Source organism: Phyllobates terribilis, unplaced genomic scaffold (genome assembly GCF_046119375.1).
Source record: "Phyllobates terribilis strain yellow unplaced genomic scaffold, ASM4611937v1 Scaffold_11__3_contigs__length_659146591, whole genome shotgun sequence".
Classification (NCBI taxonomy): domain Eukaryota; kingdom Metazoa; phylum Chordata; class Amphibia; order Anura; family Dendrobatidae; genus Phyllobates; species Phyllobates terribilis.
In genome coordinates, this window is record NW_027362771.1 from 50,310,471 (window position 1) to 50,362,596 (window position 52,126).

The following is a 52,126-nucleotide window of genomic DNA, read 5'->3' on the forward strand; positions in this document are numbered from 1 at the left end:
AAAAGACAAAAATATATCTCATACCCTACCATCATTATATATAAATGTAAAGCAAAGTTGCATAATAAATATAGGGTACTTAGTGAACTATTTTTGATCAAAAAAAGTATACAAGCCGTCCCACCAGCGGCAAGGTGACCCTAAATTGGGACGGTACCTATACTGCCTATATTAAAAACCTTACTGTATATCAAAGTTGAAGCAATGCATATAAAAGGGTAGACAAATAGGACCGGGTCCCAACTCCAGACCACCCAGGCCCGTGGTAAGCTACATATATACCAGTCAGCTCAACAAAGGGGATGCCACACCCTTAAATTGCACAGAATGCAAACAAGACAAAAAACCAGGCAATGTGAACTGAGGTCTAAGATGGTAGACATGCAAGGAATAGGAGCATGTTCACACTAGCAAAAAAGAAACAAAACCTACAAAAGACAAAAATATATCTCATACCCTACCATCATTATATATAAATGTAAAGCAAAGTTGCATAATAAATATAGGGTACTTAGTGAACTATTTTTGATCAAAAAAAGTATACAAGCCGTCCCACCAGCGGCAAGGTGACCCTAAATTGGGACGGTACCTATACTGCCTATATTAAAAACCTTACTGTATATCAAAGTTGAAGCAATGCATATAAAAGGGTAGACAAATAGGACCGGGTCCCAACTCCAGACCACCCAGGCCCGTGGTAAGCTACATATATACCAGTCAGCTTTACATTTATATATAATGATGGTAGGGTATGAGATATATTTTTGTCTTTTGTCTTTTGTAGGTTTTGTTTATTTTTTGCTAGTGTGAACATGCTCCTATTCCTTGCATGTCTACCATCTTAGACCTCAGTTCACATTGCCTGGTTTTTTGTCTTGTTTGCATTCTGTGCAATTTAAGGGTGTGGCATCCCCTTTGTTGAGCTGACTGGTATATATGTAGCTTACCACGGGCCTGGGTGGTCTGGAGTTGGGACCCGGTCCTATTTGTCTACCCTTTTATATGCATTGCTTCAACTTTGATATACAGTAAGGTTTTTAATATAGGCAGTATAGGTACCGTCCCAATTTAGGGTCACCTTGCCGCTGGTGGGACGGCTTGTATACTTTTTTTGATCAAAAATAGTTCACTAAGTACCCTATATTTATTATGCAACTTTGCTTTACATTTATATATAATGATGGTAGGGTATGAGATATATTTTTGTCTTTTGTAGGTTTTGTTTCTTTTTTGCTAGTGTGAACATGCTCCTATTCCTTGCATGTCTACCATCTTAGACCTCAGTTCACATTGCCTGGTTTTTTGTCTTGTTTGCATTCTGTGCAATTTAAGGGTGTGGCATCCCCTTTGTTGAGCTGACTGGTATATATGTAGCTTACCACGGGCCTGGGTGGTCTGGAGTTGGGACCCGGTCCTATTTGTCTACCCTTTTATATGCATTGCTTCAACTTTGATATACAGTAAGGTTTTTAATATAGGCAGTATAGGTACCGTCCCAATTTAGGGTCACCTTGCCGCTGGTGGGACGGCTTGTATACTTTTTTTGATCAAAAATAGTTCACTAAGTACCCTATATTTATTATGCAACTTTGCTTTACATTTATATATAATGATGGTAGGGTATGAGATATATTTTTGTCTTTTGTCTTTTGTAGGTTTTGTTTCTTTTTTGCTAGTGTGAACATGCTCCTATTCCTTGCATGTCTACCATCTTAGACCTCAGTTCACATTGCCTGGTTGGATGTTTCTTTTACAGTTTGAAGAATTTTCCACACAGTATCCTTCCTTAGTACTACTTCACCACAACCCAGCTTTAAGGCTACAATCCTGATCAGCAAGTGTCCTCTACTTGCTCTTCGGTTCCACTTTTTATTTTTCCATTGCTGGCACCCTGGAACTCCCGATGGGGACCCTTTACTGGTCCCAGCTACTCAGTCCTGTTTGGGCCCATTACCCTCTAGCGGAATTGCCTCGGGGTCTCGTGGCTAGGCTTCCTCTCCTAGGATCCGTTTCCAGAAGTCCACTCTGCATCTCCGTCACTCGCTATCCGTCCTCTTTGGTCTCCTCTCATTCAGGGTCACCTTCGAATGCGGCACTGTACACTTTGCACTCTCCATCCTCTCAATTTGCACTCCAGACCCTATCTAACTTTCTATCAGGAAACAGACACTTTCCCTTACACTAGCCCCTCCCACTGTTGGCTAGTCCCAACTATTAACTCTAACTGTTCATATAGTCCCCTACACATACTAACTCACTACACTATTCATATTAAACCACAATACTATTAACACTTACCACATTACCCAATATTTAAACAGACACAGGATACAATTCACATAACATTCCAACAATAAAACTTGTCTTCTTCAGAGGGGAACGAGAGCAACATGTCCATACCCTTACATGTGGTCATCTCAGGTGTAGTAATTCTTTTCCACATTGCCAGCTGATGTTTCTTTTGTGGACGTTCTGGCACAAATACACTAAGCACTATGGCTCTTCATCAGCACATGAAGTGCTATCACTTGCTCATGTGAGAAAAGCAAGATGGACAGCAATATGAGCAAGGCTAAAGTGGTCCTCCCACAACTTCTCCAGCTCATCTTTCTATTACCCAGGCTGTATTCTCAAGTAGAACGAAACCGCAGCCTAGCGGTGAAACGCGTTGAGATGGACTGCAGCTTTCCTCCTTCTCTTTCGGCATCTTTTTTTTGCTATGGCCTCAGGTATGGGAGTATAATGTCAGTGACTTTCACTCTAGTTATTGTTACCATGAGTCACGTTCATTTGATTTGATGGTAGTATTTGTGTCTCAATGGTTTCTTATTAGCCAGTATATTGAACCATATAGCTATGACGAAATATCTGTACCATACAGTATTTGCCAGTATTTGTTACAGCATTTTGTGTGGACATAATTTAGTCTACACCATGCCAATTTGATCTGTATTCTGTATTTGCAGATATTTTTTTGCCTCTTACTTCGCATTGAACAGTCTCTATATGAGACATATTTGTATAGGTAATATATTATAGGCTGATTTGCGCATATATAGAGATAACTGGCTGATACTATTTCACCTGAGTTGGTGGCATTGGTGTGAATATGTATTTTACAGTATGATTATGTAATATGCAGTGATTGGGGATATGCTGTTTTAGTATCATGTCTATCAGTATCACATATATTATTGATTAATAAATATTCTTTGTACTTCATACATTATTTGGATCGATAGTTCCTTAAATTCTTCGTTTTAGGCTATACATTCTCATGTAGCATCTGGTCTATGTCACCATCATCTACTCTTTCTTCTTCTTCTCCCCCTCAGTGTCAGATATGAATCCCTGATTGTGTGGCCAGCAAACAATATATACAAAGTCAACTCCCACCTGGTTAAGTAGCTTTTGGTGCAGTGACTGCTGCACGACTTAGTAGATTCAACTGCCTTTTGGGAAATTATGGCGTGCACTCAGCATTGTTGGAATATACATTTATCACAGAAATAGGTCCCCATTCTGTGTCATCATGTGCAGAACAACATGGGCTGCTCCCTAGACTTGTCTTTGAGCTTGAAAGCACACTGTGCCAATGACACTGGAGCAGCAATTATGGACCGGAATAGTACACATCTTACATGACTTACTGAGTCAATGTTTTGACCAGAAGTGATGGACCACAGCAATTAGAACATGCGGTGAAGCCTCCATGGTTGGGTGCTATGTCTGGTTCTAATGCTGGGTGGAGCTTATCCACCTTCTCCTACACATGCTCCACATCTTCCTCAATGTACATCACCCCATCCCCAACAGTCATATGGCAGAATGATGTATCCAAGCCTTACCCTCAGTCTTTTCATTCTTGTAAGCTTAAACTCTGCCAAGCTGTTTTAGAGCTTATGAGCTTGGACGGCAAAAGTTATACAGTCAACACGTTGTTCTTCTTCATCAAGCATCAAATCTCATGCTGGGTGGCTCCCCATTAACAATAACTAGGCACTGTAGTAAGCAAGAATGCCCAGAATATTGTTACTACACTACATTTGGGCAAAGTATCACATGCTCCCTGCATGGCGCATGTCTTAAAGGTAATCTGGCACCAGGTTTGTCACATGTGAGATAAGACAACCATCTTTCAGCCCTGATATACAGTATTCTAATATGCTGTATATATGCACCCGATCCAGCCTGCAACAAAAGAAAAACCCCATTAATTATATACTCACCTGTTGGGCGGTTGGGTCCGATTAGGCGTTTCTGTCTTGGTTCGGTTACTCCCTTCTTCTTGCGATGTCGTGCTGCTCCTTGCTTCATGTGGATAACGCCTCCTAAGTCATCCACACACTGTTCCCTGGCATTGCGCTCCTGCGCAGGCATACTTCTTTGCCCACACCAGGGTAGAGCAAAGTAATGCAGTACACATGCGCCGGGAAAGGTCAAAGAGCCCAGCCTGTTCCAGCGCTACCACAACATCAAGTAGCCAAAGCAATAGGAGTAATTACAGTATATTTGACCAGGTGGACCAAATGTTTGAGGGTGAGGTGGATCCGCTAAGCCCAAGGTCCAGGTGGGCACACGGACCGCGGACGTCGGTGCAGCAGATGTGTAAGGCACGCAGGACACAGACAATTACCTGGCGGATTGGAAGCCGCAGACAGCCAGGGGATGTACTGAAGTCTGCAGTGTTACTGAAGTCATCAGGCAATCAGCAGTATGGAGGACTGGAGCCGCAAGCAGCCAGAAGATGTTGTGGAGACCGCAGACAGAATGCAAAGTTACTGAGGGCCACAGGCAGACAGGTGACCACAGGCAGACAGGTTGCAGAGTTACTGAAGGCCGCAGGAAAACTGGAGCTTGAAGGACTGGAAGCCAGGGCTGCCACCAGGAATTTCAGGGTCCCATACTGGCAAAATTTTCGGACTCTCTTGAGACTCCGCCCAGGCTTCACCCCAGCTCTGCCTCCATCCATCGAACCTTCTATAGTCCCACTGCCCACTCTTGGAAAATCTCCACTTTTGTACCACGTCCTCACCAATCACACATTAACAGTCCCCATCGAACACCAGATCACATACATAGCCACATACATAGCTTTTGTTTTGGCCAAAAGATTTTTTAAGCTGCCACCAGCACAAGGTAGACTCTTTTGGCCGGACCTTACTCTACTCTAACCTATTAAATATTTCTTAACATATCCAATACTATTTTTAGGTATATTTTTATTTATTTTTCTTTAAAGGAATGTGTCACATACATATTTTAAAATGACCAATAATAGCACATACAAGGGACAAATACTGCCACACCACGACAAGATCACATATTACCACCACAGTTACCGAATAATACCACACACAAGGAACAAAAACCGCCACACCATGACCAGACCACATATTACCACCACATAGTGACCGAATACTGATCATTAATAAAAAAAACCCACAATACTAATATTACCATAAGTGCCATTATACACGGGAGCTCTGTACATGGTATACAGTGTATAGTGTAAGTGCACAGGTAATACAGTGATCACCAGTTACATTATACACAGGAGCTCTGTACATAGTGTACAGGTAATACAGTGATCAATAGTGAAATTATACACAGGGGCTCTGTACATAGTATATAGTGTATAGAGTGACGTCTCTAGGTGAAGTCCTTCATCTTCGCTTTTCTCCTTCATCCAGCACAGACCGCCATCACTTCTTCTTCCAGCCAGGACTCATCTCTGCATAAAATAACACACAGTTATCTAGCGCACATTCCCCAACTCCTACACTACACAGCTGAATACAGACGTGAACCCAACATTATTATATAGTTATTATGCAACCCACCATTCCAAATATATCCACCCCTGCGCCCCCCACTAACTGTAAATAGCCACTTTCCCACCTAATAAATATTTAAATTAATTAGTACCTGTACTCTTTCCCACAATTCATTACCAGTCACACTCCTGCATTCTCAACGCCCCCTACTCTGTACGTCCTGCTCCCCCGATTCATTGTATTTACATGCCCCCTCCACCCCAATTCATTGCCATGTCCTCTCTCCAACCCCCATTCATCATGTGCTCTCACCACTTCCAATTCATCATGTGCTCTCCCCACTCCCCCACTCCCAATTCATCATGTGCTCTCGCCACCCCACTCCCAAGTTCCTTGCTATTTTTAGCCTAGGAAGGTGCCATTAGGCAAACATGTTCCCTGGCTTTAATAGCAGATCACAGCTGTTTCATTATCCGCTACGTCCCCCCTGATCAGCACTCAGCAGCGCTTTGGACGTAACGTATTTTGCTTCGTCCAAAACGCGGTGTTCTAATGCCCACTTTGTTGTCGGTACATGTGAATCCACCACATATAATGACACTTCAATTGGTCAAAATCTGCAGAAATTGCCATGCTGCGAGTGAGTTTGGGTACGTGGCCACAATCAGGAGCCGCTGCAGGTTTGACGCTGCGTGTTTATACAATGTCAATCCTGCAGCGTCCAGATGTTCTAGAAATCCCATGTCCACTATGCGTGCATCTGAGGCTGCAGATCACCCGTGGACACTGACATGAGGCCCTTCTTTCAGGACTGCAGCATGTCAAATACTCTTGCGGAGTCGCTAGTCTCCATAACAGAAATTTGACCACTAGAATGTATTGAGTGTGGTAAATCATGGTTCAGTGAACACATGTGGATTTACCTGCGTTCAATAGAATGTAACATTTTGGACACAGCAAAAATATGTGTCCAAAGCACTGCTAAGTCTGAATCGTGGGCAAAGAGCCTAAAATTAAAAAAAAAATGGAGTGGGCTCCCGCGTCATTTTTATAACCAGCAGAGGGAAAGCCGATTGCTGGGGGCTGATATTAGTAGCCGAGGAAGGGACCATTAGCCAACAATGTTTCCTGGCTATTAATAACAGCCCACATGTGTTTGCTTAGCCTTTATTGGCTAGATTACAGGGTCCCCCTATAAAATCTAACCAGAAAAGGCTAAACAGACAGCTGTGGGTTGATATTAATTGCCAGGGAAGGGGCCATGCATCCTGTCCCCCTCCACGGCTAATAATATTCCCCCTCAGCAGTCCCAGAAATGGCACATCCATAAGATGCACCAAATCTGGCGCTTAGCCTCCGCTCTTCCCACTGCCCTGTAGCGGTGGCGAGTGGGCTAATGGGGTTGGGGTTTATGTCAGCCTTATATTGGCGGCTGACGTGAAGCCCAGGTTAGTAATGGGGGCGTCTACTAGACGCCCCCATTACTAACCGCATAGTAAAGACACAGCCAGAATAAATTATTTTAATAAAATAAAAATATACACGGTTTTAATAATTCTTTATTGCACGCTCAGTCCCTGAATCCCTTGATTTTCTGTAAAAAAATAAAATAAAAGACAACCATATCCCTCACCTGTCCGCCGTCACGACGTAATCCAGATTGTCCCTCGACGATCCGGTCACTGCTACAGCAGTGACATCAGCAATCACTGATGTCACTGCTGTAGAAGACAGCAATGTACACTGACAGGGGTGTAATCACTCCTGTCAGTGTACATGGCTCTGCTGCAGGAGTGAGGTCACTTGGATTTGACTCGCCCCCTGGGCCGTGGGGCACTCGGATCCGGGCAATTAGGGAAACGGTGGGAGTAGTAGTGGCAACCCGGTTCCGTGGCTCAGGGTGGTCAGGCCAGTGGTAGTCCGTTATGTGCTATTGATAATGTCCGACTACGCCACCCGTGGATTTGCGGTCATTAGGTACCGCCGCTGCAAGGCAGACCGCTGGGGCTGATGAGGTGTGCAGCTGGGATGGTGTGACTCCCCACGGGAAGAGTGCGGCCCCAGGGCAGTGTAGTGGATGGTGGGAGTGATGGTGGTTAGAGTCTCAGTACCGGTAGTGCTGGAGGCGCGAAGGAGCACACAGACAATAGGTTGCAGTCCAGGGTCTTTACTGAAACAGGTAAACTGACCCATAAACAGTCCCAGCTAGGAGGGGACCTGGATGTCTGAGAGCAACGGGGAAATTGGTCCTGGTCAGGGTGAGGGTGTAGGCCTACCGTGCTTTCTGCGCTCCTTCTGGCTATCTCCTCGTTATAGGGTAACAGCCCACGTTTCCGAGCTTTCCGTGTATTCTCGCCTGTATGGCCTGCGACGTGGGTTCCTTTCTGCTCCCAGCCTTGTACGGCTTTACTGGTCCCTTCGGTTGTGGCAGGGCCTCCAGGCTTCTTAGGCCAAGGAATATACAGTCCCTTGCGGACTGGTTCTCTGCTGGAGGATGTGGAATCCTCCCAGCCTCAGACACCAAAGTCTGGTAGATTAAGTCCTTTATCTGCCAAGACAGGCTCTCTTCGCCTCTTGTCTCTGGCCTGTGGCTCTCCTCCTGCCACACTTCCTCTTAGGTGCAATACGACTGTCTGTCCCTGCTCTGCTCTGGGACAAGTCTCAGTGCTGAGACAGGCCATCAAGTTCTCCCTAACCCTGCCCCCAGTACCAGCTTTTATAGGGGCAGCCTGCTCCCCCTACTGGCCTGAGACAGGAAGTACTGCATGCTAATGTTCCCCTGAGTAGAGAACCTCCCCCTTGCTCTCAGACACAGCTTTAATTACACTTGTGGCATCCAGGCCAGGGTGACACAGATTCATCAGCTGAAGATCAGCTGATCAACCCCAGAGACTTCAGAATCGGTGGTACATGGGAACATTCTTGAGAACTGGCATTCTTGAGAATGTTCCCACGCAGCACCAGTGCCGTAAAGTGAGGTCCTGGAGCTCTCAGCTGATCTTCAGCTGTTGAACCCAAGTGACCTCACTCCTGCAGCAGAGACATGTACAGTGACAGGAGTGATTACGACCCTGTCAGTGATCACCTGATCTTCAGCTGAGAGCTCACGTGACCCGAGGTCCTGGCAGCGCACCGATGTACACTGCTGGGAGTGAGCGCTCTCCTGGCATTTTACCGCTGGCCTGAACACATCGCCGGGGACATCGCGATGACCAGGAGGACACCGGGGGGCGCCGGACAGGTGAGAATAGTTTTTTTTTTTTTATTATTTTTTTTTACACAGTGTGCAGCCCCGGCTCAGCTGAGGACACTACTACTCCCCTCAGCCACACCGCTCTTGCTGTTATAAGCGGGAACGGTGGTCGGATGATGGGAGTAGTAGTCCTATCCAGTCGACACGGGTACCACTCTATGTGTGGTTTTGCAGCGTTTCTCTCCCATCGACTTTAATTGAACCACAGCTGCGGTTCAATTAAAGTCAATGGGCGGGAAACGCTGCAGAAACGCTGAATAGAAAGGACATGCTGCGTTTTTAAACGCAATGCCAATCCTGAGCGGAAATTTCCGCATCATGTGCACAACACATCAGGATTGCCATTGCACTAGCTGGCAGACCGATTACCAAGCGTTTTTGATGCATTTCCGTGCGAAAAACCGCCGCGAAAACACATTAAAAACGCTACATGTGCACTTAACCTAAATCTGCTAATCATTAAAGTGGAATACATATACCAAAGCAGTACACATTGAAAGTAAGAAATCTGCAACTTCAACCCACATTCAGATGAGAAGTGATCGATAAATTTCTGCTAATTCACACCCACACAATTGCTCTAAAGCAGGTGGTATTTTCTCTCTTAAGGATGTGTGAAATATCCAATATTTTCAGCAAGGAAGAAAGAGATATCCGCTGTTCTGACAGAGTCAAAAGCTTTCTTGTCTCCAATTACTTAATCACCAATTAGTGAATAGTCGTGGCATCTACTCCGTGCATAAACCATGTGACTCAGACAGAGGACCAGCTCTCAGATGAATTCAGCCTGCCCAAGTACCAGAAACTACCATTTAGCTAGTTATGTCAACTTGAATTCCCTGGAAGAATTTTAATGAACTGGACCTTGCCACTCAGCCTGTGTGATTTGTATACTGTAGGAAACTAAAGCAGTACACTCATCTTTTCTAAAAGGACTAAAGACAACATTCACACTCTGTGTTATCCATAGTAATGGCATTTAAAGTACCAAGTGCATCCGTATGTCATGCACTGCCCGGCAGCCCCAGGACTATATGCACTCCTCAACATTGAAATTGCAACATCATAAAGGAAAAGTCGTAAAGTCATGGAATAATGGAAATTATAGAATGGATGGACATGGTGATAATATGCAAATGATCAAAAAATGGAAACAAAATTTTCAAAACATCTCAATTTTTTCAGTATCAAGTATGAAAGCCACACACACAGAAATACATGCATTTACATGCCTTGGCATGCTATTGTTATAGCAGAAGATGGAGTCCCTCAAGTTTAAAGGCCCCATCTATGCTATATAAGTCTGACAGTTATTTTAGGTGAAAACAACAGCTATGAATGTACCTTCTTGTATCAATAGCGTGTCCTTGGGAGAAGATAAAGTGATTCTCCCTGGCCAGATGTTTCTTCTTGTAGCAATAATGTGTTCTTGCAGAAAGATGAAATGACCTTGCTAACTAGATAAGTCTAATTAAATATTTTAAAGCATACAGAAACTAGCTTTTTTCACTTGTTCAGCTAAACTGTACAATCGAACCATATATGGCAAATCCGTTTCCTGCCTTTAGGGTGTATATTAGCCCTGTGTTTTGTAATAAAGTTTTTAGAGTATGTTTAGACACAAACATCCTGTCCTGTGTCTTCATTCTCTCCGAGCTCGTAATCCAAAGGATAGAAGACCCAAAATTCAGAGACGACAGCTGGCGCCCGAACAGGGACCTTGAGTTAATCTACCCAAGGGTGCTCGACCGGTCCGAGACGTGGGACGAGTGAAGCTCTCTGTTGGTGATATATACAGCGCTGAGGTAAGAATAACTGTTATATTCTACCTAATTATATCACTGCATAGAAGAGACTCCCTCACCCCCGAGCGGTCGGCTCCCCAGGTAATTCAACAGATTGTTGTCTGGCTCAGGTCCCTTTGAACCAGTAGAATCCCTCAGATAAATTGACAGTCCTGCCTTCTATCCTTTGGAGAATTTAAGAATGAAAATATGGATCCGATGATTGTGTTGTGGATGTGTCCCGGGATTGATGTTTTTGGTCTGTTTTTCTGGTTGGCGTATAAGTCCTAGAGAGGCTAGTAGTGGAATGGTTCAGAAACCTTTGTGGCCCATTGTCTAAGTGACTGAGGAGTCTCTTCTAGGTGAGGAGAACCGAAAAAAATGGGGAACCAAAATGCCAAGGAAGGCATTATAGCCAAAGACTTAGTGGTACGCAGAGAAGGGAAACAGGCACTGATTGGAATTGACAAAATATTGTGTAAAGCGGGAATGAATGAGAATGGAGAGATGAATGGAGAGAAATGGAAATCCTTCTTTAACTCCTATCATGGATGGTTGAAAGATAAGGGTCTGTTAGGGACAGTGGATGTATGGATGAATGCATGCGCTTATTTTGAAGGAAAGATTGAAGAATTAGGAGACGGACGTTACAGACTGACAAAAACCGGAATGACAGATTTTCCTCCCTGTCCGCTCCCGACGTCACCCCCACCCCAGTATCAGAATTCCCAGGAACCTAATTGTTGGGTTTGCCCCAGATGTGGACAGCAGAACCCCTTGACAGTAGACATCTGTGTGGCATGTGGAGGACCGAGACCCCACCCAGCTAGACAATTCCCAATGAGGACGGTAGTTGTGCCAGGAGCACCAGCAACAGCAGCAGCAGGGGGGGATGCAGTGGTTCCAGGTCAGGAAGCTCGAACAATGTTAATGTATAGACCATGGAGTCCTTCAGAGCAGTTGGCACTGATCTCCCAGCTGCCAGATCCGTCCCAGTCCCCTATGGGTTTCGCTAGAATGATCACCACCATACAGGATACGTACCATGCCACTAGAATAGATCTGCAGGGGGTAATTAAGGGAAAATTGGCAGATGAAGCCCGCTATGATAGGTTGATAGATGAGACAAAAAAACAATATGCCAATAGGACCGGACCCGTAGATGCAGAATCTAATGATGCAGCAGCTGGAGTCCTATTCGCAGCAGCGTTGGTAAAAGCATGTCAAGACAGGCAAGCAGAAAAGCAAGTTACACTAGAAGATAGAGTGCAGGGAAAGGAGGAAGATCCTAAGGATTATTTCTATGCATTAAAGAAAACCTGGTCAGAAATGGGGTTCAACCCTGGGAATAAGACTAGTGAGAGGGTATTAGCAAGTGCTTTCATGAATGGACTAAACAAAGAGATTGCAGAGAAGGTAAAAGCAAGTAGACCGGACTGGAGATCAGTGAAGGCAGAAGATTTAGCTAGAATAGCTCAGGGGTCACAACATGACATAGCGCAGGCAAAAAGAGCTGCCAGAATACATATAGTAGAGACGACCCCCAGAAACAACAGAGGCAGAGGACGGACTGAAGGAGGAGGACAGAAACTGTGTTACGGATGTAAAAAGCCAGGACATTTTAGAAAGAACTGTAGGACCAACCCGTATCCAAATGCTCAGAGTACGGGTCCTCCAGCCGACCAAACAACGCCCCCATAGGATGAGGGTAGCTTGCACATGAACCCCCTCATCTCCTTACCCCCAACTCCCAGTTGTATAGTGCAGGTGAACCTACCAGGGGGACATGAAATCGATTTCCAAGTAGATACGGGGGCCGACAATTTTAGTAATTACGCAAGGTGATTGGCTATACACTGACACTGATTTTTCACATCATGTCATTGCCACCCCCTTCAATTCCCCGTCTGTCCTGCTCCCTGTCACTAAGAAAATTCCCCTGCAAATTCAAGGAGCTACTGTACATAGCCAGCTCATGGTATCGCCCCGAGGCCAATGTAACCTTTTGGGAAATGATGTGTTGTCCCAATTACAAGCACATATTGAGTATCATCCCGATGGCACTGTCACCATGATCCCAGGTTTAAAACCAAGTAGCCTTTGCAAAATTATGTCACTAGATATTGCCAGCATAGAAGAGACAAATGAGTTTCCCCCGATATTGGAGCAGGCTGTACCACATGATTTTTGGGCCTCAGACAAAACAGATGTTGGTAGGTTAAGAGTTCAACCAGTAATGGTGAAATTAAAACCAGGAGCCATCTTGCCTCAACAGAGGCAGTATCCCCTTAGCTGGGCTCAGGAGAATGCCATAGCCCAGCAGGTCCAAAAATTACTACAGAGAGGAGTCCTAGTCAAAACCCAGTCCCCTTGCAACACTCCCCTGTTCCCAGTAAAGAAAAAGAGCGTGCCAGGACAACCAGCCACATATAGAATGGTCCATGACCTCCGGTTGGTTAACAAAGCCACAGAACTTCTAACACCAGTTGTGCCCAACCCGCATACTCTTCTGTCACAGATACCTTCTAACTCTCTTTGCTTTTCAGTGGTTGATTTGGCAAATGCATTTTTCAGTGTACCATTACATCCTGACTGCCAGTACCTGTTTGCTTTCACATTCCAGGGTAGTCAATATACATGGACAGTGTTGCCACAGGGTGCCCAGAATTCACCCACAATGTACACTGCAAGTCTGCAGGAAATACTGGAGGGATGGTCTGAACCACATATCGTTGTTTTGCAATATGTCGATGACCTGCTCATTTGTGCCCCCTCCAGGAAACAATGTCATAGTGCAACTATATCGCTTATGTTGTTTCTCTATCACGCTGGCTGCAAGGCATCGAAAGATAAGCTTCAGTTTTGTAAATCTTCAGTCACCTTTTTGGGACACTGCATTACACCAGGAGCTCGTCATTTAACAAATGCACGCAAACAAGCTGTACAGGCATTCACCGTCCCCATTAATGTTGCAGCCCTCAGAACTTTTCTTGGACTTGTTTCCTATTGCAGACAGTGGATTCATGCCGTCTCTGTTTTAATGCAGCCCCTCTATGATTGTCTTACCCCAACACCTTTTGTACTAACATCAGAGGCAATAGACTGTTTTTATTCTCTTAAGAACCGTATTTTGGCCGCTCCAGCTCTGGGTACCCCTAATTATGAGCTCCCATTTACTCTGTACCTTCATGAACAAGCTGGACATGCAGCAGGAGTTTTAACTCAAACACACGGTGATAATCAGAGACCTGTTGCCTACTTTAGTGGCAGATTGGATGCGGTAGCCAGAGGTGCACCATCCTGCGTACGTGCTCTGCATGCTGTTGGACTATTACTCCATAAATCCGCAGACATTGTTCTTGACCACCCGCTCACCGTTCTAACACCTCATGATGTCTACACTATATTGAATCAAGTGCAACCCGCTCACCTCTCAGCAGCACGTCATCTCAGGTTACAATGTGCACTGTTAATGCCTCCCAATGTTTCTTTACAGAGGTGTACTACCCTGAATCCAGCAACTTTGTTACCTCTTTCGGATCTAAAGGAGGAGTCAGGTACTGTGCTTTTTAAGGAAGATCCAAGAGAGGAAGTTCCTCATGACTGTGTACAAATGATGGCACAAGAAACGGCAGGTTTACCTACTGAATTTGAACATGAATTACAAAATGCAGATTTTGAATATTTTGTAGATGGATCCCGTCATCAGGACGATTCAGGTACCTTCCATACTGGATATGCAGTTGTCTCCCTCAATGCAGTAATCAAGGCAGAACCAATGCTCCCACACCAGTCGGCTCAAGAAGCTGAACTTAGGGCCCTAACCGAGGCCTGTAAACTAGCGGAAGGTAGTATTGTTAACATTTACACAGATTCTAGGTACGCATTCGGTATATCGCATGATTTTGGTCCAATATGGAAGTCAAGAGGTTTCCTGATGGCAGCAGGACACCCCATTAAGAATGCTGATGCGGTCCAGCAGTTAATTGATGCGCTACAACTACCCAAACAAGTAGCTGTCATAAAGGTAAGAGCACATACCAGACGCACCGACCAGGTAAGCAGAGGAAACGCGATGGCAGATGCAGCGGCAAAAACAGCAGCCTGTAAGCCGCAACAAGGGTCAACAGTACGTCAGTTAAGTGCCCCTAAAAACCCCTTTGTGTCGGAGGACATCTTATCCCAAATGCAGGCTCAGGCTCAAAAGGAGGAGGTTGATAAGTGGTTAAAGGAAGGTGCATGCCTGAATGAAGCAAATGGGGTATGGGGGAAAGGGACATGACGATGCCTTCCAAGGGCACTGTACCCATCAGCTGCCGAGATACTACATGGGCCGACACACCAATCTAAAACGGGTGTGATTAGTGTGATGCAGAAACATTGGGTGGCACCAGGATTCTCCACCTGTATTGAAAACCTGGTACAAGGGTGCATGATATGTGCTACACATAATCAGGGTAGAGTAGTTAAAACACCACCCAAACACACCCCCCGGTCCCTCTATCCATTCCAGAGACTGCAAATTGATTATATTCAGCTGCCAAAGTCAGGATCATGGGAATATGTGTTGGTCTGTATTGATTTGTTCTCAGGATGGCCAGAGGCTTTCCCGATTGCCAAAGCCACGGCTGCGGCAACCGCAAAGAAACTGCTTGCAGAGGTGGTCTGCAGGTATGGGGTACCAGAGGTAATTGAGAGTGACAGAGGTACACACTTCACAGGTGAAATAATGAATGAAGTCATGTCAGCTCTAGGAATTCAACAAGCATTCCATACCCCATATCACCCACAAAGTAGTGGTAAAGTGGAAAGACTGAATGGGACATTGAAATTAAAAATTCAGAAAGCCATGGCTGAGACAGGAAAACCATGGTCGGACTGTTTACCACTTGCTCTGTTTTCAGTAAGATACACGCCTAATAGAAAGACTGGACTCTCTCCATATGAGATATTGTTTGGCAACGTACCCAGCCTAGGGTGTTTCTATCCGCAAGCATTAGAAATGAACAACCATGTGCTAAGTTCCTATGTGAGGGCTTTACACAAAAAGATTAAGCAAGTACATGATAATGTCTTCAGTTCTCTTCCAGATCCAGATCAAGACTCTAGCAGCCATACGCTGCAACCTGGAGACTGGGTGGTTATAAAAAGACACGTGAGGAAAAGCCTAGATCCACGGTTTCAAGTTCTGCTGACCACAAGTACAGCCGTTAAGCTAGAGGGAAAAGAGACCTGGATCACGCGTCCCATTGCAAAAAGATACTAGGAGAACCAGCGGACAAAGAATGATGACATTGTTTATACTTACCTGCATACTTGCGACCACAGGTGCATGGACTAGGTTAGGCACCATGGATGGAGACGACAATAGATTCATTAGACACCATCTTGCGCTAATCGATGGACTAAAGGAGCAAAACCAGACCATTGCTAATTGTTGGATATGTACACATGCCCCTGTGACGTCCACTAGGATACCCTTTCTCACTGTTCCAGTCTCATGGGAAGAGATAAACTTTTGGGTGAACTGTTCAGATACTTTGGCCAATAATTCCACACAGAGATTTTCCTTTCTAAATCCCGCAAATTAGTTTAAAGGTATTGGTGGGTGGTTGGCTGGTATAGTACAAGCTATTTTACAGGTTTTGCTAATGTGTCTTGCGGTTTATTTGGTTTTTAAGCTTTTTCTAATGTGTATTCAGCGTTGTACTAAAAGAAAACATAGAAATTCGTATTGATAAATGAAGGAACAAAAGGATGGAATGTTATAGCAGAAGATGGAGTCCCTCAAGTTTAAAGGCCCCATCTATGCTATATAAGTCTGACAGTTATTTTAGGTGAAAACAACAGCTATGAATGTACCTTCTTGTATCAATAGCGTGTCCTTTGGAGAAGATAAAGTGATTCTCCCTGGTCAGATGTTTCTTCTTGTAGCAATAATGTGTTCTTGCAGAAAGATGAAATGACCTTGCTAACTAGATAAGTCTAATTAAATATTTTAAAGCATACAGAAACTAGCTTTTTTCGCTTGTTCAGCTAAACTGTATAATCGAACGATATATGGCAAATCCGTTTCCTGCCTTTAGGGTGTATATTAGCCCTGTGTTTTGTAATAAAGTTTTTAGAGTATGTTTAGACACAAACATCCTGTCCTGTATCTTCATTCTCTCCGAGCTCGTAATCCAAAGGATAGAAGACCCAAAATTCAGAGACGACACTATCAATAAGGTTATTAGTGCCTGTCGGAGGAATGTTCTGCAACACTGAATACACTTGGACGCATAAATCATCCTCTGCTGGCAGCTCCCTTTGCAATCACTGGCAGACAAGTCCAAAGATGCTGCAAGCCATGGTAGCACATTTAGACCACATAAGCTGCTCACAGTAACACAAGCAACATGCGATCTGGCGTTATTGTGTTGAAAAATGTTTTCTGGGTCACTTTGGATGAATGGCTGTAGGGCTGCGTGAAGCTGCATGTCGCTTATGCTACTGTGAGCAGCCTGCATGGCCTAAATGCGCTACCATGGCCTGCAACGCCTACGGACTTGTGTCCCATCGAGCCTCTTTGGGACATCATTGGTCATCAATTACAATTCAGCTGCCAGCAGCAGATCTTGATGCAATTTCAGTGTTGAGGAGTGTATGACAGTACATCAGTTATGTGTGGATTGGTCTTTTACAGTCTTTAATGGTTACTCATGAGAATGTCAGGAGAAGGCAAGATATGCAGATACAGGTTTACTAGCCCAGGAGAAGCGAGCAGGACTGTGACAGATGAGTGTGTGTGTGTGTGGGGGGGGAACTGTGGGGGCTTCATACTTTAACATGTTCTTTTATTGTGTTTTTGACGCTGCATTTTTTTTCTCTTTTTGATGTGTCATGCATTAACCCCTTCACCCCTGGGCCATTTTTTTGTTTTTATTTTTTCCTCCCCTTCTTCCAAAAGCCATATTTTTTTTATTTTTCAGTCAACATATCCATATGAGGGCTTGTTTTTTTGCGGGACAAGTTGTACTTTTGACTGGTATTATTGATTTTACCATACATTGTTCTGGAAAATGGGAAAAAAATTCCAAGTGCAGTACAATTACAAAAAAAAAAGTGCAATTCCACAATTGTTTTTTGGGTTCTTTATTTACCATGTTCACTAAATTGAAAAATTGACTTGGCAATGTGATTCTCCAGGTCAGTACGAGTACGCAGATACTAAACATGTATAGTTTATTTTTTATTTAAGTGGTGAAAAAAATTATGACATTTTTTGAAAAAAAGTTTTTGCATTTGTCAGCATTTTTCGAGACCCGTAGTGTTTTAATTTTTCAGGATCTAGGGATGAGTGATGGTTTATTTTTTGCGCCCTGAGCTGACATTTTTATTTATTCAATTTTGGGGTAGATATGATGTTTTGATCACCTCTTATTGCAATGTTGCGGCGGCTAAAAAAAATTAATTCTGGTGTTTCGATTCTTTTTCTTGTTATGCTATTTACAGATCTGGTTAATTTTTTTCTCACTTTTTACTGTATTTAATAGTTGCCTTAGAACACTTGATGCTGTGATCGTCCGATCGCCTGTGCTATAGGTAGCAGTGCTTCGACTCTGCTATGTATAGCAGAAATGATGATCTCCTATGAATGCCATCCACGAGCCGGCGTTCACAGGAGTATCATGAAAGGCAAGGAGGTTTTCTGCAGACCCCCCAGCTGTCATGACAACCCATCTACGCCCTACGATCATATGACGGGTGCCGATGGGCAGGATTTGTGACGCTCTACTGGATAGCGCTTGTTAAATCCCACTGTCAGAGATTGACAGCAGGATTTAACTTGTTAACAGCCGCAAGTGAAGCTCCTATCCACCTGCGGCTGTTAAAAGGCACATGACAGTTGATTAAGAAGCCGGCTCAGAGCCGGAGTCCACATCAAAGTCAGGGAAATATACGTCATATGTCGTGAAGGAGTTAAAGTAAACTGCTTAGTTTTTGATACTTCCTATATGATAATTCCCAGATTCTTCCTATATGGCTTTTCCAAAACTTTAACATATTTAGGTAAGGATTACTTGAGTTTCCGATGCGTTTCTGCTGCTCAAACACACAAAAAACGCATGTGCGTTTTTTTAACTGCGCATTTTCCACATCTAATGCAAGTCTATAAGAAAAACACACACAGAAAACTCAAGTGTACCAGCAAGAAAAATTGACATGCAGCAGATTTTAAAACGTACCACAGGTCAGTTTATGCTGAGTAAAATTTAAAAAAAAGCACAATGGACATGAGACTTCTATAAATCCCATCCATTTTGCTAGAATTGTTAGATGCAGCAAAAAATACGCAGCGTAAAAAACGCCCCAAAAGTTCATTGTGGGAACATAGCCTTAGGAAGCCCTCCCATTTGCACGGAGCCATAGGCCAGCTGCACATATATCGTAAAAATGTTGTTGTTGAACTAGCCTTAAAAGCCACACCAAAATCCGCAATTATGTCTTTGTTGTAGATTTTTCTGCAGTTGCAGTCTGGATTTCACTCTGCATTAGGCCGGTGTCACACCAGCAGGCCGATTATGCTAATGTCACTTCGGTCAAACTCTGATCCCAGTGTCCTCAGAGTGTCAGCAGAGCATGATCCGATTCTCTCAGATGAGAGAATCATAGCACAGATTGGCTACAACATTTCTCCATCTTCTCCATTGTGTGAGTCTGTGGAGATCGGACTGTCATGAATGGGTGCGTGTCTTCTGATTTCAGAGTGAAATTGCGGCATGCTGCGATCATTTCTCATGCCAAATCGGTAAGAGAGAAAAAACACTGACCAGCACTGCCCCATTGAATAACATTGGTCCCAGTGCTATCTGATAAAACATCAGATTGCACCGGTTCTCTGTCAAGCGACCATCACCTGACCGCTGACGTCACCGGTCGCGTGACCATCAGCTGACTAAATGACATCATCGCAGGTCCTGCAAGTACACCGCGGGACGCGGAGGAGAGAGGACACCGCCGGGAGCAGACTGGAGAGGTGAATACACAGGTTTTTCTTATTTTTAACTTTATTTCTTTTTTTCACTGCGTGGTAGCCAGGATGAAGAGGAGTTGTATTCTCCTCTTCATCCCGGGTACCACACGCACCGCGATTAGGCTGCAAATTTGCGGCCATTGAATTTAATTGAAACGCAGCAAATCCACATATACCTGCGGGTTTACTGCGTTTCAATGTTCCTCAATGGCCGCGAATTTGCAGCGTAATCGCGGTAGAAATAGTCATGCTGCGTTTTGCAACGTAATGCGAATCTGGCGCGCTAATTAGCGCATCCTGTGCTCAGCACATCCGAATTCACATTGCTTTGTATGGCAGATGGTTTTACAAGCATTTTCGTAACCGCAAAAACGCTACAAAAACGCTACGTGGGCACATAGCCTTACAGTGAATTAACTCTGTGGCAAACATTAGCGGCATATCTACAACAGACTGAACGTGGTGCAGGTTCCATAATGTGATGCCTAGAATGCACTTTTTTTTTTACACTGTGATCAAATGAAAATCTGCTTGAATTCTTGACATTTTGTGGATATTAACGCTTGCACTGTATGTCAATTTTCATGTGGAAAGAGGCCACAGAATGCGCATGAGATTTGTTAAAATGGCACACATAATAATTGCTCTGAAGATTTCTTATACCGGGCAGTGACACCAACAACGACATTCTTTTCTGTCTATCTGAAACACAGAACATTGTTGATTCTGGCAGGCGGCCAGGTTACAGCGTGCGGTATGCCGGGTAGATGACATCTACTGTACATATCTGCTCCTTGACACACCTGCTTCTATATTTAGGTCGCTTCAGGCATATAAAGTAGAGCTGTAGTTAGCAATAAAAATGGAGTCACGGAAATACCAAGGGACGAATTCCATGGGCGTTTATTGTTGTGAACGGTCGTTTGCTCTCGTGCCACGTACCAATTAATGCTTCTACTAATTTTCAACCCAGTTTGTCATATTGAACATGTGATAAATGCATCATATACAGTAATCACTCTGAAGTTGTCTCAATATAGACAATCCCTTTCAAAATGAGCCCCATGTGTTCTGCTCCTGTGCCCCCGACCCACAGCAGATTTAGTCGGTAGGAAGCTGTAATCTGCCAAATGTAATACTGCATGGCGGTCCTTCAGATAAATGGTGCCGGGTAATACCGCAGTGACTACATCCCACCAGAACAGAAGCCACGTGCAGCCAGGCTCTTTGTTTGAATCTTAACCCTAATAGGGCATTTGGACAGTTATACCACAAGCTGTCAATCAGCAGGACGTGGGCAGTCACGCCCCGTCGACAGAGCAGCCAGGAAGAGAGAGAGCTGCTTTGTTGAGGTGGAGCAGCAGAATCACTGGCAGGAGCAGTTCGTGCCCACTCTGACCCGGGCAGAAAAGGCAGGTAGTTAGCAACTACGTGCCTGTGAGTTCTTAGCCCAATAGGAAAAATAAAATAGTCTAGGAAAACCCCATTAATAATTAGTATCACAATATCACACTAATATAAGTTAATGGACAATGAAACCTAGAACACTATTCCCCTTGTGTGGTTTATGCAGGATAATGCTCATCAGGCCTTAATCAGAACCATTTTACTGTAAAATTGTCTGTTGCTTATAGCAACCAGAGTGTAACGCCGGCACCTCTGCCTCCTGCCTCCCTCCCCCACCAGAGATGTCGACTCACTGACCATCACGGCCCTCATCCTGCACTTCCTGGTTCTGCTGCTGGTGCCAGGGGTGCACGCACCATGCGCAGATCCCCGGGCACTGTGCTTATGGCGCGCCCTGTCCCGTCCCCCTAAAGGGACAGCGCGCCGTCCTAAAGTGTCCCCAGCCAATGGCTGGGAGACACCTACTACTTAAGGCACCTCCACCTGATGGGAGGTGCCTGAGCAACGTTGTATGTCTTTTAATAACACGCTTGCTAGTTCTCAGGTCCCAGTACTCATATCCTGTTGTGGTAAAGCGGCTTGCTGGGCTGTACACTGAGGTAGAACGGAACACTGTCTCTAAGTTTCGGGTTGGTTTATTAAAACATCATAAACCAACCTACAGTTCGTAAAATAAGCACAGCCCATTCGGCATAACGGCAAAACAAAATACAAAGATGCAGCACAGTCCGTATATTGGATGGGGTCTGGCCACTCAGGGTTAAATACACACTTTTCAGCTTAACACATGCAAGCTCCTCTCTGGAGCAAGCCTCTCCAGATACTGACTCCCACCTCAGTCACAAGGCTGGCTATTTAAAGCCCAGACCACACCCTGGGGTGTGGAGATATGGTGAATGGCCTCTCGAACGCACTATGGCCATTCACCTATAAAACATGCCCTTTTAAATGTGGCTGATTAACCCTCTCTGCACCTACTATGCAGGAGAAGACTTCCATGTTTCACATCACTGAAGCTAATAGCCTCAGTGAAACATATCTCCCCTCCAGCACTCTGCCAGTGACTTTGTCACACAGTATACCTGTCTGTCTTATCAACCGCACCTGCTTGCCTGTATACCAGCTGTGCCCGCCTGAACCTGACTGCCTGTACCCCAGCCGTGTCCACCTGTACTAGCCTGCCCATGTGTCTGGAGTGCCACTCCCTATACCAGCGTTGTCTGCCATTCTACCATTCCTGACCGTTCCTGCCTCCTGTCCCTTGAGTGTCAGCTGCCATCCACCCAAGGTCAGTTCTGGAGTAGCACCTGGCCCCGCCTCTCTAGTCTCTCCTTGGGTCACGATATCGTCTAGCCGCCGTGCATCCGAGGTCGGACTTGGCAAGGTCCTTAGTCACACCCCTCCAGGCTATCCTTGGATCACGGCAAAGTGATTCCACCACCCAGCCCGTTACACAGAGTTCAGCTTTCATGTTATCAGAGCAGTGTAAGAAGTGAATGAGGTCCATTGTACCCTTCCCTGACAGTACTCGCTGTGGATGGCAGGAGCATTGTGTGCGAGTGTAAGAGGAGACGATAATACCCCTGAAGAACCCTTGCGTGATGTGTCATTAGTGAGGAAAGGCTGCCATCTACTGGCTAGACGAGACCTTGCAGAACCGATGGGTACCAGAAGAGTTGCAAGGGGAACGAGTTTAAGTGCGGGACCCAGTCAGGTACCTTGAATAACGAAGTTCCCGGATAAAAAAGGTCATGCGCGCCAAACCGAGTAATTTGGTGGCAAGGAAAGGAGCAGTGTGGTCGTGGGCCAGAGATGATGCTGAAGCCAGTGTGACAGGCATCAGTGTCAAGCGTGTGCCAGCAGGGTGCTGGCCGCTGTCGGTCAGAGCCCAGACGATACCCAGTGAGATCTGAAGACCTGATTACGCCGGTCAAGACCCATATCTACGCCATTCAAGACCCAGAGTTCAGACTACACCGGTCAAGGTACGAATCCCCTATCTGCACTCGTCAAAGTCCAAAGGCCAGACAACAGCAGCTGGTAGCCGGAGCCCAGCCCTCTTTCCTGAAGGCCCAGGAGACACCCAATGTTGGTGAAGCACTGAAGATCCAAGAGGAGACTTCGATCGGAGGAGGACGCTTGCGGTGATAGGAGGAAGACCGAAGTGAGACAGGCCGTCACTTCCTACACCAACGTACGGTACAGGGCTGGCCATGGGTAAGGACAACAGCTGGGGTGGGAATCAGCTGGGACGAAGAAGGCTCAGCGTTAATTTATAGACAGACTTCATTAAGAAGACTTGCAGGGTACCTGGAATATCCGGTGACCCCCACTACAGCCATTGTGTCAAGAGGAGCTAGCATAGCAGCTCTCCGAGGAACGGGTGTACTATACCAATCCCTAGAAGGGATACTAGTAGAATCTTAAGAGACTTCTTTGATTATTCTGAATGAACTGTAAGGCTTATTCTGTGTTTTGCATTGTATCACCCACTTGTGTTTGTGCTGTTTACTATTGTTGAGCTGCTTCCCCAGTTCCACAAATTCCCGCCATACTGGAAGCACTAAATAGTTTTGTAGCCTGTTCCCAACTTGTGCTCATTTGTGCGTTGCATCTGGTCACCTGCTTACATGAGTGTGTCCAACATGGTGTGCTTACTTCAACAAAGAACTGTGATAGTGGCAAGCATAGAGGACTCTGGGCAACCATACAGGACTGTGGTCACACATGTGTCCACATCACAATGCTCCTAACAGTCCACAGTTGCTAACAGAATTTCAAGAGCCAGTAGGTCCTTTAAAAATGCTTGAAAAACTGTTGTGGTCTAATTAAAAGGAGCTTGCCAGCAGAAAATGACTATTGAAACCAAGCACAGGCACTCGGTAAACTCTTGGCATGGCAAAAACAATTTAACGCGCCTTTACACCATTTGGTTTCCATCCATCTCCGCCCTCCTTTGACTTCTGTAAAGCCAGTGCTATAAATAAAGGAAGAGGATTGTGACAATACTTGTTTTGCATCTAGGTGGGAAGATGCAATGAACTGTTTGGCCACACCAAGGGTGCACATGGCCTGTGCTTGGTTTGATCAGTCATTTTGTGCTGACAAATTCCTTTTAAACAATTGCTTTGAAACATATGATCTTAGTAGATAAAATGGAGTACCACACCTTCACAAAGTATTTGGTATATTCTCTACTTGAGTTTCCTGAAACAGGAGGTACACTTTAAAGGCAAATACTACCATATGGTATTTGAACATTAGCATGAGTAGGACTTAAGCTAATCATCACTGCAGCTTAGCTCTTTGATCAGCAAACACCAAGGCAAGATGAAGCAATATCCAGTATAACATTTATTGTAAACCAGAAACGCTCAGAGATAATATACGTATTACATCATTTACAACCATCACTAACTACAAAGTACATATGGCACATCCTGCCCCTATTCAACACATATCCAAACTGAGAACTACTAGGCATGTGTTCACTAAGGCAGAGGCCATAACAATAGAATGCAAGCAAAGTTGGCTTATTCATATAGAAATTATTGAATATTTCTGGACAACCAAAACTAAGAGAGGGCTGTTGTATTGGACAGACTGTAGATGTGAAGAGCAAGAAATGATGATTTTTTTTAGTGGTTCAGCTCTATTATATCCAGTGAAATATTTGCAAGGCATGTATGTGTGCATTTAGCCAAATGTATACACTAGCAAAAGTCAATGGTGTATACTACAGGGTTTACATAGACCCTCATCTATAGGATGGAGACCAATAAGTGTCCTTTTCTCCTTCATCTGGTTAGTAGGCACTAGAATACTGTACATTTATTCCATAGAAAAACACAACTTTCTTATACAGAAGCCTACCACAAACATATATTATTTTGCATTATGCATTATTTTTTATAATGAAACCCTGTGGTGGACTGATGTCCAAGTTTTGCACCCAAAACAGACACTAATATTACATGCACTTAGCTTCACAGAAGTTGTTTCCACATCCAGAAACAATTCTGAAAAGGGTCCCAAAACAAATACTGATAGTACTCACTACTCCCCCTCCCCAGGTCCAGCACTGGCTCCCAGCCGCTGCTCCGAGCTGTGTGTTTTGGCTGCAGTGGTGACATCACATTGACAGCACACATCACCGCTGTAGCCAATCACTCAGCTCTATGGCTCTGTAGAAGGCAAAAGCGTCAGAGCTCAGCGATCAGCTGCAACATTGATATTTGCAGTCATCGCTGAAGCCAAAATATGGAAACTGGAGCGGTGGCGGGAAGCCAGCACTGGATCTGTGGAGGGGGGATACTATCTGTACTTGGTTTTATACTAGTATCTGATCATTTTAGGACCACTCTTAAAACTGGAAAAAGACCTTTAAGGCCAAGTTGACATTGCATGAACTAATTTGGCCTGCAGCATAAGTAGGGAGCCTTTCCTGGCACATAATGGTATGGTTCCATAGGCCTCTATACACCAAGTGGAGGCCAAAATATGTTCTTTTAACCTTGTCGGCCATGGATTTGTCTGCATTAGTTTTAGACTGTGCTTTACTATACAAGGGGCCCCTGCAAAAATACTATATAATACATTATGGGTGTTTTTACATTGCATCCCTATGTTGAATGGGTGCCTTCCATCTTGATGGTGGCCACCTCAGGAACATCTCTCCAAAGTATAGCATAGATGCAGTGTGTACAAAGCCTAAGACTGTTTATATAGCACGGAGTCCTTAGTGGTGAAAGGAATAAAACTGCAAACTCACTGGCATAAAACCAGGCCGTGTTGAAAAGATCAGTGACAACAACTGTAATGGCCGCCACCTTGTTTGTGAACTAGCTCCATTCACTTGTAGCGGCTCAAAGACCTCATGGTAGCCTATTGTTTTACCACTGACATACACAAGGTGGTACTTTGATGTTAAAACATGGGTTTTATTATTACTCATTAAAACTTTATTTGATCCATATTTAAGAAGAAGAAAGACAAACACTCCTATGTTTACTAGCATCAGCCTTAGGCCACGGAGTTTGCTCCAGTTTCTGCCCCGTAAACGTAATGTTGCTTTCATGGTTCAGCCCCAATCCCTGATAAGTATTTTGTGCAATATCAGTCACACAAGAGTCATAGTCCTGAGAAATATAAATTAAAATGAGGTGGCCATGTGACACGAGTTTAATTCTACCGGCAATTAGAAATTATATGCTTCCACGAGTAATCTCAACCATTTCTTCACATTATATGGTTCAATTATCAAATAGCTGTGAAAGAGAATATTTGCAGTGCTAAAACCAAAATAGGATATTAGGTGACGCATCATTATAAGGAAAAAAAAAGTTCAAAGGATGATAATTAGTTTTAATTTTGCATGAGCATGAAGGGAAAAACCCCAACGAACAACAAGATAAACTACTTATGTATATAGAAAATGTATACTATATATGTATAGTAGGTATACTGCCTGTTGAAACAGGCAACCAGGTCACTAAAGAAACAAAGGCGCCAATTTATCAAAGCAATTTTGCTAGAATTTCAGCTTAAATCGCTTTTGAAAAAAAACACAAAAATTTTGGTGCAACTTGGAGTAGCGGAAAATTTAGTAACTTTTGGCGTTTTTATGCCAGTTTATCCCAGCTCTGCCAAAATGGGCGATGCTGGGTCGGGACGGGGGTGTGACTTCCCAGCTCGTCAAATTAGATTAACTGTGGCAGAAAGCTTACTCCAGTCAGGGAATGGAGTAAAATGACTGGTGTGGCACACGGAGGTGCACGCACTTTGTCAGACTTTCCGATTTATGAAGAGGGGTGCACCTCCTAACGAATCAATAGGGTAACTCCAACAAGCACCCTCTTCAAGACCGACGAGAAAATCATTGCTCTTGATAAATCGGGGCCATCGTTTTTTATTGTCCTCGAGCAATAAACATGGTATATTACCTATGATAATATATACATGTGTAGCACACATTTTCTTAAATAGTATACTACCTGTTCAAGCAGGCAACCAGGTCAATTGACAAACAGTTTCTTATTGTCCTAGGGCAAAACAGCAGAACACGCCTAAAAATTGTAAATATTTTATCTGTGTGTAAAAAGTTACTCGAACTATTTGCTTTGCCACCGATAACAGGAAAAAAAAAACAAGGAAATTCACACAGAGAAGTGAAAACCAAAGTATAGTTAGCATTCCCACAGTCACTCCTCCAGCATTGAAAGAAGGAGATCCTATATGCTCATTTATGGCCATCTATAGCATGATCTATTGATCGGGGTGATCTACTAGAATGGAGAACGACTAAGGAAGCAGAACAGTGGAAACATACTGTAAGTCAGACATTCTATGGATTAGGTAGAGAGAGAAGATGGGGAGGGAGCAGGAACTATGCATTTCTAAGACGCCTGGGTGAGGAGAAAGAAAAGGATATATAATTTAATTTAAAAAAAAACTGCAGGAGTTTTGGGATGGCCAGAATTCTATAGACTATGAACTTGTGAGGCCATTGAATTAATGAGCAATAGGTATTTTCTCAGTGACCTGACAATAAATACCATCATTGATATGAATAGAACACAACCCAAATATGTAGGTGTCAGAAGCTAATTTTAAAGCTGTCCCAGCCACATGTTAGGAGGTGGGTGACAGAACAAAAACAGCACACAGCAATACAAGAACATTTCTCAGCTCAGCTCTGACTTTTCAGCCAACATCCTGCTATTCAGAATTGAATTAAACACCAGATAAAAAAAATTATTGTGAAAGAAAGAATAAAAACAGAACGCACATATACCGGTACCACCGAGAAGGGCGTGTTAGTTCTCCTTCAGTAAATACTTGTACACTTCATGAAATAACAATTCGGTAACATTTCTTAAAACTGTGCATTGTGCTGTTCATAAGGTTGGCTTTGTAGAGAGTTTTTGGAGCAGAAACAGAGCAAACACTCCAAATCTCAAAACTCCTCAAAAAAGGAATTTCTGCTGATGATCTTCTGCAAAAATTCAGAAATTAAGAAATTGAAGGGTTTTACCAGTTGTTGTGGTGTCCCTACACAGTCTGGCATGATCAACAGTGAACAGTGTCAGACTGTGCAGGGACAAGTCTCTTTTGACAGGAGGAGTAGTAACACACAGTTGTCAATTTTCAAGAGTAACAACAGAGGAATATCATAACACAGAATTTGATATTCCATAAAGTATACCAATATTTATGGAAACATGTCAGGACTGGTGTCAGATCCTTTTTAAATAGAGGCAAACTTATACCCAATAAGAGGACATGCAGTTACTCCAATATCCGTGCGAGGAACCGGCTACTGGCGAAAAAGTCAACTAATGGATAAAAAACTCAGAAACAGGTCGGCGCTTTCCAACAATTTCCTCTGGCTCTTCTGGTTCTTCACAAAGAGAAGATATTGATGGGTAGCTGTCCCTTGCCTTCAGCTTCTTTTTCATTCCAGAAGGTGCAGTAAAGAACTTATTTAAAGATCCAGGCTTTTTGAGGCCTTTTGTCAAGTCATGAAACGCAATGTCATCAGAAAGGACGCCAAGGAATGCACTAGTTGTTCCCAATATAGAAGTCGCAACCTTTGAGTTTCTTTTCACTGGGATAGCATGTTCTACATTGGAAGCAGCAGGGTCATGTAAAATAAACCGGAGCTGTACAGGGGAGCTTTTCTTTAGGTAGTGATATGGCTTTCTTCCACTGTTATCTCGGATGTTGACGTTCGCCTTATAATCTCTAGTTAACATAATGATGACATCTTTACACTGATGTATAGCTGCTATATGTAGCGGTGTATACCCCCCAAAAGACTTTGCATTCACATTGAGGTTACTACCACTTTTTCGGCAATGGTCAAACAATAATTTCACCATCTCTGTGTTGCCACTCTTGGCTGCCCAGTGCAATGCAGTAAATCCAGATATAAAGTCTCGCTTACCAGCCAAGTCACTGTCAGTCATGATAAGTCCAAGCAGTTTATGATTCCACCGACCATTAGTTGAATTAACTAACCACTCGTGTTCGGATGCCTCCAGAGGTACCTCATCTGAATATTTGGTCTCCTCACTTACTTTGATCATTTTGGATGACCTCTTCATGTGGGGAGACTTTGAGTCTGTATCATCAAACTGCCTCCTGGCCACCTTAGGGGACCTGGAATAAATAGTGACTGAAGCCTCCTGTATAGCTTTAGGCTGGTCAGTTTGTTGGAGTAGACTTTCTTCACTCTGGTTTGTTTCTTCAAAGGAAGGTTGAGCATAACGTAGTGGCAGCATGTGCGGTTTTGAGACCTGATCTTTGGGAAGGGCATCAGACCATGCCTTGGGAAGAAGAACTGGTCCGGCAGTGTCCATTCTAGACACAATGTCAAACACAGACTCCCTTTTAGCTTCATTCTGGTCTTCTGGATCTTCCTCATCTAGGTTGTCAGATTGAGCTGTGTCAGTAGTTTCAGCAGAAGCTGTGTCTTGTAGTTCTGGCTCTATGGACTGAGGGTCAGATATATCCTGCTGAGAAGTCCTTGTCTCCTGATAGCTGGGTGCTGCCTCTTCTATGTTGTCACTGAAAGGTACAGGTTGAGTTTCTTCTTCTTTAAGGTCCCTGTCTATTTTCTTCTCAACTGAGGTGCTTGATGTCACCCTGTCTTCCAGTAAGTAGGTATACTTCTTCCTCAACACTACAGTCTTGGTGCCCTCCTCATCTTTCACCACCACTGCTATGTTATTGACTAACCTCTTAAAGAGCTCCCGGTTATTTGCTTTTTCTTCAGGGTCAGGAGACTCCACAACAGACTTAAACTTCTTGAGCAGTTCGGAGTTCTTCACCTTTCCTCCCTGCTCCAGCAGAAAGTTCAGCACAACTTCTTGTGTTACAGCCATTCTCCTCTTTCACATTCAGGTGGTGGTAGAGGGGGATCTTATCAGCTGAGAAGCCTAGATCTGCAGATCTCTCCTTTTTACATATCTTCTCCTTGTGTCTTCTGTGCAATTTACCTGTTGCTTCCGGGGTGAGACTTTGTGATCAGTTCTGCTACGCCCAGCCCTGACTGATCAGTCAATAGGGAGGGGGAGGGGAGCAGCCTGCAGGCGGAGGAGGTGCAGCCCAGAGCCTGCTGTCACCTGCTGTCACCTGAAGCCCCCTGCAGCCAACACCTGACAGGTGGATCGCGTCCACAGAGGTCACAGTCCTAGAGTCTATGGTAGTGTCTGCTGATCATCCTGAGCGCATTATTGTATTCATTAATTACTAATCATCCTCTATGGGGATCACAGTTTGCATTTCCTCCAGATAAGGAATCCTCCCCAATCCCTAGCAGCTATGACAGACTCTATAGGGTCTCTCCCTATCCAGAGTTACATCCATATGTGCTCCATTCTCTACTAACATGCTGCTGCATACTTAGACCTGCCTTTCTGGATTGTAGAGAAGCTGGGTGACATCCAGGATGGAGGTCCTGATGAGGGCCAAGCCAAGCACTTGTATTAATAATGCTGTACATCTTTTTTTCTTAGGCTAATCAACCATTTTGATTAAAAAAAAATAACAGAAAAAAATACTAGTAACTTTTATACATTTATGGGAAAATCTATAGTGCAAACATTACTATTTCTAGGGAGATATCCACCCAGCTTTCCCACAGTCCTGAATGGCAGAACTTACTGGCTATATCAAGTTCCATATGTTTCTTACACATAATGCTTTTTATTCCTGTCCAGTAATGAATTAAGTCTGCATAACATTTCCTATAGGAAGCATATATTGGACTCCAGCTTCCCCCACAACAGAGAGAACTAAGAAATCGTTAATGGAAATGCCATATATATGCTACCAAGTTTCTGCAACCAAAATTTGACAGCGAATCCACAGCGGCATAATTTTCCCACAAATCATGCAGATTTCATTGTCAATTTTGTTTGCAAAACATTTTCATGTGAACACAGATTTATTGCAGATTTTACCCTGTGCATTGCAGAGACAGAAATTTGTAGTAAAATAAAATAAGCACATGTGGGAGTCACTATGTATTGTGAGCATTTCTATAAGTATTTTCATGTTTATTTTCCAACATTTTGTGCATGCATTTCTTATTCTGGTGTGGTTGAAGTCCCATAGAAAAGTTTATGGGTAAATTGTAGAGAAAAAATATCTATCCCAGAGCATGATTATTTAAAAAAAAAAAGCCAAAATGCTACAAAAATCTGCAAAACACCATGGGAGGAATTTATCATCCCCCTCTAAGAGAGTTTTCTAGCATCAAACAGTTGCAAAATTTGTCAGAAATGTTGCTCGCACAGAAATTTTTGAGATGTAGCCCTATTGTGTAGCTCTTCTGACTTTTAAAGGGAACCTGACAGCAGCATGTGTAAGGGCTCTTTCACATGTCAGTGTGTCCAGTACGTGTGGTGGCAGTTTCCACACGTACCGGAGACACTGACACACGTAGAGCCATTTAAATGAATGGGTCTGCGCACATGTCAGTGTGTCCGTGTGATACACACGTAGACATGTCGGTTTTTGGCCAGCAGCACAAATCACATGGACCCATTCAAGTCAATGAGTCTGTGTAAACTCGTGCCGCACACGGATGCCATCGGTGTGACACTTCCCGGCGTTTGGGAATCAGCGGTACAGTTATTGCTGTTCCCAAGCGCCGGGTGCTGAACGCTGCCCTCATCATAGTCCCCTGCTGGCGCTGCAATCAGCACCAGCAGGGGACCATGATGAGAGTAGCATTCTGCTCCCGGTGACTCTATCTGTAAAAATAAGAATAAAATAAAAAAATCCATATACTCACCTGTCCTAAGTGTCCCCCGCTGTAATCCATGCGACCGCTCACACCAAGGAGCCGGGGAGAATGACTCTTGCAGCGAGCGGCTCCTGAGCTGCGCTGAGCTCAGTGAGTGACAGGACACCGCTCGCTGAGCGACCACATGGACACACGGATATCTCTGGTACTGTTTTTATCAGTACCGAAAATATCCGGACGTGTGAAAGAGCCCTAACACTGTGGTTTCTCCTTGCCCATTGACCTGGAGTGACAGGTCTCTTCCTGCATGTGTATAAGGCCTCCTTCACATGTCACTGTTTCCAGTGCATATGGTGACCTTTTTTACACGTAATGGAGACACTTACGCACACCCATTATAATCTTTGGAGCTGCGCACACGTCCATGTGTTCACACAGGCCATGTACCCACACGTGGACAAGTCCATTTTTTTTCTGGCAGCACGGACGTCAATACGTCCCGCACATGAATCACATAAAGTGTGACATCTCTGCTGTCCGTGTGACATGTACTAGAATAGAAGGCAGAATAGAAATTACAGATGTTTATGTGTTATATGTGCATAGATATACATAGATAGAAAGATATCAGCTATATTATTAGTGTTATGTGTCTGTAGTTTAATGTACATGTATTTAGCTAATAAATAAATGGGAAAAACTATGTGGGGACCCACTGTTTTTCATAACCAGCCAAGGTAAAGCAGACCGCTGCGGCCTCATATTGTCAGGCTGGGAAGGTCCCTGGTCATTGGGCGCTTCCCAACATAAAAATACAAGTCCACAGCCGCCCCAGAATTGGCGCATCCATGAGATGCACCAATTCTGGCACTTTGCCTGACTCTTCCCAATTGCCCTGGCAATTGGGGTAATAGTAGTTGGAATTGATGTCAGCTGTGATTTGTCAAAAATCACAGCTGCCATCAACCCCTGGGGTTAGTAATGGAGAGGTGTCTATTAGACACCCCCATTACTAACCCAGTAATAAAAAATAAAAACACACACAGAAAAAACCACTGTATTTGAATAAAGACTCCCCCACACTATGTTCACCAATTTGTTTAAAAAAACAAAATCCCATCGAGGTCCACAGTAATCCACCGAATCCGAAGTACTCCAGAAAAGGATACCTGAAAAACATAAAAAGACAGAATAACAAAAGACTATCCCCCGTTCACCAATTTATTACCCAAAATGTTCCCACGAAGCTCCGTCCACATTCCTCGATTCTGTCTCCAGCGTCTGTAAATAACAATAAAGTTACCGCTATTCATAGGCGCTGTGTAGTGACTACAACGTTCAACAGTGCTGCCGAGTCTCGCTGCACTGAGCGAGACACGGCGACGATGATGAGCGTTGATGTCAGAAATTAAGTGTTTTTTTCTGTGTGTGTGTGTGTGTGTGTGTGTGTGTGTGTGTGTGTGTGTGTTTTTTTATTACCTGGTGAGTAATGGGGTGTCTGATAGACACCTCTCCATTACTAACCCCATTAACAAATCACAGCTGACATCAACTCCAACTACCATCTTCCCTATTGCCACCACACCAGGGCAATCTGTAAGAGCCGGGAAAAGCGCCAGAATTGGCGCATCTTATGGATGTGCCAATTTAGGGGCAGCTGCGGGCTTGTATTTATAGGCTTGGAAGGGCCCAATAACCATGGACCTTCCCAGGGTGATAATATGAGCCCGCGCTGTCTGCTTTACCTTGGCTGATTATGAAAATTAGGGGGGATCCCACGTTATTTTTTTCATTTATTTATTAGCTAAATACAAGTACGGTAAACTACACATGCATGGCACTAATTTTATATCTCACGGATCTCTACAGTGGTGGCCAAAAGTATTGAAAATGATTGCAATCACAAATTCTTTGGTATTATTATCTTCATTTAATTTGCTTGCAAGGAAAAAACACAAAAGAGAATGAAGCAAAAATCAAATCATTGATCATTTCACACAAAACTCCAAAAATGGGCCAGACAAAAGAATTGGCACCCTCAGCCTAATACTTGGTTGCACAACCTTTAGCCAAAATAACTGCGAACAACCGCTTCCGGTAACCATCAATGAGTTTCTTACAATGCTCTGCTGGAATTGTAGACTATTCTTCTTTGGCAAACTGCTCCAGGTCCCTGATATTTGAAGGGTGCCTTCTCCAAACTGCCATTTTGAGATCTCTCCACAGGTGTTCTATGGGATTCAGGTCTCGACTCATTGCTGGCCACCTTAGAAGTCTCCAGTGCTTTCTCTCAAACCATTTTATAGTGCTTTTGGAAGTGTGTTTTAGGTCATTGTCCTGCTGGAGGACCCATGACCTCTGAGGGAGACCCAGCTTTCTCACACTGGGCCCTACATTATGCTGCAAAATTTGTTGGTAGTCTTCAGACTTCATAATGCCATGCATACGGTCAAGCAGTCCAGTGCCAGAGGCAGCAAAGCAACCCCAAAACATGAGGGAAACTCCGCCATGTTTGACTGTATGGACCGTGTTCTTTTCTTTGAATGCCTCTTTTTTTTTCCTGCGCACTCTATGTTGATGCTTTTTCCCAAAAAGCTCTACTTTTGTCTCATCTGACCAGAGAACATTCTTCCAAAACGTTTTAGGCTTTCTCAGGTAAGTTTTGGCAAACTCCAGCCTGCCTTTTTTTATGTCTCGGGGTCTTCCTGGGTATCCTACCATACAGTCCCTTTTCATTCAGATGCCGACGGATAGTACGGGTTGACACTGTTGTACCCTCGGACTGCAGGGCAGCTTGAACTTGCTTGGATGTTAGTCGAGGTTCTTTATCCACCATCCGCACAATCTTGCGTTGAAATCTCTCGTCAATTTTTCTTTTCCGTCCACATCTAGGGAGGTTAGCCACAGTGCCATGGGCTTTAAACTTCTTGATGACACTGCGCACGGAAGACACAGGAACATTCAGGTCTTTGGAGATGGACTTGTAGCCTTGAGATTGCTCATGCTTCCTCACAATTTGGTTTCTCAAGTCCTCAGACAGTTCTTTTGTCTTCTTTCTTTTCTCCATGCTCAATGTGGTACACACAAGGACACAGGACAGAGGTTGAATCAACTTTAATCCATGTTAACTGGCTGCAAGTGTGATTTAGTTATTGCCAACACCTGTTAGGTGCCACAGGTAAGTTACAGGTGCTGTTAATTACACGAATTAGAGAAGCATCACATGATTTTTCAAACAGTACCAATACTTTTTTCCACCCCCTTTTTTAGGTTTGGTGTGGAATTATATCCAATTTGGCTTTAGGACAATTCTTTTTGTGTTTTTTCATTGAAGACAAATTAAATGAAGATAATAATACCAAAGAATTTGTGATTGCAATCATTTTCAGGAAGAAACTGCGTATTATCTGACAGAATTGCAGGGGTGCCAATACTTTTGGCCACCACTTTATCTATCTATTTATCTATCTAAGAAAGGAGATTGTGGAACAACACTACTTACCTTCTACTCACAGTGCTTGCCAGGCCTCCAGACAAATCTCCAATCTGTTCCATAATATATAGCATGGAAAGAAAAGGCAGCACTCCAATTCAAATGCAAAATTGAAAAAAAGTGGACTTTATTAAGCCCAAATGGCAACATTTCTGTGCACAGAACCTTTCTCAAGCAAGGTAAAAGTGAGGTATATATAGTTACAGATATTAGTTGTACAATTACATGTCTTTAAGCTTATTTATATTTCCATAAATTCTCCATAAGTGAAATATCAATATACATTTCATTACATAGTGAGAATACTGTATAAGAAAACACATCATACAATATCAAGTACAATAGTACAGTGTAGAATTCATATAAAGTGCTTTATGCTTTAAGTGTTCATAATCAGTCTCATGCGTACATCCTAATTGGAGATGGGACTCAGCCAATAATAATTACACTCACAGTATTCAGAAGATTGTAACAGCGCCGTCTCATATTCTCTACTGCACATGTCTACTATGGTACGCACATATTTTGATAGACTGACATATGGGAGAGTCTGCTTATGTCACATTGCAATCGCACATGCGAGCTATGTTCAACAGTGTCATGGGCGTCATATTTATATGAAGAATCCACATTTTCTTCAATACTGGAATGCGTCCTGTAAAACAACTAATGTCTGTAACTATATATACCTCACTAGTTGCTCTTTTACCTTGTTTTGAGAGAGGTTCTGTTGACCAAAACTTTGCCATTTGGGCAAAGTCCACTTTTTTTAATTTTGCATTTGAATTGGATTGCTACCTTCTTTCTCTATCTAACTATCTATCTCTTTGCACCGATACTGGTTTTGCGGTACCGGAAAAATCACGACATGTAAAGGGGCCTAAGTGTGTATGGCAGCGGGCAAGTAGAAGCCGTCAGGGACCCGCCTGTCTGACTAGTCTCCCAAGTTTCTTGGAAAATCGCAAAGACATGTCCGATTTTAATCAAAATCGGCAATACAAGTCTATAGATCAATGAAAAAATTGGACCACACTGAGATGCCATCCTAGTGTGGTCGGATCTTCACAGACTATTACATAAGAGAAGGTGAAAAAAACGTTTTTTTCCCCTCCACATACGAGAAAAACAGATGACACTCGGACCACACACTGATCAAACTCTGATCAAAATAATTTGTTTTTCTCGTACGTGAGAAAAACGGACGTCTGAATGAGGCCTCAAACACATCTGCAGGTGTCCGCTCAGTTCTTGAGCTTTCATCTCACAGGCAGCCAGTGCTGCAATACAGCAGAGCTGTGAGAGCTGCAGCAAGTATGTTTGTAACTATTGTTCTGTGACAGTTATATGTCTCACACTGGTAACTCTTCCATTCATTTAATAAAAGCTCTGGAGGCTGATTCTCAGGGAGATTTGTGTCCGGCCCATAGATCTTAACAGATCATTTACATATTAAGAAAATGTAGATTTCTCTGGAATAAGACATCGGATTGCCGATAACAAAGTATCATTTTATTCAGCTTCCTATGACCTACATGCCCTTATCGACGGCTTAGGATGATTAGTCCTACTGACAGATTCCCTTAAAGTCAATTTTCCAGACAATAACTTTTTAAAAAAGTCATAAAGTCACAATTCTCACTCCAGTAGGGTGTGGAGTAAAAAGTTGAAAAACAACTCAAGCCAGAAGTGTGAGGTCAAATTCAAACGTCTCTATTATTCGCTTAATTTAATTTTTCTGACTTTCACACATTTCCAAATACTGTTGCAAGCCTATTCATAGGTTTAGCACAATTTTCTTTTCTTAGACTGAAGTAAGAAACACCTTAGTTCTCATTCAGATGAAACATGGCTTGTGCAGAGCGTGATGTACAGCCTGACTGCAGGTCTCCTGACTAGAACTCAACAGCCTCATAGGCATATTTGAGGCTATTGAGTTCGGGTTGAAAAACCTGAGACAAGTCTATACCTTCCAGTCCTTACACAACTGTATTTCACAGATGCCTAAATGTGGGCCTGTGTGTATATCTCTAACATGGCGCGGGGTGGTAGCCGTGGGTGAGGCACTTGTCTCTTGCACCCCGGCACATTACATGAAAGTGGGGGTTCTGGCTGGATGCGTAGACTTGTGCTGTGAGGGTACTACCCCCATGCAGGCCGTATGTAAGCGATGATGCTGGTTTGCCAGGACCAGATATTGGACATTTCAATGAGGAAGACCACCATTCAAAAATAAACTTTTCACTGAACGGGAACTTGGTAGGGAATATATACAAGAGATAGCGGGTACACAGTCTTATGAATGTTTCCTTTCCACACAATTTCTTAATTCTTTCCTCTATTGCTCTCTATCTTTACCTTTCCTCTTTACTTTCTATATTGGTCCTCTGTATTCGTTGTTTCTCACTACTTCACCACAACCCAGCTTGATACTACAGTCCTGCTTAGCAGGAGTCATTTACTCTTCCTTCGGTTTCGCGTCTCCTCTCCCCTTAGTGTGCCAGTATGACCTGTACTTATCTTCCATAATGCTGACGCTCTGGAACTCTTGTCAAGGACACTATACTCGTCTCAGTACTCAGTCCTGTCTAGGCTTATTACCTCCTAGAGTTGTAAACTCTAGGCCTTGTAGCTTGGCATCCTCTCCCAGGACCTCTCTCCGGTAGATCACTCTATCTCTTAGTCTGCTCCAGATCTCACTATCCCTTTGCTTCGGTATTCTTTAAATTAGGGATTCCCCAGCATGAGGCACTGCTCACATTGGACCTTAGGTCCTCTTTCTCTGCACTCCAGGCAGGCTCTATCTGACTCAATACCAGGAAATTGTCACTTTTTCTTCAACTTAGCCTCTCCCACTCTGGGCTAGTCAGAAACATTAACGCTCACTATCCCTACTGTCAAACTACACACGTTATCAATATTACAAACACCTTTAATGCATATCACAGTTCACATTATACATCACATTTCACAACACATAATATCAAACTTGTTTCTTAAAGAGGGAGCGTGGGCAACATGTCCATTTCCTTATACATAGTCCTAATTTTCTATAGACTACCAGAGAACATCTGGTCACAGTACTTTATCTGGGAAGAAAATGTGCCTAAATGCTTTGCATGAACCATCAACTCTTTGTTCTTAAACAGGGCTGGGGTTCACAAATATGTTCACTTTTTGCCAGTGATAAGGTTAGACTTTCTTTTCCCCTTGGCAAAATGTATATTGGTGATAAATAAAGGGGGTTGTCACCTTTCCAAAAATCTTTATCATACTGCCTGTCCCCAGCTCCACTGTTGAATCTCCGCCACCGCTCCCTGGCATTGGTTGTGGCACTGACAGCACGTTGATAGCGTGGCAGCCAATCAGTTAGCACTGTGGCTCTGCCAGTGTAGACAGAACTCTCCGCTCAGAGCTGTTGAGCTCACAGATAGCAATGGCTGCAGTGCTGACAACATGGCAAGGCAATGCGACAACAGTGGAAGAAACTCCCCACGGGACGGTGAGTTTGGCGCGTTTTTATATATTTTTTTTATTTATCAAACTCTGCTAAGAAATGAAGATATCTTGATAGGTAACAACCACTTTTAGTAATATTTACAAATTCAATTACAGTGATGTGAATACCTGGATTTGTATTAAAGGGTCATTCCCATCTCTATCTTTCATGCCCAAGATGGGAACAACTGTTTAATGGTCCCACTTACCAAAAGTGGGGCTACGGAAACAGCCGAGCGCAGATGTACTATGCTGTTTGCAGGGGTGGATTAAGAGTAGCAAGGGCCCCGAGCAGTTTAGACGGCATGGGCCCCCCCCTCCACACACACACACCTGATGTATCACATGACTTGTCACATGATCCCCCTTTGATAGATCATGTGATAGTTCATGTGAAATTAATTCTGCACAATATTAATATATTAATTATAATTATTTTTTATATTAATTGTATGACTTAATATTGAGCACAATTAAGTATGCTGACATCCCCCTATGTATGTAGGGCCTCATACTGTATAATATACAGTATGATAGAGATACAGATACAGCAGGAGGCCGCACGGCGCCCCCCACAGATACAGCCGGAGGCCGCACGGCACCCCCCCCCCCCCAGATACAGCTGGAGGCCGCACGGCGCCCCCCCCGGATACAGCCGGAGGCCGCACGGCGCCCCCCCCGGATACAGCCAGAGGCCGCACGGCGCCCCCCCCAGATACAGCCAGAGGCCTCACAGCGCCCCCCCCCAGATACAGCCAGAGGCCGCACGGCGCCCCCCCCCAGATACAGCCGGAGGCTGCATGGCGCCCCACCCAGATACAGCAGGAGGCCGCACACACACAAACAAACATATACAGACATATACAAAGACAAATACATACATGCATAGGCTGCGTGCCCCATGGTCTCCAATGATAATCCGCATGTGCTGTGCACATGCTGCGGAAATTTCCAATGCGGATTATCATTGCCGAAAAAAACGCAGCATGTCCATTAATTTTGCGGACACGCAGCGTAATTGCCGCCATTGACTAGCATTGAATCGCTTAATATCCGCATGACTACATGTGCACATGCGGATATTAAGCAATTCAATGTGCGGATGGTACCCGGGTTTTGAGAAGAGGAGACTCTCATCCAGACCCGGGTACCAGAGTACCTGTAAAAAAAAGAATTTAAAATAAAAAAAATAAAGATTATACTCACCTTCCGATGGCCCCTGGTCTCCTCAGCGATACGTCCGGTCTGTTGTATGCGTCGCGGTAGTGTGAAAGGTCCTGCCATGACGTCATTTAGTCATGTGACAGGGCACACGACAGCTGACATCGGGTGTCGCGTGACCTGTCACATGACTAAATGACGTCATGAAAGGTCCTTTCACATCACCGTGAGCCGCCCAACACACCGGACGCATCGCTGAGGAGACCGGGGGCCATCGGAAGGTAAATATAATCTTTATTTTTTACCATTCTTATTCTTTTTTTTTAACTATTACTTGGTCACACTATATATGCCGGTTGCATGGATTTATATAGTGTGACCAAGTTGTCAAGCACTTTTCCAAGTGATGCTAAAAACGCTTGGAAAAGCGCTTGATAACCCGCATGCGGAAATGCATGCAAAAACGCTTGACAAACGCTTCTACCTGGCGGGAAAAACGCATGTAAAATCTGCAAGCGTTTTTCCTGCCAGGGAGAAGCGGAAAAATATGCAGCATTTCTGCATCGTGGGCACATAGCCATAAACACATTTGAAACACAAAAATACATATAAACAGACATATCACACAATGATATCTGCACACATTGACACATCACTCACCGTCCCCCTGCTCGGCTCCAGTCGTCCAGCTCCTCTCTGGTGGTAAGTAGGAGTGCAGGGCACACTGCATGACGTCACGCTAGCAGACACTGCCACGCACAGGGCCGTGTTTTCTAGCTGTGATGCGGCCGTGCCAGCACACGTGCACACGCACGATATGCAGATATGCGCACACATGCACACGGTACGCAGATATGCGCACAGACACATGCATACGTACATATCTTATAAACACAAAACTGTCCTGTCCAGCAGCTCCTCATGCATGTCTCAGTGCAGGGCCGCCGGCATGTCACAGACATGGCCCTGGACCATCAGAGGGGCCCACTCTCCGTTGGGGCCTGGGCTGCTTCTACAGCATCTCTGTAGGACCTCTGGCGCTGCTTGATTGCCGGCACGTCACCTGACATGGCAGTGCGCTGTGCGGTTGTGTCTGATAGTAATGGCGCGGCAGGGGCAATACGCAAGCACAATTATAGGCGCAGTGTCGCCCCTGCCGTGTCATTAATACCAGACACAGCCGCACAGCTCACGGCCATGTCAGGTGAAGTGCCAGCGGTCCTGCACAGGGGAAGCAGCCCGGGCCACGACAGTGAGTGAGCCCCTCTGATGGTCCACAAATACATAGATATAGCTACATACACACACACATATACATACATACATACATACACATATATATATATATATTTATATATATAACACACACACACTGCACATGGACTTACCCTTTCTGTACATGATGCAGGTTCTTCCATCTTCTCTGTGGGACAGCCTCCCCTCCTCTTGAGGCCCGACTGCAGGGCTCTAGTGTAATTGCAGGGCAGGAGGGGGAGAGCGGAGAGGTAACATTCAGACCCGGGTAGGGGGCAGGGAGAGCAGTGGCCATGCTGTAAGCTGGCTCTGTGCTCTGCTGGAGGCCGGAGCTGGTGGGCGGAGCCTCCTCTCCTGCACTTACACAGTCAGTTGCTGGTGAGTCATCCTCGCAGCGCCACCGGACACAGCCGAGCAGATTCCATCTTCCGACTCCCGGGCCCTCCTGTCACACATTATAATGAGGTCAATCCGGCCACAGGCCCCTGGGAGCCCCGGGCCCCATGGTAGCCCCGGGCGGTAGCCCGGATTGACCTCATTATAATGCGCCTATGTCGGCAACTGACTAAGCCAGGGGCTTCCGGTTTTTCCAGCCGGGACTTGAAGTACACGACTGGGCCAGGGGCCGGTCCCCTTCTTGCGGCCTACGATCCCTCTGTCTTCTGACAGATTCGGGGCGTACGGGTGCCGTCCTGCACTCGCCGTACCCCCTAAGATCCCCTCAACAGAACGGAGCCTACTCCCTGCTCCTCTCCTGGGCCTCTGACACTAGGCCTTAGTTGTGGAGCAGAGCTCCTACTGAGACTCTGCTCCCAGACTGTTCTTCTGAACTGTCCTCTCACTACTGATCTCTCCTCCCTAAAATGGCTTCCCATTTTATATCTACTACCATGGTGCTCCCCTAAACTGCTTCCTCCACCCACACCCACTACTGGTTTCCCCTACCTCTGGGTTCCCCCCACTCCAGCCAGGGACAGGGCTCAGCAGGAAAACACATTGCATCTTGCCCTTCCAGCCGGCCTGGAGCAGTGTAGTGTTGGATGCAGGTGTTTGGGGTTCCGGGCAGCACTCCCTCCTTACCTGAGAGAAGGGGATACCACACCTCTGGGTGGGGTGCAGTACCTCTGTGGCGACCGAACCCCCAGGGGCGCCACATATATATTTTTTATTTAGTTTTCCGTTGCTATTGTCTGAGACATGTCATTTTTTATTTTTCTGTCAATGGACCTTTATGGGGGCTTTTCTTTTTTTTAGCGTGGCAAGCAGAGGCGTACATAAAAAACATGGGACCCCATTACAGAGGTTCTAATCACCCCCTTCCCCTACTCCCCTCTCTAAAAAATATATATATATATATTCTGTGGGGCACAGAAGAGCATATCGCACAACTTTGCAGTCCTTACAGAGTAATGTGACATGCAGAAGTAGTGCTGTTTCAGAGTGTGACATGCAGAAGTAGTGCTGTTGCTTTAAAAGCATTCAACAACTATTAGAAGTAACACAAGCACATGAGACAGGAAGTGTGCTCCAGAAGCATCCAGCAACTAGAGGGGATAACACAGTCTCAGGAGAAGGAGAGTGTTTTAGCAGAGCCCCAGGGGGATTGTGGGAAAGTTGTTTACTGTCTGGCTGGAGCCGAAGAGAAAAGTGGTGTGTGTGTTCTGCATCTGACAGAAGTGCCCCTGCAAGTGAAAAGGATTCAAGTCAGGAATGAAGCATAGCCAGGTCAGGTAGAGTTCCTGAACTAGCAGTGCAGAGTATTGTCAAGCAGAAAGATAAGGATTGTAAGAAGTGGTGTCACAGGGATCATCTCCCTCAGCAGACCCTCCCCCACCTCACTGTGCTGTAAAGAGTGCTGTGTTCATTAATGTGCCTTTGCATTAGAACTGTGCTGTCCTGTACTACTGGGAAGACCTTGCAACAGCTGAAGATGATTTTAAAAGGGCACTATAAAAAAGAGAGTACTTCAGAATTGTTCCACCGACTCATTAACTTCTCACAGAAAAATAATCAATCACTCCAAAGTTTCTTGTTCAGAGCAATTGAACTGAAGGATAGACTGTTGTTTGCATCCAGAGATGTAGAAGTGAAAGAGAAGTTTGATGCTGGACTAGTCCTGAAGAAGTTCTTGAGATCATTGGGAACGGGGTTAATCAGGAAAGACATCAAGTTGCAGCTGAAACAGTACCTAGAAGATCCTGGCATTGTGGACGAAGTCCTAATTGAAAAAATGAATAAGGAAGCTAGTTTGGAGTCAGAGAGCGAACAGAAGTTAAAGAAAGGCTCTGCTCCTAAAATCACCAAAATGAGTCAGGTGAAGTTGGAGACCCCCAGTGGCCAGTCCGAGAGGGAACCTTAAATCACCAACAAAAGAGAGGACCGCCAGCGCTGACTGGGAGGAAGTAATAGGAGAACTGTGAGCCGAGTTGATCGAGGTGAAAAAGTTGATTCGTTCCAGGTCAGAACTTGTTCCCTCAGACCCAGGAGTGGATTCCAAAACAGAAGATACCCGGCTTGTGAAGCGTGCCGTTCATCAAATCAGAGTACAGTGTGTGTCCACTGTCTAAGATGTGGTGAGGAAGGACATTATGCCAAGGAATGCCAATGGTCACGGTCGTTTGGAAGCTAATCCAAATCTCACCAAACCCCAGAATGGCGCATGAGGTAAAACGGCTGCATCAGTACTATCCCCAAGTGTGTTCCCATCTACAAACAGCTGCAAGAGAGACAGGTGCATCAGTTACTTAATGCTCAGTGCAGAAGTCAAACGATGTACTCCTGGGGGAGGATTCCTTGGTCTGTAAAGATAGCCTCATCAGCCTAATCGGTGAAAGGTGCTTTATACAGTGCTAGCTAGATGGACTCCTGGTAAAAGCACTGTGGACACAGGAGTCCAAGCGAGCCTTTTAAATGAAGAATGGAGAAGGCGCTACCTGCCACATACCTGCCTTTTGTCGCTAAATGAACTCTTAGGACCAGTGGAACTCCACGACAAAGCTGTCAACCAGACCGAAATCCCTTTCATGGGCTGGGTGGAAGTTACTTTCCAACTGAGGGCCACGAAGAACAGCAACACCATTGAGCTTTAGGTACCTTTTCTCGTGACCAGTGATCAGAACGTGGCAGAGGATCCTATCCTGGGTTATAATGTAATCAGTGAGGTCACCACGAAACACAAGGCAAGGACGCTGGTGGTGGATGCAATTGCCACATCACTTGCAATACCCAACGCCGTGGCGGAAAATGTGATTCGTAGAGTAAAGAAGGCACAGAATACAATGGACCTAAAAGAAGTCAAGGTAGACTGGCGCCCAGCCATCATCCTTGCAAACCAATTGGTGGGGGTGAGGTGTGGAGTCCAGGTAGAATCGGGAAGAAAGGTCCAGAAAAGACTGTTCATGCCAAAAGACTCCTCAGAACTTCCTGAAGGCCTAGTTCAAGGTGAGACTGTGCTTACGATTCCTACTGGTGGGTTTGTTCGAGTGACAGTACCGGTGATGAATACTACGAAACATGAAATTAGACTGGATCCAAAGACTGTGTTAGGTCACATTGAAACCGTTAAAATGGTATATCCAGCCAGTGTGAGACCCGCCCAGGGGTCTACAGTGAATTTAGTCTCCCCACCAAGGAACAGGAGTTGCCAGGAGAAGAAATTGCGCAACCCACCTCTGGGTCCTGGGATCCCCCATTACCCCTGGAAAACTTGTGTGCTGAAGATCGTGCGGTAGCAAAACAGATGCTGAGAGAAGAGTGTCATGCATTCTCCAAAGATGACTCTGATAGACTATGTGCCCACGATGCAGAAATGAAGCAGAAATTTTCCTGACCATTTCTGCATCTCCTTGCCAAAAAAAACGCATGCGGATTTTAGGTGCGTTTTTGACGCGTTTTTGATGCCTTTTTGTAATTTGTAAACGTTTTTGAACCCAAGTAAAGTTAGGTTAAAAAAAAAAAGAAAAAATAGGGCAATACTGATGTAGTTTCCTAGTCCAACCCCTATTCACCATTTTGGAAGTATTCAGGATGCTACATGAACTGCAGCCCCTGCGTCTCAGTCAACAATACATGTTCCTTTTGCTGCTGACTGCACTAAATCTCATGAATCACTACAGCGAGCAGGTAAGATAAATGCAAGTAGATGGTTTGATATTGTATGTAGTGTGTACTAACCAATTATTCTCCTATAGGAGCGGTCTAGGAGGAGGAGGAGAAGACCCAAAAAGCTGTGGGTGCACCCTATCGCGCAGGAGCGGGCAGACATGGAGCACTGCAATGTGCTGTACCAGGATTTAAGGAGGTAATATATATGTGAAAAAAGGATATTGTCATCTGTGTGTAACTAATGCATTTTTTAAATGAGTTATCTTATTCTAAAAAATTATATTTTATTATATTTTAATCCGTGAAACTAATATTTATTTTGAACTATTTTACAGATATCCGGAAAAATACCAGCAGTTTTGTCGTCTCAACATTGCTGCCTTTGATCGGCTGCTGGGTCTTCTTTCTCCCGACCTGGACTACACTGACGCCATAATAAGAAGGGCCATCTCTGCTGAGGAAAGGCTGCTCATCATCTTGTGGTAAGTTGAATATTTTAATATATATGTCTACATATACAAACCAGAGAAACCTGACCAGCACCTCCTAGTGTGAACTGGTGCCAGCTGCCGTAACTATAAAATATATCAAAAGAATGCAGCAGCACTTCATAGGGCCAAGATACTTCTTAACAATGAAAATAATGAACCAACAATAAGTGCTAAGCATCTCTGGGAACTCCTTCAAGATTGTTGGAAGACCATTTCCGGTGACTACCTCTTGAAGCTCATCAAGAGAATGCCAAGAGTGTGCAAAGCAGTTGTAGCACCCTGAGGATTCGGCTGCTACAGGGGTATTGCACCTCAACCCAGAGGTGTGATATTCCACTCCCGGGTAAGGATGGAGTGTGGAACTGAGCTCGGTAGGCTGCATGCACTACATACATCCCATTTCCGAGGAGCAGGCCGACGGTACTCCCACTTAGAAATGTGCAGGTACGACCGAGTCTGTTCCTGGCTGGAGTGGGAGGGGGGTGGTACATCCCAAGTAGTGTAGGGGCAGATAGGGGGAGCAGCCTGGGTAAAGATAGGAGCTCATTGGGTGCTGGTCACCTGAGCTCACACATAGAGGGTGTATATAAGGTGGGCACCATCAAAGAACAGGGTCAGTCAGTCTGTCAGCCTTTGCAGAGAAGTCAGAGGAAGAGGAGCAGAGCAGCCCAAGAGAGAGAGAGAGGAGAAAGCAAGAGAGGCCCAGAGGGGGAAGCAGAAGAGAGGACTCTGAGACCCCAAATTCAATCCACGGGTGAAGAGTCGGCATCAGGGTACCGGAACCCAAGCTGGTGGGGGCAAAAACACACCCCAGCCAGAGACCGGAGGCCGTGGGCAGCGTCTGCCACGGCCACCCACCACATCCACCCCGAAGGCATACCACGTGGAGGGTCAGGGAACCCAAGGCCAAGGGTCTCCCAACAGAAGGCCCGAGGGAGCTGGACCTGGGTGGATCACTAGTGGGGACGGCCAGAGAAAGGACAGAAGGAGAGCTCAGGGTCACGCTCCGGACTCGCTTGGGGGTTGGCTGGATCCAGGACCTGGTGGATGCAGCACGGCTCGGGAGGTCACTTGAAGCTGGAGTGACCGGAACATCAGCAGTGAGTAAATACCCTAAACTGCATAACCCGACTCTGTCTTCATTTAACACCTATGCTGCACCACCACAACCCCCATCCTCTGCACCTGACCCCCTGAGGCTATACCCCACCCGTTGGGGGTTATACCATCAAAAGCTGCACCTACTCCATCAGCCTCAGCGGACCCTGCTGCAGCGGCGGCCATAGTGACCGCAATACAACGGGTGGCGTAGTCGACATTAAGAACTTAATAACATCTGTAGGACTGCCACATACAACTGAGTTTGACACCCTGGGCACGGACCGGGTCACAGCCACTCGGAAGACTACAACCCCCATCTGATCCGGCTCCGGATATTCCCCCTAAAGAATATGGCCCAGGGGGCGCGTCACAGTCATCAAAGCAAAAGGTGGCTACTTTGAAGAACCTAGAATATAAGACATATTTTCAGTTGTTTCACACTTTTTTGTTAAGTATATAATTCCACATGTGTTAATTCATAGTTTTGATGCCTTCAGTGTGAATGTACAATTTTCATAGTCAAGAAAATACAGAAAAACCTTTAAATGAGGTGTGTCCAAACTTTTGGTCTGTACGGTATATATATATTTTTAAGCTTAATCAACATATGCTGTCACGTCCCCACTGAAAGTATTTTCTCAGTATTCGGACACTATATTTGCTGTGGGGTTGGATACAAAACCACGTGAGGAACAATGCGAGAAATTAAATAGAAACCCGTCACCAATTCTGCATTTATCATCCACTCCTGGTTTTGACTCATACTCTTTAAGAAAAATAGTAACGGTATACTGACTGTATGGCTGGTTTCACAAGTACAGATATCTCCAGCACCATATGTACCGGAAATATCATAGCCCCGTGTGCTTGTGTGTGTTTTACGTGTTGTGACTGTGTGCGTTACATGCGCCACACCTGGATCACATGGACAGACTTCTGGGAATCAGCAGTACAATTATTGCTATTCCCTGTAGTTATTGCTGAACGCTGCCCTCATCATGGTTCTCTGCCGGCGCTTTGATCAGCACCAGCAGGGACCATGATGAGGGGGTTAGTAGTGTGGCCCCACCTGTAAAATTAAGAAAAATATAATAACTATCATTTTGTCTGTTGTCTCTGGTACGTCTAGAAACTGTCACCACAGGTACCGGAGAAAAAGACGTGTGAAAGAGCCTTAATGATGTGCGATTTTGTATTAATGATCACATAGGAACATTAACCATGTAATTAGTTGTATTCCTTCCAACATTGGCAAATTGGAAAAAAAAAATCTGTCCACTCCTTGTCTTTTCAAAATGGCATGATTAGTTCCACCACCCATGAATGGGCACAACAGCTCACCCCTCCCTTCAGGTTAACCTTGGTGAGTCAGCCTCTGGTGATGGCTTCTCTGTGTCTAATGTTTTCGTGTACATAAGATTTGCTGGATCATAGCAAGGTGATAGTGATAAGGTCACTGAATAGAATTGATATGTGTGACCTGAAGAGCAAACACAGCCTATGACAACTGACTACATATGTGTGAACTCACGAGCAAACAAATGACTAAAAAACACCTTTCAAATGTCCAACCAAAACAACAACAAAATAAAAAAAAAAAAGTGCACTCAGTGCTGTAATAGTATTTTGCAATAAGTAAAAAAAAATTTCCCATAGTAAGTATGAATGTAGGATTATAATGTTGTCTTGTATTTCTTTTCTTTTTTTGTGTCTTTTCTAATTTTATATTTTTCCTTTTCAGGTTTTTGGCCACAGGAGAGAGCTATACATCACTGCACCTCCAATTTAGGGTTGGTAAATACACCATTTCCAGAATTGTGAGGTGCACATGTACCAGCATCTAGCAGAAGTTGCAGCCCATCGTGATGCCTTCCCCAACCGAGGGGACTTGGCTGCAGGTCGCAGCAGGCTTTCAAACTGTTGCCATTTTCCCCAACTGCATAGGTGCTGTCGATGGAAAACATGTGAGAGTTCAGCAGTCACCACGATCAGGATCACGCTTCTTTAATTATAAGAAGTATTTTTCTGTGGTACTGATGGCGGTGGCTGATGCACATTACAAATTTGTTGCCATCGACGTTGGTGCTCATGGCAGTACTGGGGACTCTCGGGTGTTGCAATCATCACAGATTGGGCTGCAAATTCTTCAAGATGGCGGAACGCTCCCAGCCCCAAGACCTTTGCCAGGTTCCACACATCCAGTTCCCTTTGTGATGGTATCGGATGAGGCATTTCTCTTACAGACCAACCTGCTGCGCCCATACCCACAAAGGGCACTGAATGACCGGCGGAGGATTTTTAATTATCGTCTGAGTCGCGCACGCAGATATGTGGAATGCACCTTCAGAATCAAGTATAGTCAGTGGAGGATCTTTCACTCTGCCATCCAGTTGGATACGGAGACCGTTGACACTGTAATTAAGGCATGCTGTGTACTCCACAACTATGCTGGTGAATACAGCACTGAGCAAGATGAGGACTCACAGCTGTCAGACTTAATTCCAGTTGTCAACTTGGCTCCGGGAAGGCAATTCAACTCTGGTGCCAGGATGCGAGAAACCTTCGCTGACTACTTCATGAGTCCTGAAGGTGCCGTGCACTGGCAATACTCCTGTGCTGGTGTTGAGCAGCCTGACCAGCAGAGAAGATCTGATGCCCAATAAAAGAAGAACTTCAAGAAAAGTTATTCTTGTCAAAATTGGTAAAACCTTTTTAAATAATTAATAAATTTGTTTTAATTTACTAATTTACAATCTTGTCTCCAAATTCAATTATCACCTTATATATGTTGCTTTATGACCATACGTCTACACATAAGTTTATGTAAGTCTATGACAGTCACAACAATGGTAGAATGTGACTGTCATACACTTACATTGTGACTCCTACCTCTGATCATGCTCAGTCAGAAGTATTGGTCAGAAGATGGCTTTCCAGTGCATCACCCGTGAAGATATTTCAGCTACTTTATCCCCCCACAAAAACCTGAGATATTCAAACCTGTGCCTGGGAATCAGCAGTACCACTAGAGCGCTTTTCCCACGTACTGGCTGCTAAAGTCATCACTCACCATTGTCATTTGCTTGTGCTCTGAGCACAACTATCAAAGAACAATGTTGAGAGTATTCATCCCTTTGTTGTCAAAAGTCAGCTAAATTAAACAATTTTTTTAAATTAAAATTCCAATCGCCTATATATAGATGACCACACATGTACCGTAAAATTAGCGTTCCCCTGACATGCGCTCAGGTCAGCGCAGATCAGGCGCTATTTTTTGGAAATGAAATTTTTCAATGGCACCACCCAAACAGATATACTATAATTAAGTATATACTCTAAATTTTACTTTAATTAAAATAGACACAGTGGTTTTAAATATTAATTTATTTGTATAAAATATATATAAATAGTATAGAAAATGTGCAAAAAACTTGACACTAAAAAAAAAAAAAAACTTGTGCATTAAACATTGTCCATTAATTAACAATGTCCCAAGAAACACTTCAGAGGCCAACCTGTCCACAGTTTTGGTCCATAAAGTACGGGCAGCACCTGTAGTTCGTTTCAGTATATAAAACTAAACACCTTTTCTTACAGTCACCTACGCCTGAAGCCTGGTGTTCATGACTAGAAGAAAGGGTGTTTTTGAATGCATTAAGTATTTTTCTTTTTAAAAAACAAATGGTGTATATAACGACCTACAGGTGCTGTCTGTATTTTTTATGGCCCAAAAATGTAGACAGGGGGTAATTAATTCTACTGATACTGATGGAAGTCCGGCTCATACCCATACTCTGGGAACATATCATGGGAGAAACTGGTGTTCAGAGATGGGCCAGGATGATGAGAAGATGCTCCAGGGACAGGTGGGCGACCGTAACTTCCATGTGCCTCTGAAGGTTCTGGCCGATATGCTGCAACCTGCCCATAACGCTGGGTTGCAGCTGCTGGTAGTGGTGGAGGCCCACTGGGATTAAACAAATTAAATATCCCAGTTATTAGTGCTGGTGCCGAGGGCATAGGCGATGGCGCATTAATTGCCATGACAAGAGCATTGGCTGCTGTCTTGTACAAGTTCTGCATACGGGACTTTTCTTTTCAGGGGTGATGAGCCGCTTCGCCCGGCCTCTGATTTCATGAGGCGGTCGGTGACCGAGAGCCACCTTTTTTTTAACATCTTCTACTGAAATAAAAAAAAAATAATAATTATGTACTGCATTTCAAACATAAATAAAATTACACATCTATATTACAAAATGGTACAAATTTTTTTTTGGTACACTTTATCCGCATCTACCCACAGCGGGTAAATTTCTCGGACTACAGCAGGCCAAGCGTCTCTTCGACGTTGCTTGTCTTTGTATAGTTCGCTTGTCTGGTCCCATATCTCAGGATACTTCTCCACCTACAATGTATTAACATTACATCAGTGAATTAATAAACTGAAAAGGGTGTAATTAAGATAATAAATATATATATACTGCACATACATACATAAGCTATGCAGATATGTAGGCATGTGTGTATACATGGGCGCACACACACACCACACCACCCCTCCCTTCCCCAATATCCAATTACGGCTCTTTCACACGTATGCAGGAGCTTTCAGTGAATGAACCTACATACGCTGTACAATAATCTTACATTTCAATGTATTAAAAAAAAATAAAAAATGGGTGGGCTCACACGTAGTTTTAATAACCAGCAGAGGGAAAGCAGACGGCTGAGGGCTGATGTTATAGTCTGGGAAGTAGCCAATAATCATGGCCCCTTCCCTTGCTATTAATACCAGGCCGCAGCAGTTAGCTTAGCCTTTACTGCCCATTCTACAGGGGGACCCCGCAAAAAAAATGACATGGGGTCACCCTATAAATTGTAGCCACCAAAGGCTAGGCGGACAGCTGCAACCTGATATTAATAGCCTAGAAAGGGGCCATGATTATAGGCCCCGTCCCAGGCTATAATGTCAGCCCCCAGCTGCCCCAGATTTGGCAAATCATATTTGTGTGCCAAATCTGGCGCTTAGCCTCTCTC

The 52,126-nt window shown here is 44.4% G+C and overlaps 1 protein-coding gene across 1 annotated transcript; it reads right to left on the reverse strand.

Moving 5' to 3' along the window:
* Window positions 1-24,578: 24,578 nt before the first annotated feature.
* On the reverse strand, window positions 24,579-30,290 carry SOWAHA (sosondowah ankyrin repeat domain family member A). Its single transcript, XM_073651231.1, has one exon. The coding sequence runs from the start codon at window positions 30,120-30,122 to the stop codon at window positions 28,572-28,574; it is 1,551 nt and encodes a 516-aa protein (XP_073507332.1). The 5' UTR covers window positions 30,123-30,290; the 3' UTR covers window positions 24,579-28,571.
* Between the last annotated feature and the right edge of the window lie 21,836 nt (window positions 30,291-52,126).

What these genes read in the sequence shown, in the direction of transcription:
- SOWAHA (XM_073651231.1), bottom strand. Translation starts at nt 30,122, where the DNA reads ATGGCTGTAACACAAGAAGTTGTGCTGAACTTTCTGCTGGAGCAGGGA.